The sequence below is a fragment of the Pyrus communis genome, chromosome 10 (assembly GCF_963583255.1).
Source record: "Pyrus communis chromosome 10, drPyrComm1.1, whole genome shotgun sequence".
Classification (NCBI taxonomy): Eukaryota; Viridiplantae; Streptophyta; class Magnoliopsida; order Rosales; family Rosaceae; genus Pyrus; species Pyrus communis.
This window is the reverse complement of record NC_084812.1, coordinates 7,477,221-7,538,168: the sequence shown is the minus strand read 5'-3', so window position 1 is coordinate 7,538,168 and position 60,948 is coordinate 7,477,221. Positions and strand designations below refer to the sequence as shown.

The 60,948-nt window shown below is 38.1% G+C and overlaps 10 protein-coding genes across 16 annotated transcripts; 5 read left to right on the top strand and 5 right to left on the bottom strand.

Annotated features, from left to right (window-relative positions):
- The first annotated feature begins 8,305 nt into the window (after positions 1–8,305).
- On the top strand, positions 8,306–11,288 carry LOC137748261 (thaumatin-like protein 1). Its single transcript, XM_068488387.1, has 3 exons — positions 8,306–8,495; positions 8,611–9,283; positions 9,427–11,288. The coding sequence occupies exons 1-3, from the start codon at positions 8,441–8,443 to the stop codon at positions 9,608–9,610; spliced, it is 912 nt and encodes a 303-aa protein (XP_068344488.1). The 5' UTR covers positions 8,306–8,440; the 3' UTR covers positions 9,611–11,288.
- A 250-nt stretch (positions 11,289–11,538) lies between these two features.
- On the bottom strand, positions 11,539–14,077 carry LOC137748262 (calmodulin-lysine N-methyltransferase). The gene is made up of 7 exons (XM_068488388.1): positions 13,966–14,077; positions 13,725–13,890; positions 13,431–13,510; positions 13,272–13,332; positions 13,008–13,123; positions 12,612–12,744; positions 11,539–12,098 (listed from the first exon to the last, which is right to left on the bottom strand). Exons 1-7 carry the CDS (start codon positions 14,036–14,038, stop codon positions 11,819–11,821), a joined length of 909 nt encoding a protein of 302 aa, XP_068344489.1. The 5' UTR covers positions 14,039–14,077; the 3' UTR covers positions 11,539–11,818.
- Positions 14,078–14,667: 590 nt separating this feature from the next.
- On the bottom strand, positions 14,668–16,823 carry LOC137747199 (protein NUCLEAR FUSION DEFECTIVE 4-like). The gene is made up of 3 exons (XM_068487256.1): positions 16,491–16,823; positions 15,413–16,245; positions 14,668–15,121 (listed from the first exon to the last, which is right to left on the bottom strand). The coding sequence occupies exons 1-3, from the start codon at positions 16,821–16,823 to the stop codon at positions 14,668–14,670; spliced, it is 1,620 nt and encodes a 539-aa protein (XP_068343357.1).
- A 919-nt stretch (positions 16,824–17,742) lies between these two features.
- Positions 17,743–22,517, bottom strand: LOC137747712 (oligopeptide transporter 7-like). The gene is made up of 6 exons (XM_068487873.1): positions 22,030–22,517; positions 21,357–21,933; positions 19,392–19,961; positions 18,936–19,191; positions 18,593–18,775; positions 17,743–18,511 (listed from the first exon to the last, which is right to left on the bottom strand). Exons 1-6 carry the CDS (start codon positions 22,067–22,069, stop codon positions 17,930–17,932), a joined length of 2,208 nt encoding a protein of 735 aa, XP_068343974.1. The 5' UTR covers positions 22,070–22,517; the 3' UTR covers positions 17,743–17,929.
- A 1,291-nt stretch (positions 22,518–23,808) lies between these two features.
- LOC137747200 (rRNA (cytosine-C(5))-methyltransferase NOP2C-like) lies at positions 23,809–27,299 on the bottom strand. Of its 3 annotated transcripts, none has more exons than XM_068487257.1 (9): positions 27,048–27,299; positions 26,285–26,429; positions 26,081–26,171; positions 25,610–25,807; positions 25,252–25,481; positions 24,935–25,066; positions 24,684–24,751; positions 24,529–24,590; positions 23,809–24,111 (listed from the first exon to the last, which is right to left on the bottom strand). In XM_068487257.1, the coding sequence occupies exons 1-9, from the start codon at positions 27,170–27,172 to the stop codon at positions 23,978–23,980; spliced, it is 1,185 nt and encodes a 394-aa protein (XP_068343358.1). In that variant the 5' UTR covers positions 27,173–27,299; the 3' UTR covers positions 23,809–23,977. The 3 variants fall into 3 exon arrangements, with proteins under 3 accessions (XP_068343358.1, XP_068343359.1, XP_068343360.1); XM_068487258.1 differs by having other exon boundaries at positions 26,285–26,458; positions 27,048–27,206; XM_068487259.1 differs by lacking the exons at positions 23,809–24,111; positions 24,529–24,590 and having other exon boundaries at positions 24,698–24,831.
- Positions 27,300–27,302: 3 nt separating this feature from the next.
- LOC137747202 (receptor homology region, transmembrane domain- and RING domain-containing protein 1) lies at positions 27,303–30,299 on the top strand. Of its 2 annotated transcripts, none has more exons than XM_068487260.1 (7): positions 27,303–27,422; positions 27,548–27,698; positions 28,116–28,343; positions 28,495–28,896; positions 29,371–29,468; positions 29,595–29,656; positions 29,986–30,299. In XM_068487260.1, exons 2-6 carry the CDS (start codon positions 27,578–27,580, stop codon positions 29,622–29,624), a joined length of 879 nt encoding a protein of 292 aa, XP_068343361.1. In that variant the 5' UTR covers positions 27,303–27,422; positions 27,548–27,577; the 3' UTR covers positions 29,625–29,656; positions 29,986–30,299. The 2 variants fall into 2 exon arrangements, with proteins under 2 accessions (XP_068343361.1, XP_068343362.1); XM_068487261.1 differs by having other exon boundaries at positions 29,595–29,648; positions 29,986–30,293.
- A 725-nt stretch (positions 30,300–31,024) lies between these two features.
- Positions 31,025–32,794, top strand: LOC137747203 (thiosulfate sulfurtransferase 18-like). 4 transcript variants are annotated; one of them, XM_068487266.1, is made up of 6 exons: positions 31,025–31,184; positions 31,318–31,398; positions 31,858–31,937; positions 32,022–32,092; positions 32,202–32,255; positions 32,492–32,794. In XM_068487266.1, the coding sequence occupies exons 1-6, from the start codon at positions 31,168–31,170 to the stop codon at positions 32,657–32,659; spliced, it is 471 nt and encodes a 156-aa protein (XP_068343367.1). In that variant the 5' UTR covers positions 31,025–31,167; the 3' UTR covers positions 32,660–32,794. The 4 variants fall into 4 exon arrangements, with proteins under 4 accessions (XP_068343367.1, XP_068343364.1, XP_068343363.1 ...); XM_068487265.1 differs by lacking the exon at positions 31,025–31,184 and adding an exon at positions 31,585–31,774 and having other exon boundaries at positions 31,267–31,398; XM_068487263.1 differs by having other exon boundaries at positions 31,103–31,398; positions 32,501–32,794.
- Positions 32,795–38,225: 5,431 nt separating this feature from the next.
- Positions 38,226–42,954, top strand: LOC137748561 (MLO-like protein 4). Its single transcript, XM_068488732.1, has 14 exons — positions 38,226–38,575; positions 38,844–38,901; positions 39,006–39,235; positions 39,533–39,649; positions 39,750–39,810; positions 39,935–40,041; positions 40,433–40,507; positions 40,845–40,930; positions 41,077–41,126; positions 41,299–41,339; positions 41,452–41,622; positions 41,715–41,750; positions 41,904–41,971; positions 42,107–42,954. Exons 1-14 carry the CDS (start codon positions 38,456–38,458, stop codon positions 42,540–42,542), a joined length of 1,656 nt encoding a protein of 551 aa, XP_068344833.1. The 5' UTR covers positions 38,226–38,455; the 3' UTR covers positions 42,543–42,954.
- Positions 42,955–44,651: 1,697 nt separating this feature from the next.
- LOC137747786 (aspartic proteinase nepenthesin-1-like) lies at positions 44,652–45,986 on the top strand. The gene has a single exon (XM_068487932.1). It carries the CDS (start codon positions 44,652–44,654, stop codon positions 45,984–45,986), a length of 1,335 nt encoding a protein of 444 aa, XP_068344033.1.
- Positions 45,987–51,855: 5,869 nt separating this feature from the next.
- LOC137746527 (auxin-induced in root cultures protein 12-like) lies at positions 51,856–53,274 on the bottom strand. Its single transcript, XM_068486547.1, has 2 exons — positions 52,810–53,274; positions 51,856–52,392 (listed from the first exon to the last, which is right to left on the bottom strand). The coding sequence occupies exons 1-2, from the start codon at positions 53,263–53,265 to the stop codon at positions 52,057–52,059; spliced, it is 792 nt and encodes a 263-aa protein (XP_068342648.1). The 5' UTR covers positions 53,266–53,274; the 3' UTR covers positions 51,856–52,056.
- Between the last annotated feature and the right edge of the window lie 7,674 nt (positions 53,275–60,948).

Sequence of the window (60,948 nt, the reverse complement as noted above, 5' to 3'; positions counted from 1 at the left end):
TTTTAGAGTCTTCATAGATCTTTCTCTATTTCTTTTGCTCTGACCTCTGTCTCACAGTCGTATCTTTTAACCGGAGCATTTGTAGGTCTTCAATTCACATGTCCAAACAAACAATTTTATAGGTAAAGGGATGGAAATTAAGACTTAAAAACCAAAGGATTCCCGATTACATAAACCTTTTCAGAAGTGCCACGGTGGGTTGGGTGTCGTACTTCTCTTTACTAAAACAAAACATGGGGATGATCGATCGATCGAATCGATCAATCCATGATGCTGATGAAAAGGAAAAAAGTTGAAAATCTTATCCAGATATGTACTTTACACGGCATATTACCTATCACTTGGAGGCTTAAAGAAGTTGACAGAATATATCATCCGATTTAAATATCACATAACATTACATTTCTTCCCCCACAAGGAACGATATTCGATTCTATATAGCAAGCCCTAGAGTCGTTATGGATCCTGATCGGAATTCGGAGCTCAAATGCATGTTGGATTTATGGTTAGTATCAACTTAGTACAATCTTCTACAACAATTTTGTTACATAAACATTCAATAGAAGGTCGGGTGGGATCGTTTTAGGGATATATTGATCTTGGGGTAAATTACATAAAACTACCTTAATTATTGGGTCAGTCAAAGTTTCATACCTCGTTGTTAAAAAATTTCAATGTCATACCTTATCTACGAATTTTTTACAATTTACAATTTCATACCTTCCGTTAAATTTCTGTCAATTCTTCCGTTAAATAGTGGCATGGCATGCGACGGGACCCATTATCTATTAAAAAAATAATTAAATATTAAAAAAATAAAAAAATAAAATCATTTTTATTATTATTTTTTGGCATGGGGACCCAATCACCCAACCCTTCCCTCACCCATTCTTCCCCCACCCCCCTTACCCCATCCAAACCCAAATCCCGTCTTCTCCAAATAGCAGAACCCACCCATCCCGTCTTCCCCAAACCCAGATCCCACCTATCGCTCGACTCCCTCCCCCTCCCTCCGTCCACACCGCCATCGACCGACTCCCTCTCTGATTCCGACTCCGCCTTCACTAAATCGGGTCAACCAACCCTCTCTCTGCTCCAGTACCACTTCTACCCTCTTCCCCTGCCCCTTCAAACCCTCAAATCTCTTTGCTCCAGTATGACGCGAATGGACTCCACGGCCGTGATCGCGCAAGTGGCTGGGTATAAGGAGAGCAAGGAAGCGTTTCAGAGGGTTTCCAGGGTAAGAGTTTTGGCGGATTTGCTGGATATGGCAGAGAGTGGTAGCGGGAAAGAAGGGGTGGAGTGGTATCTTGTTGGTTTTGGATTTGGGTGGGATAAGGGGGGGTGGGGGAAGGGGTGGGTCCCCATGCCAAAAAAAAAAAAATAATAATAATAAATTCCTTCCAAAAAAAAAAATAATAATAATAATAAAAATGATTTTATTTTTTTATTTTTTTAATAGATAATGGGATCCCGTCTCATGCCACGTCACTATTTAATAGAAGAATTGATAGAAATTTAACGGAATGTATGGAATTGTAAAAAATTCGTAGATGAGGTATGATATTGAAATTTTTTAAAGACGAGGTATGAAATTATGACTGACCCAATAGTTAAGGTAGTTTTATATAATTTACCCTTGATCTTGATTAGTACGCTAAGGTTCGTTTGACAATCATTTTGATTTTAGTTTTATCTTTTTGCGGAGAATATGAGGAAAGCATATTGAGAAAATATGTGATCATTAAGAAGGGCGAAGAGAGGGAGAGGGAAAGAAATAAAGAAGAATGAAAAGAAAAATCTTGAAAGTGAAAATAACTTAGACATGTTTTTTGTTTTGGTTTCTATTTTTCATTTTGCATGCCTTTTTTTTGTACATTTTATCTACATCTCTTCCGCGCCATTGTTTCTCGAACTCTTTTAAACCTCTCAAGCATTATCTCTTATATATTTCTCCCACATCTAAAATATAAAAATGAAAACTAAACGAAATTGTATTGTTTTTATGAATTTATATATCTATAGTCAAAATGGAATATGAGAATTGAAAATTTGAAAGGGAAAAACCAAATTAGAGTAGCATTTAACTAACTCCTAACGTGTACAGAGAATATAGCTAAAAAGGATCAATCTCTAGTTTAGTGAGGAGTGATAAAATAATGATCACTATGTACTCCTGTCACATTCACATTTTTCACTTTTCTTCTTTCTTGAGCATTGTCACATTTGGCGTTTTGCACACATTAACCCTAATTACAGAGTCAGATAACAACTTAAGGCGACAACTTGCATGCATACTCCCATTTATTTAGGTCATCGAGTTTTAAAAAGCATGCATTCGCGTCACCAACAAAACCTAGATGTGGACTAACGAGAAAGTTTTATGTAGTGGTGTATTATATTATGTATTATGATATAAGTGGATTGTAAATTTGATTAAAAAGTACTGGTCATTGTATATATGCTATCTACGTAGTTATTACAATTTTGAAAATAAAATTTACAAAAACAGAAAATGTATCAATGGTTCTGGTCGTTTAAGCTTTTTAGTGACAACCTTTAAATGATTTTTTGTCGTTGAAGAACCTTCTTATATCTTTAGCGATTGTTTCTAAGTAACTATTTTGTCACTAAAAGTTTATTTTATTCAGTAGAAAAGAAAAAAGTGGAAGAGAGAGGAAAATGGGGATAACTGATGTGGTTACCTGGCCGTGAGGGGAGAAAAAAAATAGTAAAATTATTTTATGTTTAATTTACTATATTGTCCATAACTTTTCTTTTGATTTTTTTTCTTTAGTTTTGTTGATACAGTTAATTTAATCTTTTCATTCGTTATATGTTAACAAAATAAATTTTGTTCCTAAATGATATAGATATATATATATATATATATCTATAAATATTAGTTTGAAAGGAATATTAATAACATGTGGTGGCGTTTCAAGTACACTGAAAAATCTATCCCAAAAGCATCCTCAGTGAAGGGCTCTATATGGGGCAAGAAAAGTGGTGGATATAGCCTATTTTAGAGCTCCGAGGAATCTTTGGGCTTTATAAAAGAATATCTCCCAATAAGGGGCTATATTTTCAGGCTCTATATAGGGATATATATATTTATTTATGTAGTAATTTTTTTAAGCAATGACTTTCTTTTGTGTTAGTGACACACCCCGATCGAGATCAGGGCATGCTGGCCGTCACGTGGAAGTGACGTAACCATGTGCACGTGCGGAAGCTAATAAAATAGTAATATAAAAAGTACGAATAATTAAAAACTAGCATACTAAGTAATAAAAACAAGTGCTAGCGTAAGTGAGACACAAGTTCAGAGCATAAGCCTACAGCAGTCCAAAAGAAAATGATACGACAATAGTACACCCGAAGGTGACCCTACGCTGGTGAGCGTCTGTCAGAAATGCCGGAAAAGCCCTCTGGGAAACCACCGAACCTGCTAGACAACTAGAACCTGGAGGGACGCAAAACAAAAGCGTCAGTGGGCAAAAACAAAGCTTTTCGAAAACCATTTAGTAAAATACATTCTAACCCCTCGCCGTAAAACCTGTATATTTCCCAGAAAATAAACATATATACGTATGTATAGATATGCCAATCATGCTCAAGAATATGCCATGTCAAAACCTCATAATGAAATGCAAGTGCTCAGGTATAAATCATATCAATAACATATAATCTGGCAGCCGGAGTCACCTAACGTGACCTGTACGGCTGCATATAGAGCTCAAATCTCAAACTCAATAACTAAACCTGCCCACGAGTCGGAACCACCTAAAGTGGTCTGTACGACAGGCCTGGGTGTAACATATAAACGCTCTAGTGCTACGATTACGTGAAGGCTGTGCGAATAATCGCGAGTCACCTACGAGTCGGAACCACCTAATGTGGTCTGTACGACAGGACTGTGCACCTAACTTGGATCCAAGCTGAGCGTGTGGTGCGGGAGGTGAACATCACGTGAAGGACTGTGCCCTACTCTGGGCGGGAGCACTAACACCGGGGGTGCAAGTTATGAGCTCTCTAAGCATCTCAAACCACTACTGAAAATAAACATGAATAACACTTACCTGGCACTTACCTGTGCGTCCACAGCACCCAATATGCATATGTATAGGTATGCAACTAGTAATGCAACTAATGGTGCATAAACAACGATAATATAATGCATGGCATAAAACAATTAACCCTTTCAAACAATTTCTGGGAAAATAAATGTATATAGGTATATACGGAAAACCAAAAGCCCACTCACTGGTATGTGGAAGAGTCGTAGCCCCCCTGCCTCGAGTGACCACGCTCGTCCTCGGGATACGTATCACCTATATGCGAAACAACTACAAAAACGTAAATTTTAAAGCACATAACCAACTTCTCGTAATAACTTCTCATACATTGCTCAAATTGGACAAATGAATATACCAACGTGCTTTACACAACCTCAGGATCACACCCAAATTTTTAGAATAATTTTTCACCGCCGCACGCGCCCCCACGCGCCGGCCAAGGCATGGCCACACGCGCCGGCCAAGGCACGGCCACACGCGCCTGCCACGCGCAGGCACGTGCCTGGCACGCTGACGGCGTCAACTGACGCCGTAGGGAATATTCCGTCAGACTTGACGGAATATTCCGTCTCCTTCCCCGGCGAACCTCCGGTGCCGTCGCCGGCGCCGGAAAACTGGAAAATTTTCTAACTTTGATATCTCGTTCGTTTTTCGTCCAAATTTCATAATTTTTGCACCAAAATGAAGCCTAGGACTAGGGAAACACAACCATAACACTTTTAAGGGTTAAAAACCAAGGAATCTCACCTGCAAAATCGATCCAACTCCGGCCAACTTCGAACCCAACGATCCCGACGTCCAATTCCCTCAAACGAACTACTCCGAGTCTCCTTGGGACTCCACCAAGCTACCTACAAACTTCATTTTCCTTAAAACGTGAGAAATCACATTTGCATGAATAGTACCCAAATCGGACATCGTCGAATCGACGTGAAAACGATGGAGTTCTCACCTGAAAATGGTACGACTGGACTCCCACGAGCCTCACGAGCTCAAATGTGTACTCAGTTCCTTCGATCTGTGGAGATTTAGTGTGCTTGTGTGTGTGTCCGTACGTTTTCGAAGGAAGAGGAAGGAATGAGGTTCTCGGGACAGTCACAGGGAAAGGGACAGAGGGTTAGGGAGAGTGAGAGTGTGAGTGTGTGGCCCAACACATGCCAACACAACACAAAACAACCAATAAACGTAACGAAAATGAACTAGGGGCAAAGTAGTCTTTTCACACGTACGTTTTGATATTTTCGGGACGGGCTGTGACAGTTAGCTTTTCTTAAGTTGATTTTTGGACATGTTATCTTAATTTTTTTTTTTTTATTTTTTTTTTATGAACCCTTCAACCTAAAAAGTTCAAATTGTGACAAAATTAGATTTCATCATTTATGAATTGTTCGTTGGATTAGATTCCCTTATTTCAATCTCATCCGTTGAAAGAAACAAACCCCCACTTCATCCTCTGAAATAATTTGATTTTCATGTATAACACAACAATTTACCTAGCACCAATTGGAAAATTAGTATCATACAATTTTGAAAAAAAAATTTATTTGAAATTTTAATTCTTATGGAATTTAAAACAATTGATTAATTAGTCAAATTGCAAGAAAAATAAGTAAGAAAAAAGAATTTTAAAAAAAATAATAAAAGGAGAGTATAAGTATATTCGAAAGTGGAGGGAAAGTGAGAGAATTTCGCTTACATGAGTTGCTACTTTTTTAGTGGGACTCACTGTTTTTTGGGGCTAGATGTAGCCCGATTTTATGTTACCCAAGAAAGGAAGTTGCTAGCCTCAGTTGTGGATCTATTCCCATTTTCTGGCTCATCGGAGATGAAATTTCTCGCTAAAGATGGAAATGTGGTAGCCTCATAAAAGATAAAACCCCCAAGATGCTCTAACTTAAAAAAGGGTAACATGGGCTTCCAAAAAAATAAAAAGGGGTAACATGGCATTGCTACAGAGAAAGCTAGACAGATGCTGTCCCACTGAAAAAGCTAGAAAAGATTTAAGCATAAGGTTTGGGTGAAACGACGAACGAACCTGGGTACAAGTTGTTATGTGACCCCTTTCATAAGGTTCTGTAATTGTACATCATACATGTGAACTTGTTATACTTGGTCGGTCACTCCCAAATTCCCAATTAACTTCTTTCCTCTCTCATGTTGCAGACAAAGTTATAGACCTCAAAATATATGTACTTTTTCAGCTGGATAAGTCAGTTATGATCTCAACTGTAAGAAATAAATTGAAGATTGTGATGCCGTAGTTGTTTGGGTACAAATACTTGGACGATCAAGTCAGTAAAATAAGAACGCACATGTTAATTATAGAGAAATGACAAATTTAAAAACACGGAGGAAGAGGGTGGGAGGGACCGGAGGGAGCAATGAAATGGCTATTTAGCGCGAAACAAATTGAATAAGAATATCACTTTGAATTACTTTTAGTGTTCATTTTATAAGTACCATGTTGTACATATTTCTTTAAATTTTACGCCTCATTTTTCTCATACATTTTTTTTGTCTCTCTGACAAAAAAAACTCAAACAAAATTTAAAATAAAATCATTATCAAACGAATTTTGAACATAATATATCTCAAAATACTCTAAAGTATTGGCCGATACCACATCGGTGTCATTCAGTTCAAGATTTTTCAATTGAAGTTGATTTAGAGCATCAATCCCATGAAACCAAGTACCTCAATTGGGTAGCAGAATAAAGCTCTCCCACAATAATACCAATTAAACCATGCGGCTTGCCTAAACCAAACCCCGCCATGTAACCAACTAATTAACTAACGCAACGGTGTTCTTTCTTTTGTCCTTCAGACAAGGGTCATTGTCCCTTTGAATTTTGCAATAGTGCATGTAATTCCTATTCTCTATTTTTACCAATATAATCAGGTGAAGCAGAATCTTATTCACAAATTAAATCCACACTAATATGAGTGGACATATGGTGCCTCGTACTGCCTTTGACTCCACTAATATGCTTCTACATGGTGAGAAATTTTTCAGTGGCCGAGATCTCGAACATGATATCACATGTCATTTAATACTTGGAGGGAAGTTATTTTTCAAGTATCCCTCTAATTGTATAATAATATATGGCGTAATGTCTCGAGTTACAGACACACTGAAAAATCTTTACTACACGGCCTTTTGCATGCCTTTGTCTTGTGATTTTCATTTCTTTATAGGCAACGATATTGAGAGTTATAGGTAGGGCTAAGTCATACAGTAGGTAAATAATCATTTGACATTGATTTTGCGGTTCTTGAAAGTTGAGTCTAAGACTTTTCACTTACAACTGAATACAAGTGAAATGGAATTTCAATAAAATGTAGTGCTAGTGTCATGATACGATTTGAGATTGTGGCTTATCAATTCGGATGGATAACGTACAATTGGACTCATTCGTCACTTAATAAGATAAGAGTGAAATCACACATACCCGTTAATTGTTAAGAATAAGAGAGGAAGGCTGGTGTTATAGCGGAAATCAAGCACTTTTATGGCCATTCTCACCCGAGTTCCGAGATTTGAGATTCGGAACATAATTACATTCTCAAATGTGCGAGAATGTTTTGGTGCATTCCACCTTTGCAGTCATCTTCTCCTTCAAGAGGTTGATGTTAGGTTATTTTGTTTTGTAGTGTTTTTCCCCCAATAATTAAGGGAAAAATCATCTCGCGATGATGGGATGAAATGAAACTAAATTAACTGAATTGTAAGAAATTAGACAACTGCAAAAGAAAAACGTCCGCCAATCATATGCTGCCACTGGAGCAAAGTTGTTTTCCAGATAAAAACATGTCTTCGCCCAACAACTCAGACATTTTTAATCGTTTCACAACACTAACCTCATATCTAATTGGATCAACTTTTCACTATTAAAAATAAATTAGGATTAATGTTACGGAAACTAAATTTATACATTAAATTTGTAAATGATGTGACACTTATTAACCAAATTCCATATGAATCGAAGCACAAATCTAGCTAGTGAGTCCGTGACACATCAAATCCATTTGACGCACAGATTTAATGCAAAAATTTGGGTGCCAAATCTTATTCGTAAAATTAGAAATTAAAAAAAAAAAAATAGTGAGTCAGTGATAGCTGACACTCACACTGTCTCTTTTTTGTGCATGAATTCCTCATAAATAAGACTCTCAGCTGATCATTCGGAACCTACCACCACTCCCTCCTTCCCCCCCCAAAGCACCAGCTCCTCCTCCTCCTCCTCCACCCTCAGTTCAATTTCTCATACAGCATTTGCCATTTGCAGACTCTGTTTCCGTGTGAGAAAAAAACCCAACATTCTCTGCCAGTCAAGATTCTAAACCTTTTCACCAAAATCCGTATGGCTACTCCAATTTCTTACCACTTCACCTTCATTCTTCTAATCATTACCGAAGGTAAAAAAAGACACAAACTTTTAATAAATCGAGCAATTTTACCACCTTAACTTCTTTCCATTTTCTTAATTCAATTGAATTATCACTAATCTATACATTTGTCTCTGTTTTTTAGGGGTGTTAGGGGTCACATTCACGTTCACAAATAAGTGTGACTTCACAGTATGGCCGGGAATTCTAGCCAGCGCCGGCAATGACAAGCTCGACAGCACCGGCTTCGAGCTTCCCAAAGGCAGTTCCCGCGTTTTCCAAGCCCCGACCGGCTGGTCCGGTCGCTTCTGGGGCCGAACCGGCTGCACCTTTGACGGTTCGGGTCGGGGTTCTTGTTCGACCGGGGACTGCGGCTCGGGCGAGCTCGAGTGCAACGGTGCCGGAGCCGTGCCACCGGCCACCTTAGCCGAGTTCACACTCGGTTCGGGTTCTCAAGACTTCTATGACGTCAGCCTCGTTGACGGTTATAACTTACCAATGATCGTTGAGGGGAGTGGGGGATCCGGTGCGTGCGCGTCCACCGGGTGCGTTACGGACCTCAACCGTCGGTGCCCTGCCGAGCTCAAAGTCAAGGGTGGCGGCGCGTGCAAGAGCGCGTGTGACGCATTTGGAAGTCCGGAGTATTGTTGCAACGGCGCCTACGGTTCACCGTCTACATGCAAGCCGTCCATGTACTCGCAGTTGTTTAAGTCGGCGTGTCCGAAATCATATAGCTACGCTTACGATGATGCTTCAAGTACGTTTACGTGTACAAGTGCTGATTATACGATCACATTTTGCGCTTCTCTTACTTCAAGGTAAGTACTTTAATTTTTTTTAACAGTATTACATGTTATGTTGTTCGATTATTAGTTTTTAATCCACAGTAATCAATTTTAACGATTTGCAAAATATGCTTGTAATTGACATTGATTTGATTCCGAAATATGTTTTTTGGCAGCCTAAAATCTTCAAGAGATTCGGGGTCGGGGTCGGATTCCGGGTCGAACCCAATAGGTTCTTCATTGCTAGCTGATTTGGCCAGCGGAGATTCAACCAAAACCCAGCCTTCCATTTCCATAGCTCTTCAAAGTATGTTGATTTTGGTCATCACTTCGGCTCTCACATTTCGACAGTTACATTAGCCAATATCATGCTCCAAATGGCCCAGTGGTTTGCATCCTCGAGAGATAAACTTACATACAACCAAGAGACGCCAAGTTGGCGGTAGTAATGAGGAAAGTCGACACACTCAAGGATTGTAAACCACCCAAATCCAAACCCCACAATATTGATGTTCGATACAAATACACGTATTAATTTATAAAGCAAAAGCAAAAGCATTTGTTTAGAAATGAAAATGTGCTTCATTTCCTCTATGGAAAAAATTCTTTACCACGACCGCCTTTCTTGTTGTAGGGGTCTACAAATATTTTTTGGTCCAAATGTTCTTTTTTGTGATGGTAAGAAGGTCACATAGAAGAATTACTCGTAACCTACCACCACATAACCCACTTACGCAAGCATTTTTCAGTGTGAACATTTAGCACGACGAATAGGCGTGTGCGATGAGCATTGATGAATTGACAACAAAAGAGGTGCGTGTAGGGGTCTACCATTCTGATCATCATACCTGAAGCCAAAAAGAAGATAATGTGATTTCAATCAGTAATGGCAATTCTGAATGATTCATCTTCTCTCTCGTTACGATTACCAACAAGATAAGCAAACAAGCCGAAAAATGCCAATGTAAGTAGGTTCCATATTGCCGCCCTATGACGGTGATTTCCTTGGAGTTTCACATCCTGGATGTATATGTATACAAAGAGATGATTCTTCAATAATTTCTGTGGGGAAACCCCCCAGAGCAAGCAATACAAAGACAGAAAAGAACCACTTTTTCCTTAAGATAAGATGATTGATACCTGATCATGACTGCGGTCCATTTTCAAAGATGATTCGTAATCCATCTTTTTCGACATGTCTCCAAATCAAAAAGTTGTGTGAACAAATACACTACAAAAGCACAGACATAAAAGGGAGCGAGGAGGGCAAATGGATAAAACGGGAATGCAAAAATCACCATCCGCAGAAATGCAAACATAATTTGTTACTGGTGGGATGATGAAGCTAGCAATGAAATATATTTTACTCAAGTACTATTTATTGGGATCACCATCTTAAGGGACATGCTTCCCAGTGACGCCTATACCTATTGAGAACAATATATATTTTGCCATCTAATGTATTTTAGCAGTTCTTGCATTAATCAGTGTTGAAAGTTAAGGCAGTTAGGAACTAACAGAAGGAAAACATTAATTCGTTATAAAATTTAAGCGATCAAACTAACAAGAGGAAAACAGTTCACGGTAGAGCAAGAGTATGAGAACCACGGTATTATTCAAAATAAAATGCTAATATATCATTCCCAAAATTGCACCCTATTGCCGAATCATGCATTATAATCAATCAATGGCAATGCTCACGAATTTTTTATTACTTGTTCAGAGAAGTTGTGCACTGCAAACTTGAGTATACTTTTCGAGCTAACAAGTAAAATTTCATATAAACAAGTGGCACTCGGAACCAACCAGCGTAAAGCAATAGTGAAAGGAGAATAGAGATAGACTTATCTTTAGAAAAGCTTTGGATTTGATCCAGGACATGTCATCTTTACACTCTTCAGACAAGCCTTCTTCCTTTCTGTGAGCCTGCAGTGACATATAACTTCAAAGCAAACAAGTAATCTCCCACACCTAATATATGTTAGTTTAACCGATCCAAAGAGCATATCGCTTTTGACATTGTTCAGCTGCGTCCCTTACTGTCCATGTCGTTGTTTAGCCATGGACGGCTATATTTTAAATCTGATAATGTGACTAGATGCTCAAATAAAGATAAGGAATCTTCAGACAAAAGTTTCAAACTTTCAGACCTTGAGAATGGGAAATCAACAATATATAATATCAATCATGAAAAGAAATCTCATTCTTCCATTACAATTGGTAAACTGTAAATCTGGCAGGAAACATAGACTTTAAAAGGAAATCACAATTATTTTACATCAACCAACAACGGTAATGCTGTTCTTTCCATTCCAATTGGTAGCTACAAGTCAGGGAGGATCAACACAATGATAAGGAAGGAATACGCCGTTTAAGTGCCTACGGATCTGTATCCACCACCATTTTCAGGGGCCAAACTTTGGCTGTACATTGCATTTCCCATTCCTAATGATAACAAAAACAATTCACACACGCAATCCATGCTGCCAGAAAAAACTGACACCCTACAGACAGAATCTATATTGCCTGAAATATGTGCAGCTGGTGAAGGAATATGGGATCAAAAGTTCATACTGTAATCCTGATCAATAAGGGATAGCAGTGATCCTTTTGATAGCTAGGCCAGGAACCATCGCCGTCCAAAAACTCCTCGTGATGCTTCCAAATTTCTGCATCATAATTCTCTGTTATGCTAAAGTGCAAACCACATTCTTTGATTGTTTCTAAGAACTTGTCTAAGGAGTCACCCCTTTTAGGACTGAAGAATATAGCTTCCGAGGATTTCACTTTTCCCAGCAGGAATTTGAGAATTTGAGCAAGTCCATTGTGGAATTCCTTAAAAAAAGTGCTGTGAATATGACATATCAAGTTAATGAATATAAACAAGATAGAGCATAAAGATTTAACAATGTGTTAGGGTGCATTTATGTTACATAATTATTACAAGTGCCTCTTGTCATTTAGTGAAGAAAACCAAGAGGTTAAGTTTCCCCAGGTCAACCAAAATTGCAACCAACAAACAACTTTTCCCCACCAATAACCTCCCAGACTCATTAAAAAGTATTACTTAAAAATAACCAAAGAGGAATCAACAATATCCATTCAAGAATAATGGGTGGTCTGCTGCAAAGTTGGGCCTATCATGACAACACCATAGCACCAAATCCAAATTTCATGTCTTTCAGATGGAAAGAAGAGATCCTTGGGCAGTGCATAGAACTTGGCACATAAGTTGAGGTAACTATGGCACATAATCTCCATCCAGATTCAATGATTCTCTCCCTTCATTTAATGAAAAGGGCAGAAAATGATGTGGGATTGCACATGTTAATGAAGAAACTTCAACGAAAGAGGAACATACCAGTCACTAGCAACAATGAGATCAAATTCGCTAGAGATAGTAGAAATTTCATTCTGATTCCAATGCAACATCATGGACTTCACTTTTGTACCACCAAATGCTTTAGAGTTTGCATCAATATTGTGCTGAATATCTAAACATTAAGGAATCTGTACATAATGTTTACAATTGACCAAGAAATAATCTGGTTTCAAATTATCACAATAAGAGAAATAAGAAAGTACGTACTTCCAAATGTTCTTAAAAGAAGGAGGGGGGGGGGTCTATTTACAATTAATGGTTCTTTGATGACATAACACAAATACAGAACCAAAAAATAAAAATAAAGGACGTGTTCGTGTTTGAAAACATTCCAAGACAGACCATGTTCATAGTTCAACGATGCAATTAGGATACAATTTACTACTTGTGGATTCCCATCTGAAATTACAACTTCTGATGCCTCAGTAACAGCTGCAATAACGAAGCCGCCTAAGCCATAGCCTGACCCGAGCTCAAGTACTCTTTTCGACCTAGAAAAATGCAAGGCAAATGCAAATATATCACACAGAAGAAAAATGAACACTGAAAGTTGCACCAAAATTCCGAAACAGCCAATACAGAAACTTCAAGACCAAACGAAAATTTCCAAAAGAGCAGTGCAAGGCATAATTTGTAAACCTGAACATGTCCGCGTGAGTCAAGCAAAAATAAGCAAGAACCTCTTCCGACGGCCACTGACCTGCACAACAACATGAACAACATATATTAAGCCAAAAGCTTGCTCAAAATTACAGAACCAATAAAATGTGCAGTCAAATTGCACAAAGAGGAACTTACAAACAAGCCCAGTGTTGTCAATATTGTACTCATTACAAATCTCAAAGTCACTGAGCTCAGCTCGGTCAACCACTCTTTGACTGCTCCAAAAAGTAACAAAATTCAATCAAAGCCCACAAAAATTCAATAAAAATTTTCAAACTTTCGCATCACTGTATCAAATTTCAAAAATCCCACATCGAGAAAATCAAATATCTATCTCGGTTTTGCAAATGTAATTTCGAGCATCATATACTGACACGAAAGATTCGAGCTTGGTGCAGCATTTGAAACAAAGATTGAAAGCTAACTCACGTGAGGTGAAGCTTGGGGGCAGAGTCGTCGGGCAAGGTGTAGCAGACGGTGACGTCGCCGGAGCGAGATGATGGGTCGTTGGCGATGTGGGATGGGATCAAGTTGAAGCCCTGCGTCGTCTTCCTCGTGATTTTCTTGACGCCGATTTCGGATTGCGAATCTTCTCCTGCAGTTCACAGTATTAAATAAAAACTCCATTTGATCAGAAGAGAGAGAGAGAGAGAGAGAGAGAGAGAGGCACCGGTGGGTTTGCGGAGGAGAGCTTGACGGAGAATTTTCCACCGGAGAGAGGAAGCTTTGACGGTTGTTTCCATTGGATCCAGTCTCTGCAGCTCTGTCTGCGGGCACTTACTTCAGCCAGGTGGTTTACGGATTAACGGAAGATTGTGCGCAATATTTGGCGCTCTCTACGGCGCCGTTTCGGTTGCCTTGAGATTGGATCCATAGATTGGGCTGTGGTTCAGGTGGGCCCAATTCTAAGTATGGCCCATACACAAGCCCACACCACCCAAAAGTTTTTGTTAGTAGTATATTTCACTGATCCGAATCGTCTATTTTTTATACTTTCATTTCATTGACTACTATGAAATTTTATGACTAGAATCAAATGGGCAAATAGTTTTCGATCGAGCTAATTTTTTCCAAGAATAAATTATGAACTGAGACTTATAAAAAAGATAGCTTAGATTGTTGTACAGAAAGCGAAGCGGATTCGCATAACAATTCTCATTTCTTGAAAAGTCTTTTCTGAGTGCAGTGCAAATACTCTTAACTACTTTAATTACAAAGACACTCGCTGTTATAGTGTCGCTTCAACTCATTCATCTCCAAATCACAAAAACAAAACAAAGTAACATAAATGTTTGTTGCAAAACTAAAAATTGAGGGTTCAAAATCTGTACAACGAAATCAACATTTACAAAAAATAAAGGGGAGTTTGAAGCTACTGCGGTTTCTTGCTCTCACAAATCTTGGCATAAACATGCTTTGTCCTAAACGCCAGCAAAACGTCCATTGCAAGCCCAAACATGCAAGCAACTGCCATCACAACAAACACAAGCATGTAGCAGTGGGACCCAACGCAAGTGGTCCCACCTCCACTAGGGCTAACTGTGGCTTGAGAATCGTAGACAATGCCAGCAAGCAAGCCAGAGAAGAGGAAGGAGCCCAAGGGAAGGTTGAGGATGAGAATGTTGTACAAGAGGCCATAGTATTTGAGACCAAATAGCTCCGAGGCAACTGGAACTGTTATGGTGAGGAGGACTCCGTAACCCATTCCGACTAGACTCGAGCCGATATGGAAGGAAGCCGGCAAGGCCGACGCCATGGATATGAACCCGAGGGCCATTAGAATCTCGGAAGCTGCATTCCAAAGTGGCCTAGGGGTGGCTGATTTCCTGAAAATAGTGAAATTAGGGTTAGCACATTTTCGGAACCGTAATCGAGTATGTTACTCTTTAACTTGATTACATAAGTACGGAAAACGTGTTTAGTAATGGCTACTAGTCTATAGTATTAGGTAAACTGTTATTATGTGGTTGATAGTTGATAGTTGATACTATGCTAATAATATCGACAATGTATTAGGTACTGTAGATTGGTATCCGGTACCAGTTAAGTACATCAAACTATCTTTACATTATTGAAACAGTTACTTTAATAACGATTTAAAATTAGAAGGAACATACCCGATATAGTATTCTGAGACTAGGCCAGAGACTATGCGTCCAAAGAACCCCCAAATGCTAGTAAGTGACACAAAAATGGAGACGTCATAGTAGCCAAGAGCAAGTCCCATTTGAGCCATGTTGTTCATGACACACATTCCAGTCCCTACACCACAAAGAAACGACACAAAAAGTATCCAAAACTCAAGTGTTTTTATCATTTCAAAAATGGTATGGTCTTCCCCAATCAAAGGTTGTCTCTTCACCGCAACATCATCCACCTTAATGCCAGCACCATTAGAGTTCTGCATCTCTGGCTTCACAATCGGTCCGACTTGAGCAAGCAAAGGTTCCTTAATTTCTTGTTCTAAATCGTGATGAGAATTGGGTTTGAAAAGCAAAGTGTACATAGGTACACACAAGGGAAAAGCTAGCAGGAAAAGAAGTCCAACAGAAAATATCAAAGAGAGATCATGGCCGTGCTTTCCAGACATGTCAAAGGCCAAGAGATAGATAGCTACGAAAACCGCAATTAAATCAAAGACATGGAAGAACTTGGCTTCTTGTTTTATCTCCGGTAGAGTGGAAGCCGGCGGGGTTTCCTTGAGGAAAAGGGTAGCTATGAGGCAGATAACAGCAGGGACTACGGCAAGCATGAAGAGAAATTTGGAGGGATTGGATGAGAAGAGAGCTGTGCATAAATCTGTGAAGATTGCTGTGCTTAGCCCTACATACCCTTTGAGGATTCCTGAGACCGGACCGCGGTTTTTCGTGAAATTTCTCATGCATGTCACCAGCACTGCTGTGTTCATCCATGTTGTACTGTTTCCTCCCATGCACATAAATATGCACATCTGCAGCCAGAGTAGAAAATCATTTCAATATCCCGTAAATAATATATACGAAAATAAAAAGCAGTTCAAATGAATGTAAATGTTCTTGCATATAACCAATCTCGAGTTTAAGATGTTGAAATTGACAATTTGACAATGCAAACACGACAGATTGCGCAATAAAATTGAAATTAATAGTATGACAACATAACGTAACATATTGCATGATAAGAGAACATAAAACCTAAATGTCGAAACGAAAATACCTGCCAGTAGGGAAGAGGGCTGATTCTCTGACTAACAACCAGCCATTGAACTCCATATCCAATGAGGCCCTCCAATGCTCCGACAATGAGGATGGCGGAAGTCGGCAAACGATCGGAAGCAAGGCCGGATAACAACCCGAATGCCTTGCCAACATCTTTAGCTACGGATAGATTGTTGAGTTGAGTCTGGGAGAGTTCCATCAAAGATTTTAGGGCACCAGAATAGTTGGAAAATGTGTAGTTGTTGCCGCTGATGGCTTGAACCCAAATGGCTGTCACAAATCCCAGCCATTTTCCGGCAGGGGAAGCGAGAAATCGCGACGGAAAAAGCATGGTTAAAAGTAATCAAGGGAAAGAAAACTCCGATTAGATTTTTCAGACCAAATGTGTTTGTTTTGGTTAGTTTTGTCCGAGGATTCTGGTTCTGCTTGACGAAGTTATTTATAACTTTGTTTTGCCTTCATTATTTAGCTTTATTAAATTATTAATAACTAAAACAAATGTTTAAACATATCTGTTTGGGTTTTTAGTCCATGGTTTTACAATTCCGGGACTGATTAATATTAATGATATATGATTAAATAAAATAATACCAAATTTAATCATGTAATGTCGGATTCATCAAGTGGATGGAGAGGACAAAAAGGACATTTCAAAATCCACGGGAGAGATTAGAGCTAAAACCATCACATAAACTAGGTGAACGCCTGGATCAAAACCGCCTGTTTTTTCTGTAATCCTTATTTGACCCAGGTGGCAATAATGTATTTGGACTTCCAAACCAATCTCATTTAGATAGGACTAATCGGATAAACGTATTTGGACTTCCAAACCAATCTCATTTTAGTTTTAGATAGGACTAATCGGATAAACGGTCTTTATGGTGATAAAATAATTGGGAGATAGTCTTTGTGCTAAAAAATATTAGGATTTAAACTCTGATGATGTAGTCCGTTAGCAACTTTAATCCAAAAATAATTTTTTTTATTAATTGTCTGTTAAATGTAGGGATAAAAAATATTTTACATGTGTACCTTCTTTTTCCTCGCCTGAATCTACTTTAGAACTTATTATTCAAATTAGAACCATCGCTTGCAATAAAAAATGAATTAATAATTTTTTTTTTTTTAACAAACAACATTATTTACACTAAGAGGGTTGGGGAGTGGACTAAACCTCACAATGGATTAACAATAATATGGTTCAAATTCGCCTTGGCGAAAATCGAACCTAAGCCTTATAATAGGTTAGCAAAAATGAATTGATATTTGCTATCAAATAATCAATAAACAATAGTTATTACACAAGTTATTTACAGTTCTACCCTAAGCGCATAATTATGCATATCAAACATACAACTTTTCTGTTCTAAAAAAAAAAAAAAAAAAAAAACCTTACAACTTTTCTTGCAGCAGGGGGCATGATTTAGCTATAACTCATTAGGCTGTTGAGGAAGAAGCCAAAGGACAACCATCTGGGCTGCTTCCCCACCATTTCAAGCTAACATGTTCCATCCCCAGACACAAGTACAAAAGTACCCCCATAAACGCTAACCCGGCGTCCAGAGCTCCAGATAGCACGTAGTTGTGGCGACTCCACAAGGCGCGATAATACCTGTAAGCGATAAACCCTGATGCGAATCCAATGAGAATCCAGCTGGTGTAGTTGACAGCAGTAGCCGGAGGCATGTTAACTGTTGCCCCAAAGAGCACCGGCATGGTGATAAGTTTAATCCAATGTTTGCTTGGGAAGGCCTTGTGAGCAAGCCAAACTGGGACAGGAGCTATAGCACCAGCTAAGAAAAACCAGTTGATGGCGGAATAATGGCCAAGGTTACCAAAGATTCTGCGAGGCCCGACAAGACCCCAAATAACAGAAGCATCGTAGAAGACATGGTCGCCCGGGCAAGTCCATGGACTGTCTGATGGTAGTAACGCCCTATCACATATGTCTGGGACTGTGCTCATAAGCCACCAGGCAGTTCCTAGATGGACAATCGCTGCTATAATAGTACCAACTACCTGAAAAGAAATTTGATGAAACTTAGTGAGTATTTTTTGTTTCCGAACATGTTTGAGAAGAGAAAAACACAGGATGCTAACCTGTGCCATGAACATTGCTCTGGGAGGAATTTTCATGTAGTGCCCAAGCTTGAAGTCTTCCAGGAATGCGATGGCCTGCTTCATGCTTATGTATCCATAAACTTTGAACAATATGTTGGCAACTGGATATCCTGGATACAGATACCCGATGATGTACTCTGTGATCACATTCAATGCTGGCGCCTGTTCGGAAATGAAAAGATTGTTAATGCTAGAGAAATAACAATGCAAAGCTAGAAAGAAGTGTGCGACAAAATATTGGATGACATAAGTGGATAGAAAGGTAAATAACATCCTAACTCAAAACAAAAAAAAGCAGAATATGAGGAGCGTGATACTACACCTGATTTGTTGTGGCATTGATGACTCCAATAGGAAGAGTGAAAAACAAGGCAAGACCACAAGCAAGCAAGACACCCCACCATTGCAGTTGTAGTTGATAATTGTAATAATGGCAAGTAAATAGGGTTGCGGTTATGTTAGCCAAAAGGATGCACATGAACCACCATCCAGGAACTTGCTTGTATTTTCTCATGAGCTTTGTGTGCACATCCATCTTGTTCTCGTTGATGGCAGACTTGCTTAGCTGCCAGATGTCCCTGCACGCTCGATACAATAAGGCTTTGTGAGCAAAATGTATAACAATATATAAGCTATTTCACCATAGGATCGATATCACTGCACATATATTGATGCAGAACCCGAGCTTAAGTGAAGAATTCTAATACAACTTACGGAAAATTTGCTTTAGAGAATATTGAAAAGACAGCAGCAGTTGAATGTGAAAAGTGTCGCTTACCTCCCATTAAAGAGGAGAACATGAACAATAGTGGCAGTAAGGCAGGCAAAATTGATGCCATAATAGATAGCAAAGAAGGTGCTCATATAGAGGGGGCCCTCTCGCTCGTATGCATTAATGTCAAGGCGGAAGTTGGAATCTATAATAGCTGATATGTTGTAGCTTTGGCCAGTAGATGTGAACAGATCATCCGAGAATATGGGAAAAGTTTTGGCATTATATACATTGAGCCAATAAGTCACAGGAGTAATGACATACATCACAAGGAAAAAACCAGCAGCAATATTGGCAGTAGCAAACCACGGACTGGCAAGTGGGCTCCCGAGGTAAGAGGATATACTTGACCAATCGAGGCCAATAGCACCGATGCCAAGACCGTGCAGTCCTGAACCGAGCTGATGAGCCAGGATGGAAGTAGGGAAAATCCAGCAGATCCAGGAAAGGGAAGTTAGCATTGGGAATAAGTAACCGGGAAGGACATAGTAAGCGAAGCTGCAAGTGAAGGCAATGAGGAAGAACTGGTTTCTTGTTAATCCACCCTTTGGCCTCTCTTCTTTCTCATGCAGTGCCCTGTAAATACATAACATGCACACAAACCACATAGAGCAATCATGATTCATGACTTCCTCAACATTCTCGTTTATACTACTTAAGTGAGAGACTGATGGTCTTATAGTATTACACTAAAAACCAACTGCAAAGAAAAATAGGCAGCAAGAATTACACATTCTCGGATCTTGAAAAAGCACGTTCTTTAATTTCTCGATTCCATTTTCTGAAAATATTCTCTGAAAACGTTACCGGGCATGCCTAACAAGTAATGCTATTATGCTAGAAAAGCCCCATCTTGAGAAAAAATAAGTGACCATATTATATGTAGTATATGGAGACCGCTAATATGCCAGAGTGTTCAAAATACTACTTAAGATAAAAATGAAGGATAGCATAGCAAGAGGCTTGTAGCTTAGTTGGTTATGAGTATTCTTCTTTACACCTTAGTTCCGCTTTTGAATCCCCCTTCCCCAAAATATCGTTTGTGAATGCTTTTAACTACTAAAGTTGCAAACTCCGGCCCGTACATTTTCCTTACTATAGTAACTTCTATTGTAATTTTTACTCTAATTACTTAAACCAGCATGTTTTGATAATTCTAGTATCAATCATCACAACTAAGGTAATTAACAATCACTTGTTAATTATAGACGGAAGCATAGCTGTGAATGAAGGATTACTCGAAAAGTTAAGGATTAGTAATCTTTTTTAGAAATCGAAGGATATATTGGATAGAGCGGATGAAGACATATGCATTTCAGTTTAAGCTTGTATTAAATAAATAAATACAAGAGTTATAAATTCATGGAAACCCTAAGCTACTATAAAAGATTTTAAAAGAGTTATAAATTCATGAAGTTCAATGGATTTCTTAATTCATGGAGTTTAATGGTGTTCCATAGACTCTATGTTAATTTTGGGTGAAATTATTAAAAATCTTAAGATGCGTAAAGCCTAAAAAACACTATAAAATCCCTTCAGATCTATTAAAATCATGTAGTTTTAAAATGCTTCAAATCAAATCCTAATTTAATACATAACGAGTTTTATTACCTACTTCAAAATTAAGAATTAATACACTCAAATTTGTATAGAGTTTTATAAACTCTTTTAAAATTTTGATTAATACCCATCACTTCCATAAATTCATTTAAGATCTTGATTGAATAAACTCTTAATTGAAAACACCCCTCCCTAAAGACCCAAGACAACGCATACTACTATGAATAGGATATTGTTATTCACACATTCATTTTTATCTTCGATATAGTTCATTTTTTATTATTGATATTCTTTAATTCATTCGATTGAATTAATATGTCTATGAATAATAAGCAAGTTGGTTACGTAGACCAACAATTACATGCGCCATTAATGAAACGACACGTGGATAAAGAAATCAGGCGAGTTTACCTGAAGAGCGAAACCTGAACGAGATTTTGAGGCCACCACATTGCGGCGGGCTCCACCAAGTACCGCCGGAACAGCCCGGCCCACCCGAACCCCAGCACTTGAGTAGTCAAAACGACAAGCAGCGCGACGAAAAACGACAGGTTCTTCTTGTAAAAGATCTTAACCGCGCTCACGATATGGATGGCGTAGACGTTCCCAGCTCCGGAGTTGGCGAAGATGGTGATGAGCACGTGCTCCTTCACATTGAAGGGTCCCGGATTGAGCGTGAATTCCCATTTTCGCCCCTTGAAGAAAACTCGATCCGTGATCAGCGACGCCATGAGGTGGCCGAGCGGGACCACCGCAATCTGAGCGGAGATCGAGGTGAGCGAGAGGGGCTCGCGGCGGTACCAGAAGAACTGGTTGAGGAAGGAGAGTAGAACGCACGCGAGGGCGCCGAGCGTCCACGTCCGGAACGTGACGGTCGGGAGGGAGGGATCGTCGGTGACCGGAACGGTAAGGGCGACTTGCTCGATCGGAGAGTTCTCGTCCGCCGGCGGCGGAGATGAGGCGGAGGCATCGTATTGAGTCTTCGGAACTGCAGCGATAACCAAATGCAGCGAAATTAGTGGAATTAGAAATGTAAATTTGGCGAAAAAAGAAGGAGAAACTTGTAATTTGAGTGTTTGCTTACTAAGGGGAGCTGCGATTTCGTGGCCGCTGCTGCCGGTCATCTGCTCCTCCGAGCGCTAAAGGAGAATATGAAACGTGGACGTCTTGGTTTCCGAAAAACAAGGATTCGAGGCCTTTTGATCGGAGCTTGTGTGTGGGTCTGCGTAGCGATATTCTGGGTTTGACTAGCAATTCTTGAGAGACGTCAGCGGTGACCTGGATTTACCGACGAGTTTGTCCTGAAGCTTTTTGGAGGCTTGCTAATGATGCAACGTAATAAAACGACAGCGTGTTGGTTTTGGATACTGAAGTATGCATATGTAATTACGTCGGATGAATCTGTACAGATTTCCGGCGCAGTACATTTTCTGATTCAGATACAGTCTTTATTAGTTTATATAACAAATAAACACGTACTAATTAGTTGTTTGTGGGGGTGGGTGGTACATTCCACTTGTTATATATTAATCAATGCACGCAGTGTACGTATCTAAATGCGCCCTCCAAACATTATTGGTAGGAACGAAATTTTTTTTAATACGACTGTCATACGAGGTGGTACATTACGTGTCTCTATATATTAATTAATGCATACAGTGTATGTATCTAAACGTGCCCTCCAAATATTATTGGTAGAAATAAAGAAATTTTTCAATGTGACCATCACGCGAGAGGTGGTATATCACGTATCTATATATAAATTATGGGTTATATGTGTTAAAATGTTAATAAATTAAAAATTAAAAATTAAAAATTTCCAACACTTGTATAAAAACATATGATATACTATCCGTGTTCCCGTTACAACTAAAAATTTCTAGTAGGAATGGGCTTGAACTAATTTGGTTCGATTTAAGGAACTTTAACGAAAAGTTTCCGATGCTGTTTACTTTAACGAAAAACTATATTTTTACACTAAAAAATCAATCATGTATTATTTCACTTTATCATTTATTTTACCCTTATTCTTAAAACTCAAAGTTTTCAAGTCATTTTCATTAGTTTTCTTTTAATTTTTAATCCTCAAATAGCAATCAAGTTAATATTAACATTACATTTTGGCTTCGTATAGTTTTGGAGGTAAGTCTTCAATAGTCCGGACTATTAGATAATCCAATTTTATAACCATTAGATTGACAAGTAAGCAAAAATAGAGTGTATTTTTTTTTTTTTAATTCAATTATGATCATTCATTTTCCGTATTGAGTAGTCTACACTGTTAAAAAAAATTGTCATTTAGGTCTTAAACTAGTAAAATAACAAAGCCTTACCGATTATCGTCTGGTAGGATCTAGTAGTATCTTGACAAGCCTGACCGATTTTTTATGGTTCTTCTACACTATCCGGGAAAAATACATCAACAAAAATTTTAATTGCATAAAAAGAAATGAGTTTTGTGACTAATGAACTAGCTAACTTAAGTTTGTCGTATTCTCTTGGTCCAGTTTATTTTGATCAAGCTCTTGCATGTTGTCATAATATATTTGTGTCAGACGTTGATGGAATCTCTAGATCTCATGATGTTTTGCCTTTTTTTTTTTTTTTTTTTTCAAGAAGATTGATAGTTGGCTGTTTTGGTATTGCTGTACTTTGAAAAAAAAAAAAAAAAAACTGCTTGAGCTGTGCTATGAGAATAAGCTTATTTCTACTATTTCACGTTTCCAGTTTTTTTTCACCTAAAACTGAAATCGGATGGTTCCTCGAACCAATTTCATGATGTTTTGCTTTAGTTTCTCTTTGTTGGGCATGGAGCCACATTTATTTACCAAAAAAAGGAGGGGAAGAAAAGTTGAAATGCCATTTTCCTTGCTAGAACGAAATGTTCACTGCTTTTGTGTGATTTCAGTGGAAAGAATTATAAAGAATACAGCATGTATGTTGGTCGTAATTGTGATCCTCTCCCAATGGCTGTCTGAACTATTCAGCAGTGCAAAGAAACGAAAAGAAAATGCAGTACATCTAAAACTTGATCAAATGGTCAATTTCGAGAACTTTGCGACAAACAGTCCGCTCGTTTTTGAAGTCACGGCATCGAAGCGCAGGGTATTTGGTACTCGCCCGTTCTTGCACGGCCAATTTTCAGCAGCATCTATCGCCTGCAACTCTGCGGAATAAGAAGGAACCGATGAACCACAAGGATATAAGCGTGTAAAATGATATGATTATACTCTGATGTAATGATAAATTGTTCATAGAGTACGAACTAGAAATGCAAGAGCTACTCGAGCAGGAAAAAGTCGTAGAAACAACTTCAGCTCGTAATGTAGATAGTATGGGATTAACAACTGATTATGAGCTTGTCTAGATTAGCTATTGTTATCTGGTTTCTTTATGACATTAAAAATGTAACGAAAAAACAAAGTACTTGAACCATCACGTCAGGCAAACTAATTTTGATTAGCCGTTCTGCTACAGGTAAAATGATACTTAATCGTTTAATACAGTCACCATACCCATAAGTTGCAGGCTGTAAATTACTTAAACCATCACTAATGATATTACAAAGCACAAAGGACTTTACCTGCACAAGGATCTCCCTCAAGAAACTGCTTTACCACTTCTTCATTCTGAGCAACTGTGAAACTAATCAACAGAAAACGAAAATTAGCAAAATACAAGCGGATATCCTTTATGCGTAATGTCCTAAAGGTTAAAGGAGCAAACAACAGAAGGCACCTGCAAGTGCTATAAACAAGAATCCCCCCAGATTTTAGCAATCGAAAACCATTGGTTAGGAGCTTCAACTGCAAACCAAATACACATATTTTCATCACTTTACTAAGCATTTTTATAACAGGGGACAATGCACAAGGAAGCTAGAATTCTGCCATTAAATGCACATGGGAAAAATTAGAATAGAGAAGTAATAATCATATATGAAGTAGCATAGTTCGCAAATACATTTGAGAGAAACTGAAATCAGATACCTGAAGCACGGTGAGGCTATCACTTCTTTCTGCATCCAGTACACGACGTTGAAGAGTTTCCCATCCCCATTGTTCGAATTTCTGGACATGTTTAATTGATCCATCATGAGTGCACTCTGCATCCACTAGTACCTGAATAAACATCCCGCTTAACTTAGCAAACTTCAATGAAACTATAAATGACGTTAAACGACAAAGAGATAACATAAAAGATATTGAAATGGTGTTAGTGATCGTCCAAAAAAATACGGAAATAGAAAGAGTGTAAAGAGACCTGTAAAGGCGGGTTTAAATAATGAACCAAAATGCAGTATTACCTTGTCATAGCCGCGGCTCAAATATTCGCTGTCACGAAAAGTTTGGTACAATTCACTTCTAGTCAGTCCAACCACACCAGAGTGGTAGCCATAATAAATGAGCTCTGGAAGTTGATTCCCTGACCGAACGGCACCATTTTTTCTTACCCTAGCTGCTTCTTTCCTTTCTTTCCATGGTCTCCTAGATGTCCACTCCTTGAATGTCACATTTTCTTCCAAAATAGATTCACCTGCATAATTCTAGATGGAATGATAACATATTAAAAACAGAAACATGCTTGCAAATAGTATTCTTAAGATTTTCACTCTTTCACATAAGATATGAAGCTTCAGGTATATGAGGATTCAGATCAGTTACATGATTTTGGATCTGAAAGAACTCTCGTGGGTACGAGGGAAAAAGTTGTTCCATCAGCAACAAATAGTCGGCAGAGATTGCCCAATGCATATTTCTGTAACATTGTCCTACAGGCCGCTAAACGATGGCTTGAAACATCAACACCAGTTACAGAACCCGAATCCCCAAGAAGATCCGATATCATACAGAGCTTAGCACCTGAAGATAGAACATACACGAGAAGAAAGCAAGGTGAGCCATTTGCAAAAAATAAGAGTCATCATTGTAACAACTGAATCAGATTTCGCATATGAACATTGTCAAATACATCTCACACGGATTTAGTTGCGTTTACTCGTAATCATAAACTGGTGTAAAGAGCTGATAAGTTTACACATCGTTACACATTAAGCATTGCATTTTACGAAATCAATTTACTCCCATTCGACGCAATCTACGATAGTAACAAACAGAAACAAGAAAACAACTTACCAGGAGCAGCACAAAGGTCAAGAACATGATCTCCAGCTGAGATACTCAATGCTGTAACAGCAGCACCGGACGCCGCGTCAATTCCATATATCTAAAACCCAAAATCCAACAAACACAAACTCATAATCTTGCAATAAAAAATCGCAAAAATCGAGACTTTCTTGCCAGGAAAAGTAAACCCAACTGCTCAATTTCCCCCCTCACCTTTCCCTCCCGGTATGCATTTGAGTTAGCAATCTGAACATCCGGCGGAAGAGCATAAAATCCAGGCAACCATTCCACTTCTTCAAGCTTGCACTTGATCTCAGCTTCAATCTCTTCGATTCGATCTTCGAAACCGGGCTTCAGCCTTTCAATCATAACAAACAAAACCCAATTCTTCCATTACAAAAACACATGCAAAAAACAGCAGGGGCAAACATGCACAAATCAACAAAGTTACAAACTTTTAATCAAAAATCGAACCGAATCACTAAACATACAATGAAAAAATCCAAAACGATACACACACGATTTATTGTCTATTTAATATCGTTTGTAACTGAATGTTTTATTAAAAGTTCGTAACCAGTTTTATTAACGTATATTTACCGAATAATAAATTTACAAAGAGAATTAGGGTTGGTTTGGTATTGCTGTGCTTTGAAAAAAAGCTGCTTTTGCTGTGCTGTGAAAATAAGCAGCTGTGAAATAAAGCAGCAGAGTGTTTGGTAAACTTTTTTGTAAAAGTGCTTTTGAAAAAAAAAAAAGCAATATTATAGTGTTTAGTAAACTTTTATGTAAGACAGATGTGAAAAAAAGCCAGTTTTTCAAAGCTGGATTTTGTAGCTTCTTGTTTTTGGCTTTTTTTCACCCAAAACTGTGAAAAAAAGCTGAAGCTGAATGTTTACCAAACACAAAAACAACTCCTAGCTTTTTTTTATACCAACTTTTTTCAGAATCACCTCAGTACCAAACCAGACCTTACCTTATGTAACGTGGGGTCGATTGGCTCTCGTAATAAATCGAAGGGTCCAGCCCGTTCTCCTTCAGAAAATCGAGGAAGGCGTCCGGCAGCGCCGGCTTCGAAGCTGCTGCTTCTTCTTCTTCCATGAAATTCGCAGACAGATTCGAAAGCTGCAACTGAAAAATCAAATCAGTGTTAAAAACCGAAGCTTTTTAACTCTGGCGGCTAATGGTTACTGATCAAAACGCAGCGATTTAGGTCAAACCCTAAACGACAGCGTATAACCCGAATATAGTAGAAAAATACTGTTGAAAAGTTGGAAACTTGGCAATTATCAGCTCTCCATCTGCTTCTGGGGTTTTTCAGTCTCGCTAATCTTACAAGCTCGCTGAATCGGTATGCCCCTTTATTTATTTTCAATTTCTGCTTTCGATTTTCGGTTTATTTAGTCACTAATTGCTTGAATTCATGAATTTCAATAAATTTTGATTATTTTTTTGTTAATTTTGTGTTTAATTTAGGTAATTTGGATCTGAGAGAGAAAGAGGAAGATGAGGGAAGCCGTAGTGGGATTCTTTGTGGTTGTTTATTTTCAGCTTCTCCAACTTAGCTCAGCTAACATTGTTCTCCAACCATCTGCAATTCTTATCTCCGACCTTCCCGCCAAATATGGTAACTTTCCATCTTTTGCTGTTTGGTTGCTGAGAAAATGTGGGAAAACTAGTCTAATGAATTTCCTTCCTTGTGTCTCTTCAGTTAGCATCAGCTTTCGATTTTAGTTGAACACGTTTCGAAAATTTTCAGGTTTTCCTTAAGCTAAGGAGTCATTGATAACCGTTTCGAATTTTTATTTTTCTTTTGGAAAGAAATGAGAAGTGAAAATCAAAACCAAACCAAATACCAAAAACTGAAATGGTTATCAAACGACCCCTTACTTAACGTAAAAAGTCGAAATGGGTTCAACTCAAATCAAATATGTTCGAAATGGGTTCAATTCAAATGCCCTTGAACAAGATTATATTTGGATGATCACTTTTAGTTTTAGACTAAGTACTTTTACTAATCATTGAAATCTGAATATTGTGATAGCTGTTGCTGTCGATGGCTCTGAAATATGTGGAGCTTTGCTTGTAGCAGACCCTTTGGATGCCTGCTTGCCTCTGCGCTATGGTTTTCGATCAAATGAAACTGATATAACAAGGTTTGCTTTAGTAGAAAGAGGTGAATGTACTTTTGAGGATAAAGTGCAACACGCTCAAAATGCTGGATTTCGTGCTGTGATTGTTTATGATAATAGAAGAGAAAAATTGGTTCACAGTGAGTCACCACGTCCCTTGAAATTTCTGTTTACTTCTGTTATATTTGTGGTGATCGATTTCATTTTGGGCTCCTCTTATGTTGTTGAAGATTGTATTGAGTCTACGTTGAGCTGTTATAATTTATAATGATTTCTGTCCTCTTTTATCAGTGACGATAAACAGCAAGAATGTCACAATTCGTGCCGTATTTGTTTCCAAAGCATCTGGTGAAATGCTAAAGGAACGTGCTCGTGGGGAAGAAGGGGAATGCTGCATCTTCGTATTACCAAATGAAAAGGCCTGGTCGGTGTTCGCTGTATCTTTCATCTCATTTCTAACTGTATTAGGTCTCCTTGTGATTGCCATCTGTGCTCAGAGAAACTGGGGCTTGCCCTACTCCCAAGGAAGAAACCAACTTCCTAAAAGTGCGGATACCAAGATTGTGGATGCTCTACCTTGCTTCACATTCAGTTCTGCTGGTTTGGATGAATGCCACACTGAAGAAACTTGTGCCATCTGCCTTGAGAATTACAAAGATTCCGAAATTCTTAAAGTTCTCCCCTGCCAACATGGTAAGTTATAAGATGTTCCCTCACGTTAATATTCCTTGTATTTTCGTCATAGTTGCGATGTCAGTTCCATCAAACCACAAATGTTACTTTTGGATGTCATAGTAGATGTTTGCCTCCTATCTTGATGATACCACAGAAGACTTTCAACTGGTCATAAATTACATTGTAGAAGAACTTGGGTTTGTAACGTGCTGAACTTTCGTACTGTGGACATGTGCAAGTTCTCATCATAAGTATTAGAACATGTGTCCAGTCTAAGAAGAAAGAACTTGGAGAAGCTGCTATTATCGCCATGCTGTTAAATCCTAATGTTGGTCATAAACTTATAGGGTTAGGGACATGAAATGCCCATCATCATATTAGGCAATTGACTTTGGCCTTAATCGAAAGGTTAGTTGTAGTTTACATCTAATTCCTCACCTTGTCATTCGAAGTCTGTTGATATCTGTTAATCAGCTTGAGAGCTACTTGCAGAATTTCATTCAAGCTGTGTGGATTCATGGCTGAAAAAATGGGGGAGAAACTGCCCTGTGTGCAAGAACGATATAAGAAAGAAAATTGCGAATGCTGAGGTAAGAGAATTGGGCCCGTCCTCGCTATTTAGTGTTTGATGGATGATTCTTTTTTAGTGTTCGAATTGTTCAGGTTGTGGGGTTACTTTTATTATATACTGAAAATTTGGTTATTTCTTCTTGCAGATCAAGAGAAAAACCTGGTTATACAATTAGCGAATGGAAAATATGACTCCCAAGGTATTGAGGTTAGTTTGAAAGTTTTTCCCTCGTACTCCAACAAAAGGATGAATAACCTTTTTATGGACGAGATTCGCTGGACATGTTGAGGTCCTTTGATAGAGTGACTCTGTTGGCATTTGGACCGTTGCGTCGGCCATTTTGATGCAAATCAAAGCCAAATCATTTTACAAATCTCTATCATTTGACTTATAAAAGTGACAGCAATCCCTTTTGGTTTCCAAATGCTTTTCAGTTGTAATCCACGCCTAAGGCGCGTTCCTACTTTCTAGCAACCATGAGGCTTCTTCTGTCATCACCATTGTCACATCCAACATTGTGTCTTGTTTCTTTTCAGGGTTGCTCCTTGTTTTTTGTGGACATCCATACAAACGCCACTCGAATGTGTTCCATTGCGTGGATTAAAGAGACATAAGGATGATATTTGTCTACACTGCCATGGAAATATCAGTAACAGCTGCTGCTTAATGTTTCCGTGAAAGCGTACATCTTGAACGCAACTTGAATAAACCTGCGCTCTCGACGCAGATCCGTTCATATGAATCACCACAAATTTGATGACCCTCTGCAATCTGCCGCATATGTTGCATGAAGCTCAGGTGGTGTCACGAATCCGTCTCAAATATATATATATATATATATATATATATATAGATTTATATATTTAGATATATATTTACATATTTAGATATATATATATATATTTATATATTTAGATATATATAATATTTAGGTGTAAAGGTATCTAGTATGTTAGTCGGCTTCGATACAATACAAAGCATGTAATCCAAGAGTTTAGAAATATTAATTCAAGATCTACTTAAATAAAATAGCATTTTGAGCAATTTGCCCTATCAAGAGATTGATTAGTGGATTTTGATGGATATGGATTCCACAAAGTCCAAATCCATTGTTATACTATTAAATTATTAATCAAGTCACATTAAAATATTAAAGGTTCTCCGACGTGTTGGTTGAATGATTGTATAATTATATTACAAATAATTGCAAGTTCGAAGAAAAAATAATTTATGCAAATCACACATACAGAAATAACTCATTAAAAACATAAAAAAAAACGTTTTTGGACACTTTGAATGTGACTAGTAGGAAAGTGTAATGCTGTAACAATTTTTCAAACCCGGATTTCATTTGACTAATCTTCTATTAGATTTTAGAATTTAATTTCTCTTTAAGAAACGACGGAGGTCCTCCGCAGAGAATTTCTTATAAAGTCATAACATATGCTATGGATTTGGTTGAAGTTCACATCAAAGGTGGGTTCTCATTAGGTGGCACGATATTATGTGGCCCCATGATTGAAACTGCAAGTAGCTTTAGCTCCCCATATATAAGGAACTGTTCCGGTCTTCCCCACAGAAAAACGAAACACCGCAGCAGCAGTAAGGTTCCTCAGCCCACCTTTTCCATCCTCAGCTGGTTTTTCCCGGAAAATCAACCAAACAGCCAACAGATCTCACAAAAACCAGAGCTACTTATATAACACCAGTTCTTCCTCATGGGTTCTATTGGAAGGTGGCCTTTTTCTATCCAAATTTTCAGAAAATTATTTTCTTGAGTTCTGTATTGCAAATTGTGATATGGGTTATTTTTGGATTGCCGGGTTGCTTTCTGGGTTTGTTTATATCGTTGTTCTGTTATGCTGTAGCTCGGAATCAGAGGTTGTCACCGTTGATGTTCAAGAAGCAAAACATCTGCTCGAATCTGGCTATGGTTTTTTGGAAGTTAGGTAAAGAGCTCTCTTTCCCATTTCATTTTTCCTTATTCTTTCTCAAATTAGGGAACTTTACGAGGGCAACGGCCTGTTATGGACTGTTCTAGAAGAGTTAAAAGCGTTCTGACGACCAGAAAATTAGAAGTGTTTTCGGGGTCATATGAGCGCCTTCTCTATAAGTACTTCCAATTGTTTTTTCAGGATCACTTATGGTATAAGCGCTTATAAGTAGAAGGGTTTTCTACACAAGCAATCACAAACAGCCCTAGGTTTCAAACTTTTCAATGGGTATTAAGGGAGTGGGGATGGGTTTAGCCTCACAATTGGTTAGTAATGATGTGGTACAAACTCGTCTTTGGCGAGAATCGAACCTAAGATCTCTTATTTACAAGTAAGTAAAGAAAAATATCACTAGACCGTAGTACGAAATGATAATTTTTCAATGGGGTGTTTAATTATTGGTATTTATAATAGGACGGAGGAGGAGTACAAGAAAGGGCATGTGGATACAAAGAAGATTATGAACATTCCTTACATGTTCAATACACCTAAAGGTGGCTGTAACTTCTGTTAGTTATTAGCGTTTTCACTAGTTTTGATTTTATTTACCGTCAATTTCATGTGTTCTTCTACCTCAGGTATGGTGAAAAATCCCCAGTTTTTGGAAGAGGTTTCATCTGCTTGCAACAAAGATGACCTTATTGTTGTGGTAATTTTCTTACTGTTTACTTTCATATGTTATCTTGTAGCTTTTTATTAAGAATCAAGAGCATATATTTACTGGTAAATTTCTGAATGTGAAATAATTATATTTACAGGGTTGTCAAAGTGGTGTTAGATCCCTTTATGCAACTGCTGATCTTCTGGCTGCTGTAAGTATTCTCAAATCCGTATCGATTTTTTGCATATTTTATTGAAATACGTACAAATAGAACCGATTACAGATGTTTAATCAGAATTAAAACCACGGTTTATTGTCCCTTTAGTTTATCTTTTATTAGAAGTTTGAAACCGATTTTATTTGTGCATATACTCCCACCTTTCACTGTGCTCATCTTTGTTCTTTCATTTCTATCAAATTCTTAGAAGATTGTCAATGAAATGATAGGGTTTCAAGAATGTGAGCAACATGGGAGGAGGCTATCTCGCTTGGGTCGAGCATGATTTTCCGGTTACTAAGCTGGAATACGCTGACCGGAAAAAGCCAGAAGATGTTGTGCAACCGAAAAAGGCAGAAGATGTAGACCAGCAGAAGAAAGCAGAAGAAGAGCTCTAGTTTCTTACATGGCAAGCAACATCTGTATCTGGAATCTGAATTTCTGTGTATATATATAGTGGATGATATTTAAGAATGTATCACTTCCCAAGTATGAGGAAGGGGAATAAAATCTTGGTTACGTAATTGCAAATATCGAGAAGAATTCGACTTTCATCCTCTTTTTCAAGCGGCCTTATTTAAATTATTTAAACTCGAAAATAACACATCAAAGCCTCTAAAATATCAGAACTGGCCACTATTAGATTGAATTCAGCCTTACTAGATTAAAGGTGTGAATTCACAAGTATTCAAACATTCTGTTGACTCAACCAAAGGTATGAATTCACAAGTATGCAAACATTCTGTTGACTCAACCACAAGGTGTGGTGCGATTGGCAAATTGCCACCTTCAGTTGGCAGATTATTTGGTACTATTTTGGTAGGGGTTTGAAACCAGCTAAGAGCACTTTATGGCCGGAGGCAAGCCGAATTTCGAGTGGAGATTAGTCTCACCCTTCGGGTGTGAGGACATTTCGTGATCTTTACCATAAAAAAAACATTATGTTGACTCCAACTACAATTAGTTTTAATGAAGTAAGAATTCTCAGAGCATAATAAAATTTTCGTTATTTGATATACATTTGTAATTGAATTCAATATCCCACAATTTTAATTGAGCCGTCTAACCAATAAGAGATTTTTCCAAGTGTCCAGTTTTCAAAGCTACTTCATAAGTCATAATACAAATGGAGGAAATAATATATGTTTCCATGTCCCTCCACTCATATTATAACCGTTTGAAAACCCCGGATACTTTGAAAAATTTCTCCTAATGAAAGACAAAAATTTTCAAGTACTTAACGTGTTATAATACATGTAGGAGTTTCTGGGCTTTTATTTACGAGAGATACTAAGGAGACTCTCAAAATTGAGACTTTCCATGGACTATCCGCCACCTCATGTTTTTTGCACAATTATCGTGCCAACATAATAAAAAATTAGAAAAAATTAGGTTCCAATCCTATGTTTCATATTACATTGATTGAAACCTTATTGTTTTTCTATTTTAGATCAAGGTCCTTTGACTTAATCCATGTCATCATTTTAGTATTTACATATCATCATAAATGAAATCTCATCCGCTTCTGCATTTAAGGCAAAATAAACTATATGAGTAAGTTTAAAACAAGGAAAATCCATTTGAACTCCTCCATTATTCTTCTTCCCTTATGCACATCCGGAATCCACAACACCCCAAACCCAATTTTCTCCATTTTTTCTCCATTCTTGAATTGATCCAATGGATATATGTTGATAAACCTATTGTGATTAAAATACAAATTAGCATCAATGGTTTTATCGGCTTGTGAGATTTGTGTGGCATAGGCAAGGCAATGCAGGCATCGCTTTCTCAAGGAATCTGGTTGATTCAAACATGCAGAGATTGTAGAGTGAGTAGGCTATGTGAAAATTGTACCATTCTGAAGTCATCTTCTTTTATTCTTTATATTTTTTTTGCTTTTATTATTATATATTAGTCTTGATTATTCAATGTCTTGTTGGCTACACTTATATCCATGGGTACATTTTTAATCTACATGTTTCGTTGTAATATATCTATTGCTATAATATGTTTTGGTTGGTTCAAATTCGTTTTACATAAATATATGGGTACAAAGTTTTTGGAGAATATTATGTAAAATGGTTTTTAAGGTTGCTGCATTTTATGTACCCACATGTGCATGTTTATAAAACAATGTGGTATGATGTACATTCTTTTCCTTGAGTTTTTAAATATACCTATGAGTTTTCTTGTAAATTCGGTATGTACCCATATGCTATTAATGTATGGATACATACATTATTTTTGGTCTAAGTTCGTGGGTACATTGCTTTTGTATGTATGAATTCATGGGGTACATTATTTCCCTTAATGCTACTCAATAAAATTCACAAAAATATGTGCAGTGTGCATGAATTTTTATTGTATGAATTGTTTTTTTTAAGTCTCATAATTCGTGAGATTTGTACATATATGATCCCATAAATTTTTGAATTTATAAAATTTTAAATCTCTTTTAGACTTGATTGATTGATTGAATCTCATAATACTAGGATTTTGAATTACATAAATTCTTGGATTTAAATCCCTTAAATGTTGGACTGCAATCAATATTTTAAATTACAGTTTTTTATTTAAGATTTCAAAAATATTATATGGAAATATAATAATATTAAAATGCTGAAGTGTACAAAGTCAAAGGATTTTAATCAAAAAATAAAAAACAATAAGATTTCAATCTAATAATTGAGTTGACTAGGAACCGGAACTAAAATGATAGGGGCAAAGAGTTCAATTTTGAGATAGTCTTCTTAGCATTTCTCTTATATTATATAAGATCCATGAAATCGCTTCCCATACGGTATTGATTGTTATAATCTTCTCAACAACCATGGCAGATACTAGACATACCACAGTTATTATAGTTACACACCCAAAATTAACAAATAAGTTGCCACTCTAAATTCTAAAAAAAGTGAGTGTCTCAGCAAGCGTGTTAGTTTTATGTATTCAAATAACATTGTTCTTGTAATGTTGGCATTCAATTCAAAACTAATGTGTAGAGATGTGCGGGTTATTTTCAGACTATCACGCCAAACTTTTATTACTTAACATAGAGTATTCTTAACATGTCATCTTACATGTTACAGCTTTCCACTATGACACTATATTAAAATATAAATATTCAACCCAAAACCAATTTACAATCAGAGAAGTGACGCTTACAAGATTCAATATTCAACATGCAATCTCTAAAAAATATAAAGTGCATTTATCATGCCTTAGTCTGCCATATATCCTATACACCAACTATGATTAATATTTCAATCAATTAACTTTATTTTAATTTAAAATAAAATATAAGGGTAGAAAAATGCACCAAAAGAATACGATCCTAAACAATATGCTTTATTAATTTTCTTAATCAATGTGACATGTTTTTATTATTTTTTTAATCAGACAATAAATTTTGTTAAATTAATCACTCATAAAAGTTTAAATTCATTTATCATTGTGATAAATGATCACTTGCATTTAATGCGACATGCTAGACAGAGACACGCTCAAAGCCCCAGAGATGCTGTGGTCAAAGGACAACTTCAAAACATGCAAACTGCTAGTGTCAGCTAGTGGGGCCCATTTCTGTGGCCACACACCATGCTGAAAGGGGGTCAGTGAATAATTTCGTGACAATAATCCATGCATGTTTCCTTAAATTTTCTGCTGGTGCACTTCTCAGTCTTAGAGCAGTTCCAGCCCTTAAATTTTGGACCGGCACCAAGTGAAAAAAAACAGCCCGGCACCCTATCCAACATCTTCAGCCCGCAAAACAGCCTGGCACCCAGCCCAAGCCAAGCAGCAGCCCAGCCCATTTCGAACAGACCCAGAAGCCGGTCCAAAAGGCTGGCGCGTGCACAACACTTGCGACTGGGCGCGAGTAGGCGACAGGTTTGCAGGCAGTGGGGCCCGCTTCTCAAGCCACTTGCATATACCCGGCTGAGGGCTACGTGGCCCTCCTCAGAGTCGTTGGATTTCCAACGGCTAGTTTTTGTAGGCCGTTGGATTTCCAACAGTAAAAAAAAATTTTAATTTGACTTTTAAATTGGACCGTCCGATCACAGATCAACGGTCCACGTTTTTTTCACCAAAAATAAAATTAAAAAAAAAAAAAAGGCCCAACGGTCAGAAATTTGACCGTTGGCCACGTGGCAACTGGTTGGCTGTTGGATTTGATTATTTTTCAAATCCAATAGTCCAGATTAATTACAACATTAAAATTTATTAAAAATTAATTAAAAATTGTGAATTTTTTAAAAAAAATACAGAAAAATTTTAAAAAAAATAATTTTTTTTTCTTCTATAAATACCTAACCCTCATCTTCCACCTTACACCACATTTCAATATTTTCTACACTTTCTACACTTTCTACACTTTCTACATTTGAATATTTTGTACACTTTGAGAGAAAAAAATGACTTCGTGGAAGCTCAGTGAAGATGTTACGTTGTGTGAATGTTGGGTTCGCACTACTCATGACCCGATTACGGGTAATGAGATGGATAAGCGAGAAATGTGGAGTAAAATTACGAAATCGTTTTGCGATGTACATGGAAAAGATGCCAGATCTAGTCAAGGTCTTCAAGGTCGTTGGAAAAAACTCAACGCATCCTTTACTTGTTGGAAAAACGCCATCTCTCATGCTTCTGGTAATCTGCGTAGTGGGACAAGTTTAGCGGATGAGGTAACAATTTTTTTATTTATTTATATGCATTCCACCCACATCAATATTTTAATTTATTTAATTTCTTATGTAATTTCTATGTAATATGCATTCCACGTCCATCAATATTTTAATTTATTTATTTGTGTTACACCCACATCAATATTTTAATTTATTTAATTTCTTATGTAATTTCTATGTAATTTCTTATGTAATTTATATGCATTCCACGTCCATCAATATTTTAACATTAAGAGAGTTTTCTTAACATTTCTCTTATCTTATATAAGATCCATGAAATCACTTCCCATACAATATTGATTGTTATAATCTTCTCAACAACCATGGCAGATACTAGATATACCACAGTTATTATAGTTAGGTGGTCGGCAACTCATTATTTACACACCCAAAATTAACAAATTAGTTGCCACTCTAAATTCTAATAAAAGTGGGTGTCTCAGCAAGCATGTTGGTTTTATGTGTTCAAATAACATTGTTCTTGTAATGTTGGCATTCAATTCAAAACTAATGTGTAGAGATGTGCCTGTTATTTCTAGACTATCACGCCAAACTTTCATTATTTAACATAGAATACTCTTAACACGTCATCTTATATGTCACAACTTTCCGCTCCTTCTCACATGTGGACTTGTCTCAACAAGGAAGCACGTAAGACTGCTTGTGACATGAATAATCTCCTATGACACCATATTAAAATATAAACATTCAACCCAAAACCAATTTAGAATCAAAGAAGTGACGCTTACAAGATTCAATATTCAACATGCAATCTCTAGAAAAATGAAGTGCATTTATCATGCCTTAGACTGCCAGATATCCTATACACCAACTATGATTAATTTTTCAATTAATTAACTTTATTTTAATTAAAATTATATATATGGGTAGAAAAATGCACCAAAAGAATACGATCCTAAATTTGCCATGACTATATCCTTTATTAATTTTCTTAATCAATGTGACTTTTTTTTTTTTTTTTTTACCAAATAATAGATTTTGTTAAATTAACCACTTACAAAATTAGAATCTACGCATTATTGTAATAAATGACCACTTGCATTCAATGTGACATGCTAACTAATGCTGACTAAACAGTATCATATGAAACGGTCAGCATGGAAGACGGAGACGCGCTCAAAGCCCCAGAGATGCTGTGGTCAAAGGACAAAACATGCAAACTGCTAGTGTCAGCTAGTGGGGCCCATTTCTGTGGCAGCCTACCATACTGAAAGTGGTTCAGTGAATAATTTCGTGACAATAATCCATGCATGTTTCCTTAAATTTTCTGCTGGTGCACTTCTCATTTTGGGCATGGAAACCCCACAAACCCAGCAACCCACCACCTAATCGGAGCCCATTAATGGCCTGAAATCAACCCATGTAACAACCAGTCGTACCATTTTTAGTGTTGAATGTTCTGGTTCATCAGACAAGCGGAAGCAGATAGCTTTTGAAAAAAGCAGAAGTTGTTCTTCTGGGTTTTTCTGCGTTTGGGATTGGTAAAAAATGGAGGAGAGGGAAGGAAGATCCTTGGCTGAAACCCCAACATGGACAGTTTCTTGTGTGACTTGTGTCATGGTTGTTCTTGGGTTCTTCTTCAATGGCTCTTTGGAACGGGTTGGAAAGGTAATTTTGATCTTAAATCTTCAATGTTTGTCTTTGTTTTGGTATTTGTTTACCTTTTAATCGTATGCCTCTTCTTAGTGAGTTTGGCCAATTAGTCACACCCCTTTCATCTAAGTTCAATCTGTAGATTATATTGTCCTTATTTCAAGAAAAACTTCAGGTGTGTCCGCCCCGTTTCATCAATTTTGATCCTCGATGATGTAGATTAGAGTAGTTTAGAATATCGTATTATCTCATACTCTTATATTATTCCCCTACTTTGTGATAGTGGTTGGATAAGACTAAAAGGAAGTCTCTAATTGCTGCTCTGCAGAAGATTAAAGAAGGTAATAATTTTAGGAATCGGTTTTTTGTTCTTCATTCAATTTGTACTAATCTTTGTTCAGATGATTTCAACTCATCCTTTTGGCTGTCAATGTTGTTGAAGCAGAGCTCATGCTTTTTGGGGTTATGTCATTGTTGATGAGTCACTTCATTATTATTGTGGCCAAGGTTTGTGTTAAATCGTCGGTTATGAGCAGCCGGTTCTTTCCATGTGCATCGGAGAATGAATTTTTGAATGCTGTTGAACATGTTCTTGTTCCGAGTTCAGGTAATTTGAATAGTTCAGTCTCCAGTGTACAGGTGAAGGCTGGTTCTCAACACGGCTATTGTCCTGAGGTAATTTCACTTGCTCATGGCATAATGAATTCCTTTTAATGCAATTGTAGTTGGAAATACTTTAAGCGTGTATATATTCTCCCGCGCGAATCTCAGCAATCACTTGTTCTGAGTCTGCGTATTGATAATTTGGAAAAATCTTGATGATAGAGTTTATGGTTCTTTCACATGTGACAACATTCGCTTGCTTGTTAGTTGAAAAATTGCTTGTCACATGGTACTCATTGAAATCTGATCGGCCCCAATAGAAAGCAATAAACACGAAGATTGTTTCATATCTTGTTATATGGTTGCTAGGGTCATGAATCCTTTGCTTCTCAACAAAGTCTTGAACAGCTTCACCGTTTGATGTTTGTGCTCGGCATCACCCATGTTTTTTACAGCTTCGTAGCCATTGTCCTGGCCATGATTAAGGTAACTATATCATATCATCGATCAAACTTCTCTAATGGTCCCTGGGGTCGTGCCGTCCTATTTACAGGAAAACTAAGCGCATTTTCCTAATCTTGTGCAGATTTACAGCTGGAGAGTATGGGAAAATGAAGCCAAAGATATAGCAATTCAGACCTTAGAAGGTGAAAAACTGTTTGTATTGATTTCCAGAGTTGTCCATCTGTTGTTTACCAGACGTAACTTTGGATATGCTTTACAAATTGTAGATGTCATGCATGCCCTATTATTTTTGCTTCCTTTATCCAGATACCGCTGAAGGTAGACCAGGTATTCAAAGAATGAGGAGATTGTCTACTTTCATTTTTCACCATGCATCCCATCCATGGAGCCAGCACAGAGTTCTTGTTTGGCTGGTATTCTCACATCCTAATTTCTTATTCAGATATATCAGTACACTCGAAATTTATCACCTTTTTGTTATTTATATGCTGGATGGTAATTCTGTTTCATCATCTTGACTGAGAAATGTATCTTTAAATTTTAACTTGAGGTCTCGGCCCCCACATTTGCACACATTTGGGCATTATCACTATCTCCACAGATGCTACAACATTGCTTAAAACTTACCTCGTCGTTCATTTACACGTAGGACAATCAATTTCAATCAATGATATTCTATTTGGCTATTTGCAATGTATGCTTGTGCTATGTTAACGGCAGTTTCCTAAACTTTTGTCTCTCAGAGTCGCTTTATCTGCTGTTATGATTTTCTTTACCATCAACTTTGTTCAACCCAATTTGCAGCTTTGTTTCAGCCGCCAGTTCTGGAGTTCTATAAACCGGTCTTCTTACATGGCTTTGCGCTTCGGCTTCATCACTGTACGTTCTTTTCTAGTCTTAATGTTTTTTTGTCTTTCTTGAGCATTTACGGTACTAGTATAATTCATATTCATATCTGCATGCTTTTTCACACGGTGAGTCCGGCTATAGTAGAAAAGTTGGCTTTGCCATGGCATCTGGAATATTAGTTTCTTTTTACGACTGTTACATTTATGGAAAATAAGTCATATCCACGGTATTATAGCTTGCTTTATGTTCTCTATTTTTTTTAATTACATATTGAGTCGTTCAGAGTGCAAAAGAATGTGCAAGTAAAGATCATATCCACGGTATTATAGCATTGCTGACTCTGCTGTGTTTCACCTCCTTCATGTAGACTCATCAACTTCCCTTGTCGTATGATTTCCATAATTATATGATTCGCAGCATGGAGGAAGAATTTCGGGATATTGTTGGTATCAGGTAAACTTTTTACTTATTACTCTTCTTCAGAAACTGGTCTTTTTTTTTTTTTTGTGAAAGTTTATTTCTATGACGAATTCAGTAATTTATTCATCTCAACATAGATTCTGGTGAACGTAATTACATTTTTTGCACTTATTTTGCAGTCTGCCTCTTTGGATTTACACCATCTGTTGTGCTGTTCTAGATTTTCATGGTAATTTTCTTTGTCTGGAAAAGCTTATACCAATGCTTAACTATGGTCTCAAGGGACAACAATTGTCACCCAAGTTAAAATTTATGCAGTTAAAATTCCTGGAAAAAATTTGATACATTTTAGCTGTCAAGCTAATCTTACCGTGCGCTTTAACTTTGTTACTGACGTTCAGGAAGCAACCTTTACTTTTGGCTTTCCTTCCTTCCAGCCATTGTAAGTCACTGATGTTCAAATTTCCTGGAGCTTCTCTAAAGTTCAACATTTTTCGAAGTAACACTGCATAATTTCTCTTTTTGTTTCCCTTCTTTCATGACTCCCACATCAGTTGATCCTGCTTATTGGTACAAAACTGCACCGAATAGTGGTAAAGCTGGCTGTCGAAATCATGGAAGAAAGTCCGTACATGAAAAATCATCAGTTTAAGCTTAGAGATGAGCTCTTCTGGTTTAAGAAGCCCTGGCTTCTTTTACGTGCAATACAATTGATATCCTTCCAGGTGAGTACTAGATCACTTGCATCCATTTCAATTCTTAAAATAATGACGTTTAATTCCCACCATCCTAATATTTTACCGGCATTTGTTTTCAGAATGCCCTCGAGATGGCAACTTTCATCTGGTCCCTGGTATGAATGTAATGACTTGTTAAGGGCCCATTTGATAACCATTTTCGTTTTTTGTTTTCATCTTAGACAGGCCTCTGAGATAAAAAAGTTCAAAGCTTCCTTATTTTAGTTCCTTGTGATGCTGAATCGCTGATTCAAATGTTTTGTTTCCAGTGGGAAATTAAGGAACCTTCGTGTTTCATGGACAACCGTACTTTCCTTGTGATTCGCTTGACATTTGGGTATGTAATGTACATTTTTCGCTCTTTCCATTGCAACTGATGTGTTTCGGGCCTAGTTCATTGTCTGCAAATTGTGCCAATGTGGTTCGATATCATAGATATAAATGCTGATGACTTATCGATCACTCACCACAGGGTTGTCACGCAGTTCTGGTGTAGCTTTATAACATTCCCACTCTATGTTATCATCACACAGATGGGTTCAAGGTTCAAGAAATCTGTAGTATCCGAAAATGTAAGAAATTCGCTACATGGATGGACAAGGAGAGTGAAGGCCAGACAAAGTACTTCATCCACTGCTACTACACAATTGTTGAAGACATCAACATCATCCGATTCTATTGTGGATGAAACTCGCAAACTCGAAAGTTCCGCCTCAAACTCTTCGGAGAGAAGTTCCTTCAAGAAACAGAATACATCTTTCCGACATCTGCAGAGCGGAGATGAGAAGTTAGAAACTCCGCTCTCTGTTGGTCCGGTTTACGACAGTTACAGCGATGACAACGAGGGTGATTACCATCACGATGATCATAGTAACATAAAAGATGAATTGGCTCTCCTTCCACCATAAGCTTTTCTTTGTTGGAGTATCACTAGAGAGATATAGACTGCTTGTATACACTTTGATACATTAATTAATCATTTAGCGTCCGAATGTTTCAACCACTGCGCCTCTCTGAAGCAGTTCTCCCTTACACCGTTGGATCAACCACTGCGCCTACTCTATGGATCAACCTGGAGAACCGTTTTTGTGGTATTAGTAGATCCCACTCGCTGCAGCTCAAAGCTAAGCTTCAAATTCTGAAGAAAGGAGCCCTCTCCGTGTCTGACTATCTTCAGCTTGTTAAGCAGACCTCTGATGCCCTTGCTGCAGCTGGCGCTCCACTTGATGACCTTGATTTTGTAGCACATACCCTCAATGGCCTTCCTAGCGACTACAATGCTTTTGCTACTTAGACTAGTACATATTTTTCTAATTTTTTTTTTTTGAACAAACGATATTATCTGTAAGGGGTAGGGGGTGGTTTAGTTTCACAATGGGCTAGCAATAATGTAATTCAAATATTTTTCCACTCTTTGAGCTTCTAAATTTCTTTAATATCATGATTAAAGATGCATCTTCACATCATGTGGCGTTTACGTCTAGTAATACATTGTTATGCGTGAATTTTTTCTTCATATGATAATGCACTACAGAGAATCTGCAAGTTGTAACCGAGAAGAAGATCCGCAAGTGCTCATCCCGAAGAAAAAGACTGATACTTAGGTGCGCCTTAGGGTGTGCATGCTTTGTTGTTCGCTCAGTTGTGATTAACAAATCTGCTATATACAAATGTCAATCATAGTTGTCACGGTTCAATAGGATAATATTAGGAAGACTAAATTTGTAAACAAAATTTTGTAAACTAAATGACATGAAAGTTGATGATTGGATTGGTAATTAAGCGTTGATAAACGTGTTCATTCCTATTGTTTACACATCATTTAGTCTACAAATTTAGTTTCCATATCATTATCCCAGTTCAATAACTTACAAGTTACAACAATCTTCATATGGTAATTGAAAATCGACAAGAAACCATCTTCTAATTAGAATCTGTAATATTAATCGAGTCCCAAACTATATACTTTTGGAAGCATGGCTACCTCCACTATCTTCTTTGCAGCTGGCCATGCTAATATGAAAACCTTTAATTCATATATGTTCTAATTTCGTGTATGAACAATGGCTACAAAGTGCATCCCAAAGTTTAATTTAGTAACTCACACATTTGTTGTCAAAATATCATCACTTTTGTAAATTTAATTTAATTTCTCCACTAAATTGGTGATAAGAACCACATATACGGTAACCCTAAAATTGCAATCTATCAGTGTGTCGCATCTCAATGTCTTAGAATGTATATGTTCACGTGCAACTTATTCCACTGGCAGAAATGGTTACACCTAACACCACTACACACATCATATCGAAGATCCGTTTCTCGAGAGATTTTTTAGTGTGATTAGTATATGAGATGGTAAATCACATGTCAGTATACAAATGATATGTGTTTTAAAATGTTAATAACTTAAAAAATAAAATTTCTCACTACTTACATAAAACACGTGATGTACTACTCGTGTTTCCGTCACAATTAAAAATTTCTCCCGTTTCTTGTGCATTTTGTATTTATTTATTTATTTTCCATTGATTTATCGTTGAGTTAAAAACAAACAGGAAAGTGAAAAGAATAAAATAGTGAAAATCATATTTCTGAACAACAATTTTATCGCATTTCTACTAATTAATAAAATCTTTTTTGTCAATAAAAAAAGAGTAAAAAGACAAATTAGTTTTCTATCACACAAAAAAAATGATGGATAATAATGTAATTTTATAGGTCCAAATTTTACTGTTTTTTATTGAAACTTCACCTATAAGTAATGTTAAAATACCTTCAATATTAATATAAAATAAAATAAAATAAAAACAAAAAACAAAAACCTCCCACTCCCCTCACGTTCTCTCCCTCTCCATCTCTCCTTCTCATTTTCCAAAAATATGTGTTCATTCACACAAAATGTGTAAGCAAATGCTAGTTTTTCATATTATAAATAGCACTATGGAGTCCACACTTTAAATCACAATACAATAGATATCATCAGATCAGTCAAAACCATGAGCCTCATGAGAAAAATGTCTCATAACATTCTAATTTTCTCTCTTGTTCTAGTAGCCTTCCTCATGTTTGCAGCAAGCATGGGAGGCAAGGCACAAGGTTTCAGCATCAAGATGTGCACCACCCTTTCACCAAACCTCACCCTAGTTGAAAAACACCAAAAACTAATCCAAATCTCGAAATCTCGAGCCCATCGATTTCAACCGATCACGAACCCTAATTCATCATCACCAGTACTGATCCCAAACACCATAAGATCTTACGTTAGACATGCATTCAGTGACTTCTTTTACACAGTGATCACCATCGGCACACCTCCACAGGTAGCCAACCTGGCAATCGACACCGGTAGTGCTTTTACCTGGGTTCAGTCTGCAGAATGCAGAAAGTGTATCGTCACGCCATTGCCAGGCTTCGACCTCAGGAAATCATCCTCGTCAAGAGTCCTGCCTTATAATCACCGGCTTTGTGTTCCTCCATTCCTCAGCCCTCGCGGCCGTGGCTGTTCCTATCTTTTAGAGTATGCTGACCGTACTACCACTGAGGGTTTGGTCGGATTCGAGAAATTTACATTCTTATCCGAGCAAGGGCAACAAGATGTCCCATTGGCGTTTGGGTTAGGACTAGTGAACAATATAATCTTCAGCGTCCGTGACGACGATCATCCGAATCCGATAATCGGGATTATGGGGTTAGGGAGGGATCACCCCACAAGTATTATAAGACAACTAAACCCAATCACCCTTCTAAGATTTTCCTATTGCCTTGCGCCACAATTTGAGGCCACCCCATCATTGTTACATTTTGGTGACGACGCACAAATTATAGGTGCCAAAAATGTTCGTAGCACACCAATTTTGGGCGGTCCAGACGACCATTATTACGTGAGATTAAATGGTATAAGCCTCAACGGACAACTTCTCCCCATCGATCCGAACTTATTCACGCGAGGGGGAGGAGGGGTGGTTGTTGATACGGGGGCTCCGTACAGTCTTATCGTCGACGAAGCGTTCCAGATCTTGAGGCAGGCTGTGGTGGACTACTTTTACAACAAGTACCAATGGCAACCAATTCCGAAAACTGCGAGAGATGACTTTGACCTTTGCTACGACTTCCATACAGTATTCACTGCACCGTCAGTGATGCTTCACTTCGAAGGCGGCGATATGGAGGTGCATAAGCCGTCACTCTTCACAGTCGTTGAAAAAAAGAGTGAGTTATGCATGACGATATTGTCACTGGGTACTAGTGAAAACTTGCCAAGCATCGTGGGCGCGGTTCAGCAGGTTAATTATAAGTTTTTGTTTGACGTTGGTGCAAGGATGTTGCACTTTGCTGAAGAAGATTGTTGAAGATTGACAGTATAATTAGGGTTAAATAATTGGTATGTATATGTGCCGATCATGAAAATCTAGCAGAATAATAACAATAATACATTTGTATGTTCGGTTTATTGCCTAGTTATTCTTAAATTCTGACATTTATCATAGAATCAAACTGAAAGAAGCTGAAGCTAGCAGTTCCTTTATTTGACTAGTGGTGCTTACAAACTCAAGATCTACAACAAAGTGAAGCAATTCAGTGCGATCGGTCTTCATACCTTCCTTGTCCCTGGAACAAAAAAAAAGGGAGCGCAAACTCAGCTTGCGGTAAAGAGTTGCCAGATTTCGTGTCATACATCGATGCCCCGATAAAGTATTTGATATCTAAAATTTTAATCTTGCACACATAATGTGCATCTTCGACGTAGCGCGACAAACTGAAGGTATCCAGCGATAATCCTTGAAGCATAAGAGAACTAGAATCGGCACCAGAGAATGTGAGAAAGCCTCAAAGTATATTTAATTGAATAATATGAAAAATAACCCTAAAGGATGCTAGCTTATATAGAAATTACCGTACTTGGGGACCAGTATAGAAATATGACCATAATTGAAGGGAGTTCCATGTTAGACAAATAAGGAATATGGTTGGAGTCCTTGTGTAATTGTATATAATATTATTATTGGAAGAATAAGCCGTCCTACAGCCGTCCTACCTACACACTAGCCGTCCTACAGCCGTCCTACCTTGTCCTACCTACACACTAGCCGTCCTACAGCCGTCAAGCCGTCCTACAGCGGTCCTACCTTGTCCTACCTACACACTAGGACGGCTACCTTGTCCTACCTACACATTTGTATCATGTATATATATCCTTGTAATCTTGTAGAGAAAAATAATGAAAAAATAAGCATTCTCTTCCATTTGCATTCTCTTCCATAAGCATTCTCTTCCATTTTTCCACATTCACGTATCAATAACAAATATATTTTTTAGCCTACATACCTTTTTCTACATGGTATACAGAGCAGGTTTATAACCCTAGCCCTAATTTTTTTTTCGGCAGCTTTCTCTGCTGTTCCCATGGCTGTTCGTGGCCTGTCCCGTCCCTCCTCTGCTCGTCCTCCCCTCCACTGCACCTACTGCAATTTTGATTATCATACCCGAGACACCTGCCATAAACTTCATGGCTATCCCGTTGGCCATCCCCTCCATGGCCAACCGTGGCGACCACCGCGCCGTGCCACTGCTTCCAGTTCTTCCCGCAGCCATGCACCTTCCAGTCCTCCCCGGCAGCCACGGTTTTCTGCTTCCCGGCCCTATAATTTCACCCAGGCCCATCACGTGCAAGGCACCCAGGCCCCCGCCTCCTCTTCTACTCCAGCGACCCACCAAGTGCACGGGGCCCAGCCCACTTTGCATGACTTGCAACTTGCCATGCCTGACCTCTATGCCGAGCAGCACTCCCGTGTTCTCGCTGCTCTACGTGACACCACCACCCCTCCTCAGGCCAATGTCGTGCTCACTACTGATTTTGCCCAAGGTTTGTTACCTATCACCTCTCGTCATGGTCAATGGATTCTTGACAGTGGTGCTACGGATCATATTACTTTTTCCGCTTCATGTTTGGTTAATCGCTCTCCTTCACATTTGCCGCCTGTTTCTTTGCCTAGTGGTGCTTCCGCTCCCATTACTTTTACCGGCACTCTTCCTTTAAATTCATCAGTTACTTTGAAGGATGTTTTATGTGTCCCTAATTTCCGAGTGGACCTTTTATCGGTTGGTAAACTTACAGATGGATTATCGTGTTCCATAACCTTCTTTCCTTCTTGGTGTGTTTTGCAGGACTTGGTTTCGAAGGCGATGATTGGTGTGGGTAAGCGACGTGGCGATCTGTATTACCTTGTGGCCCTTACCTCTTCTCTCCCCACCCGTCAACCTCTCTGCAACATCATTACCATCCCTTCCTCCCTCTGGCATAGGCGTCTTGGTCACCCCTCCTCCACTCGTTTGCAAGCTTTAGCATCTAGCTCTCTTAATTGCACTTTTGATTCTAGTCATATTTGTGATGTTTGTCCGTTGGCAAAACAAACTCGTCAATCTTTTCTTTTGAGTTCAATTTCATCCACTTTCCCTTTTGCTTTAATTCATTGTGATATTTGGGGCCCGAATCGTCAATCTTCTTCTCTTTCTGGTGCTCATTATTTCTTAACCATTGTGGATGATTTTTCTCGCTTTACGTGGGTCTTCCTCATGAAACATAAATCCGACACTCAACAATTAATTAAGGATTTTTTTGCTTATGTCACTACCCAATTCCGCACTACCATCCAATGCATTCGTACTGACAATGGTGGTGAATTTTTATCTCTTCGTAGTTTTTTCTCTGATCATGGGGTGCTTTTACAAACTTCTTGTGTTTATACCCCCCAACAAAATGGCGTTGTTGAAAGAAAACATCGTCATCTTCTTGAAACCGCTCGCGCCCTTCGTTTTCAATCCCATCTTCCTATCAAGTTTTGGGGGGAATGTGTTCTTACCGCTACTTATCTCATCAATCGTCTCCCTACCCGTCTTCTCCATCATAAATCCCCATTTGAGGTTCTCTTTTCGAAAACCCCATCTTATGACCACTTCCGCGTCTTTGGTTGTCTGGCATATGCCACCTCTGTCACTCCCACCACCAAATTTTCCCCTCGGGCTCATCGTTGCATTTTTCTCGGTTATCCTCATGGACAAAAGGCCTATACCCTTTACGATCTCGACAATCACCGCATTTTCACTAGTCGAGACGTCATCTTTCACGAAACTACTTTCCCTTATGCCGTTTCTCACCCTCCTATCCCATCCTCTTCGCCTACCCTACCCATCCCACCCCCTCTGGACTTTACATATAACCCACCCCTTCCTGCCCCGACGCCTCACCCTCCTCCACCTTCATCCCCTTCCACGCCTCCCACAGATTCCCTTGCTGCCCCATTACCCGTTCCTCCCCATGCCCCTGCCCTCTCGGCATCCCCTCCTTCCCCCCCCCCCCCCCCCCCCCCGCTACTTCCTTACCTTTCACCCTTTTACCCACGGACATCCCTACCCCCCACTACCTACCAATCCTCCTCTTCCCCGCACCTCTTCCCGTGCCCATAAACTTCCATCCTATTTAAAAGACTACGTTTGCTCGCAGGTGATTCTGCCATCCCACCCATCTTCGACTTCGCAACCCGGTTCTACACAAGGTACGCGATATCCACTTTGTAATTTTCTCTCTTATCACCGTTACTCTCCCAGGCATTTTTCTTACATTAACTCTGTCAGTCGGACTGTGGAGCCTTCCTCCTTTGCCAAGGTTGCCACTGACCCCAATTGGCAACGTGTTATGACTGAGGAGCTTCAAGCTTTACATGCTAATGATACTTGGACTTTAACTTCCTTGCCCCCTGGCAAAATTCCCATTGGTTGTAAGTGGGTGTACAAACTCAAGCACAATTCCGATGGCTCTATTGACCGCTACAAAGCTCGTTTGGTTGCTAAAGGCTTCACTCAGGCTGAAGGTATTGATTATCATGACACTTTTTCTCCTACTGCTAAGATGATTACGGTGCGTTGTCTTCTTGCTCTTGCTGCTAGTCAGTCTTGGTCTCTTCATCAACTTGATGTTAATAATGCTTTCTTACATGGTGACTTACATGAAGAAATCTATATGTCTCCTCCTCCTGGTCTTCGGCGACAGGGGGAGAATCTTGTGTGTTGCCTTCACAAGTCACTTTATGGTCTTAAGCAGGCTTCTCGCCAATGGTTTGCCAAATTCACTAGTGCCATCATTTTTGCCGGTTTTCAACAATCCAAAGCTGACTATTCATTGTTCACTAAAAAGTCTGGTATTTCTTTCACAGCTTTGCTCATTTATGTGGATGATATTGTGATTACAGACAATGATGCTAGTGCCATTAATTCTCTGAAGTCTTTTCTCCGTGATCATTTTCGGATAAAAGACCTTGGTGATTTAAAATATTTTTTGGGTATTGAGGTTTCTCGTTCCAAACAAGGGATTTATATTTCTCAACGCAAGTATGCATTAGAGATTCTCAAGGACTATGGTTTTTTGGGAGCACGACCCATTGCTTTTCCGATGGATGACACAAAATTATCTGATAAAGGAGAACTTCTCAAGGATCCTGAAAAGTATCGACGATTAGTAGGTCGGTTAATATATCTCACTATCACTCGGCCGGATATCACCTATTCTGTGCATGTTCTAAGCCGTTTTATGCACGAGCCAAGGATATCTCATATGGATGCTGCGCTTCGTATTGTTCGTTATTTGAAGGCTACTCCAGGTCAAGGTTTATTATTTCGTTTTGACAACCAGACCAAGTTAACTGCGTTTTGTGATTCTGATTGGGCAGGTTGCCCTATTACTCGCCGTTCGACTACTGGGTATTGTGTATTCTTGGGCGGTTCTTTGATTTCTTGGCGGACAAAACGACAAAAAACCGTTTCGCTCTCTTCAGCAGAGGCGGAATATAGGGCCATGGCAGGTGCTTGTTGCGAGATAGTTTGGCTTCGTTTTTTGTTGAAGGATTTGAACATTCCATTGGATGGTCCTTCCATTTTATTTTGTGATAATCAAGCAGCGTTACATATAGCTGCCAATCCTGTTTTTCATGAACGAACTCGTCACATTGAGATGGATTGTCACTTTATACGAGATAAGATTGTAGATGGCACAATAGAGACCAAGTATGTGGGTACGGCACAACAGTTGGCAGACTTGTTTACCAAACCTCTTGGGAAAGAAAAGTTTTCGGGTATGTTACGCAAGTTGGGAGTTCTTGACATCCACTCTCCAACTTGAGGGGGAGTGTTAGAAAAATAAGGAATATGGTTGGAGTCCTTGTGTAATTGTATATAATATTATTATTGGAAGAATAAGCCGTCTTACAGCCGTCAAGCCGTCCTACAGCCGTCCTACCTTGTCCTACCTACACACTAGCCGTCCTACAGCCGTCCTACCTTGTCCTACCTTGTCCTACCTACACACTAGCCGTCCTACAGCCGTCAAGCCGTCCTACAACCGTCCTACCTTGTCCTACCTACACACTAGGACGGCTACCTTGTCCTACCTACACATTTGTATCATGTATATATATCCTTGTAATCTTGTAGAGAAAAATAATGAAAAAATAAGCATCCTCTTCCATTTGCATTCTCTTCCATAAGCATTCTCTTCCATTTTTCCACATTCACGTATCAATAACAAATATATTTTTTAGCCTACATACCTTTTTCTACATTCCATGCATGCAAACTATGTAGACTTGTTGCAATGACAGGTTAAGATACAACTTAATCATTGGCACCAAAAACGATTCCGATGATACGACTTCGAAAAGGATTGACGTCTAAGAGAAGATTATCAGTTGGGGTGACTCTCGATCGAACGGGATACAAAACGAGAAGATAATATAGAAACAGTATCATTCACCACAATTCATTTTAAATACTAGATCAAACAAAGTTAAGTTCGAATACGACGCAAGGTGGTACTGACAGGAGTCGTATAAACCCACAATTGAGCCAGCATCCAACTAATCAAACACATAACATCTTATATTCATGTTATTCTCAACTCGCAGTTGTCGTCGAAACTCTGTATAATCTGCTGCATGCCTTAATTATTACTGTGCTCTCCTACGCTACTTTGTATGAATCCTCGAACAACTACGACTTAAGCCCAAATGAAACTCGAACGGAGTCTCTCGAGACTTTCAACCAAGTAAAATTAAACTCGTAAAACTTATATCCACAGTTTATCAGAACCATATATATTTTGTGAAACATCTAGTAGGCGAACATATGCATGCATATATGATCATCACAAAAAAAAAAAAAAAAAAAGTATAGAAGAGAAAGAACCAAATTCAGTCATTTGAACAATCAACACATGCAATTCAAACTTTTACTACACACAATATAATTGGATTTAACACTGCGACACGCACAATGCTATATATGTTGGAGAATAAACGTTTTCACAAGACCCGTCAGTAATGACATCTTCAGCTTCTCTAGAAATCTGAAGCCCTAAGTTCACCCTCGATGTCATCCACAACCTGCGGTTGCAGCTGAGGTTGCTGCTGTGGTTGCGGCAGAGGTTGCTGCTGTGGCTGCGGCTGAGGTTGCGGCTTTGGTGATATCTGTGTGTTCCATGTGCTCTTTCTTACAACACATCTTACTGCAGAGATGGATAACCAGTGTAACAAATAGTGAGATGCCGATTGCAATCACGATGTTAACAACAAAGCCAGTAATTTTTTTTTCCGGTGACTTCTGGCCCCGTGCTCTTATAGTTAGAGGTTTTCGGGAGTGCAGATTCTCTGTGTTGAGCTCGTGGATAAGAGGAACTCCATCCGGTACAGCTGCGCCTACTTGCCATACCTGCAAAAACAAAGAGCACCATATGTGAGTCGGTACGATCGCATCTAACTCATCACTACATACGGAACACCCTTTTCAGAAAAATAAAAAAAAACCAAGATAAAACTCACATAACCAAAAAGTTTATGATTGTTAAGTAACAAAAGCAAATGATGAAGGGAAAATGTTCAAAGTGATTATCATCACCACATACATGAGGTCACCTTCAGCACACAACCCTAAACCTTCGATCGGGGTTAATAAAACTATGGTGTTTTCCCACCCCAATAGGTGGTAGCAAATCACTAGCAATCCTCAGGTTTATTAATCAAGGGATCTGGGAGACGATGGTTGAAAATTTATTTTAATTACAGTGCCAATAAATAACATATTCTTTTCTAAGAAGCTAAAAAATTTATGACCAGACTTTTCCCTTACCATGTTCAAAGTCTGAATATTTTCTGGCATCCTTATCGTAACAAATATGGTGATGAATCCCAACGCCGTGGATGCCTCGGCACTCATCTGCCGTACCTCAAAATCGATTGGAGCCTCTACTAGGATGGTATACGAAGTTAAATGGAATGTCTTCACCGTTATGCTGCCGATGGGTTGTCTAAAGGCAACCAACACTTGTGCCCCGATCATGCCTGTGCTGATTGGGTTTATCCCCCATGCAATCCAACCCTCTGGTTCGGCAGGCGGAGCAGTGAAGGCGATCGACAAGGAGGAGATAGACGGGTCGAACAACCAGTGAAGGCGAGAGTTGAGTGTAGGGAGGTCGTCACATTCGTTGTAACTTGTATTTGGGAAAATCTGGCTTGGGCAGTTGGAGTGGACTGATGATCCTGAGAATATTAAGATCAAAGCTATAAACCCTAGAAAGTTCACCATGTCATTTAACTTTTTGTTCACAACCCAAAACTGCAGATGGAATCCTTTTTATGGTACTCACGAAACTCAAACGTATTTGCAGGGAACCTTCACGAGGCTCAAGATGACGTTGGTCATGGCTCAAGATGACGTTTATCATAGCTCAAGATGACGTCGTTGATAGGAATGGAACAAGAAAGTACTCACTCATTGCGTACAGCATGCACATTAGACTATTAGAGAATTCTATTTAAAAAAAAAAAAAAAAAAAAAAAAAGGAGAAACTTAGAATGCCCCACTCATTTTCTACAATTTTTTTATTAAAGATTTGATTCCACCTAAGCATTTTTAAATTTATTTTAATTAGTTTTTTTTTTTAAATGAAAAATGTTATAGGTGTTGTAGCCTATTTTATTTGACAAGGTTAAAGGGGCCGGCGACAAGGGTAGAGAGATTGAGAGAGATGTGTTTGTAGAATTGTAAGGGAATATGTGTTGTTATCTCCCTTACATTGTGCCTTTATTTATAGTAGTAAAGCGAGAGAAGATATTCATTCTTCCCCAAGTAATACAAGTTATAATAGGAAAGGATAACTAGAATCAAATCTAATCTATGATTTACATAATCATACTTAAACTAGGAAAGTTTACAACACTTCCCCTTGAGTGTGTAAATACTCAAGGTAGATTTAGCATCATGCAGAAGTTGAGGAAGTTAACTCGTCGGCATTGATTCTAAGGAACAACACTTATTCTCAATAAGGTAGGAACTTGCATATGTAGTAAGTCTCACTAAAAAAACCCTAAAGATATGGCAAAAACCCGAGGAGGGACAAAATCCATAGTCTAAGGAAAAATGTGTGAGAAATGCAAAGTCAAAAGAAACGTCTACGAGATGTCATTAGGGATATGACTAGCCCAAGGTGGATGCCTCATTAAAACCTAGTTATGTAGCAAAAACCCAGTGGGAAAAATGCTCCTAATCGTAAGGAAAAAGAGTACATTAAGATCAAACAAGTATCTTCAGGAAACGTCGTCTTCAATAGTGATTTGGTGAGACTTGGCAATTTTACAACTCATAAAGTTTACGCATACCAATTCCATGAACAAGCTTCTAAAACGTCGTTTTCGGCAGTGATTTGGTGAAGAGGTCGGCCAGACTGTCTTGTGAACGAATTTGTGTGACTTCAATCTTCTGATGCTCTTATTGTTAATGTGAAAAGAAGAACTTCGGCGCAATGTGCTTGGTGTTGTCTCATTTGATATAACCCTTCTTGAGCTGTTGGATGCATGCTGCGTTGTCTTCAAAAATCGTCGTCGAGACATCAATGGCGAGATAAAGATCACATGGGCTTCGAATATGGCCCATTACTGCTCTCAACCAAAAGCATTCCTGAGTTGCTTCATGTAAGGTGAGAATTTAAGCATGATTAGATGAAGTAGCAACTAAGGTCTGTTTAGTTGACCTCCAAGAGATTGCGATGCTTCCAACTGTGAAGACATAACTCGTTTGAGAACGTTCCTTGTGCGGATCAGATAAGCATCATGCGTCGTCATAACTAACAAGGCGATAATCGACTCGAGAAGCAGAGGGTGCGACATCACTCGAAAATATGTAGAGATAGAACAAGCCTAACTCCGTAGTACCCTTAAGGTAACGGAAGATGTCTTTCACGCCAGTCCAATGTCTGTGTGTAGGTGCATTACTGTATATTGCCAAAAGATTAACAACGAAGGAGATGTTGGGTATAATGCATTGAGCTAAGTACAATAAAGCGCCTATCGCACTTAGGTAAGGAACTTCAAGCTCCAAAATCTCTTCATAATCTTCATTTGGATAGAAGGGATCTTGTTTTGCATCTAGCGATCGGATGACCATATGAGTACTTGAAGGCTTCGTTTTATCCTCATTAAAGCGGCGCAACACCTTCTGGGTGTAGTTCGATGGATGTACTAGGATTTCATTCGAACAATGCTTTATCTCGAGACTGAGACAGTATCGAGTCTTACCTAGATTTTTCATCTCAAATTCCGACTTCAGGTGCGCGACAGTTCTTGTGATCTCTTCAGGAGTTTCGATAAGATTCATGTCATCGACATATACTGCAACGATTGCAAATCCGGAATGTGACTTCTTAATGAACACACAAGGGCATAGTTCGTTGTTCACACATATCCCTGACTAGTCAAATACTCACTCAGACGGTTATACCACATTCTTCCAGATTGCTTCAAACTGTAAAGTGAACGCCTCAGCCGAATTAAGAGCATGTTCCGGGGTTTGAAAATATTTGAACCAATCAATGTAAGTCCTTCGGGAACTTTCAGATAGATTTCCGTATCAAGATCCCTATAGAGATACGCGGTTACTACGTCCATCAGTTTCATATCCAGTTTTTCGAAAACTACCAAAATTCAATTCAATCCAAAATCATTTGCCTATTTAATTATCAAGATAAAATTTCATTGTTTCTTATATAACAAAGTATTCATTAATTTTTTTGAACCCAATTAGATGTCTTACATATTTCCGATTTGGCTAATATTTTGCAAGGATGATCTATGAGATGCAACTTGAAAAATAGACGGTTCAGATAGTTAAAATTCGATTTTGTGTGGACCCCACAACTAATCCCCATTCTTATGAAAAAATGGGGATTCCTTCCCTTAAAGGCAAGTTGTGACAAATTGTGTAATTTTGTATTAAAAAATGCTACTTATAATATATGTGGCACCTAAAATGTAGGAAAATGTTTAATAAGAATTCTACAAGGTATAAATGTTTAATTTGACAAATAGAACAACGAGGTATTTAAATCTAAATGGCCCCGGAAAAATAATTTTTTAGACCATAGTTTATAAATCACATGATGTTGAAAGTTGAATTTCATATAAAGAAATTCAACCATATTTTATTAAAAAAATGGTACTTATAATATATGTGGCACCAAAAATGTAGGAAAATGTTTAATAAAAATTCTAAAAGGTATAAATGTTTAATCTAACAAATAGAACAACCAGGTATTTAAATCCAAATGCCCCAAACTAGGGAAATAATTTTTTAGACCAAATTTTATAAATCACATGATGTTGATGGTTGAATTTCATGTAAAAAAGGAATTCAGTTATCAACTGCCACATCATGCAGTTTACAAATTATGGTATATCTAGCATAAAAACTTCAAAAAACAAAAAAAACAAAAAAACGCTTCTAAAGGCAAGAACTTGCAAATAGTGGATTAACCTTTTGGGTATTTTTTTTATTATTAATCCACAACGTTCTGAGTTCAAACCATTAATTCCTCTTCGTCATAGTAGTAATAATGTTTACAATAAAAAATAAAATAAAATAAATATGCAGCCCATAAACTGAAACCGAAAACATATAGCCCATAAACTGAAACCCAAATTGACACACCCCGACCCAGAATGTCCACTAAGACCCCAAATCGAGTTGTGTTGACCGACACCTGGAATGTGACGAAGCCATAAAATATGATAGTGTATAAAAGTGAATAAATTTGAATCTAAAAGTGTCTAAATACCAGAGTGCGCTACGAGTGGGAGCGAACTCATTTCACACGCGATGTCAGAGCATAAGTAAGGTATAGTAGTGTGGGTAAGAATCATACCCTTAAAAGTAGCCACCAATACTAAGATTAGCTATATATCCTCGTCGATAAGAACTCAGCAGTTAAAACCTGAAGGGGTACAAAACAGAAAGTGTGAGTAAGCAGTAAAACCAAGCTTCCCAAAACTATTACCTTTCTAACAGTAATAACCCCTCACTGTAATTCCCTTATCGTTTTCTATAGGACAGTACAACATATATACATATATCCAAACCATACTCAGAAATGACCAAAACCACGATTTGCCATCAACTCCACCATACATTAATAAGTAGGCCAAGTGAACTTAATCAATACAAAATGATATATCAGTCAGAGTCATCTAAAATGACATGTACAACTTATCCATATCTCATCAATCATGGCTAGCATATAAGTCGGAGTCACCTATAGTGACCTGTACGACTTATCCATATCTCATCAATCATGACTAGCATATAAGTCGGAGTCACCTATAATGACCTGTACGACTTATCCATATCTCATCAATCATGGCTAGTTAATAGCTCAATAAGTATACCTGCACACGAGTCGGAACCACCTAAAGTGGTCTGTACGACAGGACTGGGTGTAAATAAATACGCTCAAGTGCTACGATCATGTGAAGACTGTGCGAATAATCGTGGGTCACCTACGGGTCGGAACCACCTAAAGTGGTCTGTACGACAGAACTGTGCACCTACCTTGGATCCAAGGTGAGCGTAAGGTGCGGGAGGTAAACATCACGTGAAGGACTGTGCCCTGGCCACGGGCGGGAGCACTAACACCGAGGTGCAGGTTTATGAGTTATATTATATCTCAACACAATCATACTCACTACCATCACTGACATCAACATGTACTCACCTGAAGCTTACTTGGGCGTCCGCGGCGTCATATAACACTTCAAAGCATTCACAATAGTTAGGTTCAGGTAATATCCATATGAATATGCCATGATGCAATCTATACCCAAACATTTCATGATATTCCCAAAATATATAATACGGCGTAACATGTACAATCAATAACACCCTACTCCCAAACTATTTACTTTTGAAAGTAATCATCAGTGTTAAGCCCAATTAGACCCTAGTTACATTAACTATTATTACTTACCTTTCCTTATTTCAATTTCTTGATTCTTCACGCATTGATTCATGATCAACATTAATCGCCAAATTATAAAGCTAAATCTCACACTTCCCACCAATGTCCTTCACATTGCTCAATTCACTAAACAAGGCTATTGTCTCAATTATTTAATCTCATTTATTATATGGCTGCATCTAACGTCTTATTAGACTGCCTACGTACCCTAAACATGGATCAAGCCATTCGTAGTTTAAAATGATTAATTGTAGGTAACAAGCATATATCACTATAGAAGTGCTTGTGGAACTATCAATTATATGCCTATGAAAGAAAAAGGCCCACTCACCTGGAGTCCACGCTTTGATTATCTTGCACGCACATCGAGACATCACGATCTATCGTCGCCTGCCACGAAGTCCAAAAGTAGACGGAAGATGGTCAATTTTGCCCACAAAGCCAGCGGGTGCTTAAAACTTCCCGATGTCAATTCGTCTTCTACAGTGGTCCAACGGGGTCAAGGTTGGTTGGGTTTTTCTCCTGGGATGATGGGCTACAAAGCCCAAGTGGTGGCATCAGCCATCACTTTGCCGATTTGCCGGAAAATAAAAAAGAGTGGCCGGAACACCGTTGATTTTCGTCGACTTTCGTGGCCTCAAACCGCCACATACCATGGTTAATCAAGGTGGTTCTTGGGTGGGTTTTGTAGAGGGGAATGAGAGCTTCAAGATGGTTGTGGTGGCGTCGAAAAACTCCACCAGAGTTGGCCGGAATTGGCCTTGGAAAATGGGAACTTGTGGTGGATGTGGGTGGACGGGAAAGCCACTTCCCTTTTTTTTTTTTTTTTTTTTCCTCATTTCTGGTTTGGCTTCACCCCACAAAGTGAGGATTTAATTTAATTAACACTAAACCTTGAATAACCAATTTCGAACGTCCGTAACTATACTGTTATAATCCTGACTTGCAAATGGCTTTCGCCTATACGTTCGTACCAACGAGTACTACGAGGATATGCTAAAAGAATAAGTCCCACATCTCTCAAGTCGATGGTCAACGGAAGTCAAAGTCCTTACCTCTAGGGCAATTTCGTAAATTTCACGTTTTTAAAATAAAATAAAAACATAAAATTTGGAACGGGTTGTCACACAAATCATGGAGGTTTAAGAACATCGTTATCATAATATTTCGTGTCAATGATAAATGTAGCGTAAAAAATACTTCACGCTGTATTATTGACCTAAGATGTCATATTGTATTTGAGAATACGGTCTGGTATATCAATTGTGTCAGACAGAATTTCCGGCACACTATAAACTCTATGAAAAATTAAAGTGTTAATCCAGTAACCAAAGCTAGCTCCGCAAAAATAAATAAACGAAAAGAAATAGACTGATGGATTTATATTTTGCCGAGTTCGCCACGCGCACGTGGTGATTCCAACACTTATCAGACAAGATTCTTGTGTTCAGACCATAAAAGGAAGAATACTAATACTGGCTTTTTGTGCAACCCAGAGGAACTTTCATAAAAACCTAGAGGAACTATACATCACTATCAGACGCGGCGTACATAATGGAGATAGACCAAGTAAAGATAAAAAACGCCAAGCCTTATAACGTGAGTTTGTAAATGAAAAATATTAAGTGATCATTTGTACGAAAGATAAATCAAACAACAAGAGATTCATTATCATCTCATATTGACATTACATTAAATACGATCCTGAATCCTCGTGGGGAATGTAATTAGTAGCTCGGATGCAACCCAATGCCAATAGGTAGGTACTAAATCATTAACGATTCTTAATTGAGTAATGCTAGAGCTAGACTAAATTTGTAGACAAAATTTACAAACTAAGTGATCTGTTACTAATAGGATTGAGCACGTTTATCAACGCTTAAGTCATAATCTAATCATCAACTTTCATGTCATTTAATTTACAAAATTTGGTCTACGAATTTAATCTCTTTAGTATTACCCATATTAATTAGTTAAGGAAAAGAAAGAAATCAAGAGATTGTAGATACAATATTTCCCTTTTACTTGGTAAATCAGCATTTTATATGCATAGTATATCTATTTGTTTCCTTGAGAAACAACTTGGATACTTCACTGGTTGGACCATTCAAACTTGGTTGTCCATTTCTTTTTTAACATTAAACCATATAATACGTTTCAAATAAGCGATTAAGGGGGAGTTGGGGTCTTTCCTAGAAAAGCATATAAACAATGATGTATGCATTATACACAATAGTACAAGATTAATTTGCATTTGTTCGCCAAGAAACATAACTTTTAAATCATTTAATTTAATGAAAACCAACTTTTAATCGAGCGTGAATTGCATGAAAAACTAGTTTATTGAGTGATTTTTACTCATCATCTTGTTTATTATCATTAGATAAATTTAATTTTTAAGATTTGTATATATCCACTACATAAATCTGGAAATTTAAACTTATCTAACCATAATAAATAGAAAGGAAAAATAATGAAAATGACTTGAAAACTTTAAGTTTTAAAGATAAGGACAAAATAAAGGGTAAAGTGAATAGTACTAGGATTGATTTTTAGTGTAAAAATGTGGTTCTTCATTAAAGTGAACAGTACTAAGAACTTTTCGTTAAAGTTCTCTAAATAGAATGGTGATCATAACTAAGCAAAAGAAGATACAAATCCATTCGTAACAGATTAATCAAATAACAAGATATTAAAATTTAGGTCATGTTACTAAGGGCTGGTTTTGTATTGCTGTGCTTTGAAAAAAAGTTGCTTCTGCTGTGCTGTGAGAATAAGCAGCTGTGAAATAAATCAGTAGAGTGTTTGGTAAACTTTTTTGTAAAAGTGCTTTTGAAAAAAAAAAGCAGTATTATAGTGTTTGGTAAACTTTTATGTAAAACAGATGTGAAAAAAAGCCGGTTTTTCAAAGCTAGGTTTTGCAGCTTCTTGTTTTTGGCTTTTTTTCACCCAAAACTGTGAAAAAAAGCTAAAGCTGAATGTTT

What these genes read in the sequence shown, in the direction of transcription:
- LOC137748261 (XM_068488387.1), top strand. Translation starts at nt 8,441, where the DNA reads ATGGCTACTCCAATTTCTTACCACTTCACCTTCATTCTTCTAATCATT. An exon ending in TCTTCTAATCATTACCGAAG is followed by an intron (nt 8,496 to 8,610) that starts GTAAAAAAAGAC and finishes TCTGTTTTTTAG; the next exon opens with GGGTGTTAGGGGTCACATTC. An exon ending in TGCGCTTCTCTTACTTCAAG is followed by an intron (nt 9,284 to 9,426) that starts GTAAGTACTTTA and finishes GTTTTTTGGCAG; the next exon opens with CCTAAAATCTTCAAGAGATT.
- LOC137748262 (XM_068488388.1), bottom strand. Translation starts at nt 14,038, where the DNA reads ATGGAAACAACCGTCAAAGCTTCCTCTCTCCGGTGGAAAATTCTCCGT. An exon ending in GCCCCCAAGCTTCACCTCAC is followed by an intron (nt 13,511 to 13,724) that starts GTGAGTTAGCTT and finishes TTTTTGGAGCAG; the next exon opens with TCAAAGAGTGGTTGACCGAG. An exon ending in CTCATTGTTGCTAGTGACTG is followed by an intron (nt 12,099 to 12,611) that starts GTATGTTCCTCT and finishes TCATATTCACAG; the next exon opens with CACTTTTTTTAAGGAATTCC.
- LOC137747199 (XM_068487256.1), bottom strand. Translation starts at nt 16,823, where the DNA reads ATGCTTTTTCCGTCGCGATTTCTCGCTTCCCCTGCCGGAAAATGGCTG. An exon ending in GCCCTCTTCCCTACTGGCAG is followed by an intron (nt 16,246 to 16,490) that starts GTATTTTCGTTT and finishes CTCTGGCTGCAG; the next exon opens with ATGTGCATATTTATGTGCAT. An exon ending in GTCTCAGAATACTATATCGG is followed by an intron (nt 15,122 to 15,412) that starts GTATGTTCCTTC and finishes CACTATTTTCAG; the next exon opens with GAAATCAGCCACCCCTAGGC.
- LOC137747712 (XM_068487873.1), bottom strand. Translation starts at nt 22,069, where the DNA reads ATGACCGGCAGCAGCGGCCACGAAATCGCAGCTCCCCTTA. An exon ending in GTTCTCCTCTTTAATGGGAG is followed by an intron (nt 19,192 to 19,391) that starts GTAAGCGACACT and finishes TCGAGCGTGCAG; the next exon opens with GGACATCTGGCAGCTAAGCA. An exon ending in TCAATGCCACAACAAATCAG is followed by an intron (nt 18,776 to 18,935) that starts GTGTAGTATCAC and finishes ATTTCCGAACAG; the next exon opens with GCGCCAGCATTGAATGTGAT.
- LOC137747200 (XM_068487257.1), bottom strand. Translation starts at nt 27,172, where the DNA reads ATGGAAGAAGAAGAAGCAGCAGCTTCGAAGCCGGCGCTGCCGGACGCC. An exon ending in TCTTTCAGATCCAAAATCAT is followed by an intron (nt 25,482 to 25,609) that starts GTAACTGATCTG and finishes AGAATTATGCAG; the next exon opens with GTGAATCTATTTTGGAAGAA. An exon ending in CTTGTTTATAGCACTTGCAG is followed by an intron (nt 24,591 to 24,683) that starts GTGCCTTCTGTT and finishes TCTGTTGATTAG; the next exon opens with TTTCACAGTTGCTCAGAATG.
- LOC137747202 (XM_068487260.1), top strand. Translation starts at nt 27,578, where the DNA reads ATGAGGGAAGCCGTAGTGGGATTCTTTGTGGTTGTTTATTTTCAGCTT. An exon ending in CGACCTTCCCGCCAAATATG is followed by an intron (nt 27,699 to 28,115) that starts GTAACTTTCCAT and finishes ATATTGTGATAG; the next exon opens with CTGTTGCTGTCGATGGCTCT. An exon ending in AGAAAATTGCGAATGCTGAG is followed by an intron (nt 29,469 to 29,594) that starts GTAAGAGAATTG and finishes TTCTTCTTGCAG; the next exon opens with ATCAAGAGAAAAACCTGGTT.
- LOC137747203 (XM_068487262.1), top strand. Translation starts at nt 31,250, where the DNA reads ATGGGTTATTTTTGGATTGCCGGGTTGCTTTCTGGGTTTGTTTATATC. An exon ending in CATGTTCAATACACCTAAAG is followed by an intron (nt 31,938 to 32,021) that starts GTGGCTGTAACT and finishes CTTCTACCTCAG; the next exon opens with GTATGGTGAAAAATCCCCAG. An exon ending in AAGATGACCTTATTGTTGTG is followed by an intron (nt 32,093 to 32,201) that starts GTAATTTTCTTA and finishes TTATATTTACAG; the next exon opens with GGTTGTCAAAGTGGTGTTAG.
- LOC137748561 (XM_068488732.1), top strand. Translation starts at nt 38,456, where the DNA reads ATGGAGGAGAGGGAAGGAAGATCCTTGGCTGAAACCCCAACATGGACA. An exon ending in TGCTGTTCTAGATTTTCATG is followed by an intron (nt 41,127 to 41,298) that starts GTAATTTTCTTT and finishes ACTGACGTTCAG; the next exon opens with GAAGCAACCTTTACTTTTGG. An exon ending in TTTCCTTCCTTCCAGCCATT is followed by an intron (nt 41,340 to 41,451) that starts GTAAGTCACTGA and finishes CTCCCACATCAG; the next exon opens with TTGATCCTGCTTATTGGTAC.
- LOC137747786 (XM_068487932.1), top strand. Translation starts at nt 44,652, where the DNA reads ATGTCTCATAACATTCTAATTTTCTCTCTTGTTCTAGTAGCCTTCCTC.
- LOC137746527 (XM_068486547.1), bottom strand. Translation starts at nt 53,265, where the DNA reads ATGGTGAACTTTCTAGGGTTTATAGCTTTGATCTTAATATTCTCAGGA. An exon ending in ATATTCAGACTTTGAACATG is followed by an intron (nt 52,393 to 52,809) that starts GTAAGGGAAAAG and finishes TTGTTTTTGCAG; the next exon opens with GTATGGCAAGTAGGCGCAGC.